We start from the raw sequence: 72,089 nt of genomic DNA on the forward strand, positions 1-72,089 counted from the left end.
GTCAGTGCACTCTCAAATGTATTTTTTTTTGTCATCGTAAGCGTGCCACACACGCCTCACATTTACACATGACCATCAAAGTCCATGTGATGGCACAACGCTCTTCAGTACTTAAGCAATATCCACTCCTGTTGTCCTGGTTTCCAGTAGTTTGCAGAAGAGGATGTCTTCCTTAATTGACCCAGCATAAACGTAACGGACATAATAAACTAATGTTTGCATAACAAAAAACATGAAAACTGTCTCCAACATTGTATTTTGCCATGTAATAAACTTTCATATTGGCAGTAAGGTCATTGAGAATATAACAATATATAATAGTTATTGTTGGTAGTTTAGGGATAAATATTGTGCCAATATGAAAGTTTTATAGCTAGCTATGTACAATGTTGGAGCCAGTTTTCATGTCTTTGGTTATGCAAGCATTTGTTTATTAGATTATATTTCTCATTAAGAATAACGTTGTTTTAATTTTATATGGGTCATGCCTTGCTTTGGTCATGTGTTCTCTTATGGGTTAATGATTTTAATAACAAAATATAAATTATTAGTGCCACCCCTCCCATGTAGTCCCACCCCTCCCATGTCGTCCCACCCCTCCTATATGGTCTCACCCCTCCCATATGGTCTCACCCCTCCCATGTAGTCCCACCCCTCCCATATGGTCTCACCCCTCCCATGTGGTCCCACCCCTCCCATATGGTCTCACCCCTCCCATGTAGTCCCACCCCTCCTATATGGTCTCACCCCTCCCATGTGGTCCTACCCCTCCCATATGGTCTCACCCCTCCCATGTGGTCTCACCCCTCCTATATGGTCTCACCCCTCCCATGTAGTCCCACCCCTCCCATATGGTCTCACCCCTCCCATGTAGTCCCACCCCTCCCATATGGTCTCACCCCTCCCATGTAGTCCCACCCCTCCCATATGGTCTCACCCCTCCCATGTAGTCCCACCCCTCCTATATGGTCTCACCCCTCCCATGTGGTCCTACCCCTCCTATATGGTCTCACCCCTCCCATGTGGTCCTACCCCTCCAATATGGTCTCACCCCTCCCATGTAGTCCCACCCCTCCCATATGGTCCCACCCCTCCCATGTGGTCGCAGGTTCATGTTTGGAAGCCCATATAGAGTCAGGATGTACGGTTTACTAGTTATGGCAAATTTAAGGAAGACCTGGTTGTTGTATCATACAAAATAAAAACATCTAAGCTTAACTGGGACCACATTTTTTCATTCACCACTTTGATTGGCTCCAGCCAATAGAAGCTCGGTGCATGTACAAAGAAAATAATGCAATTCAATTATTAATGGATGGTGACAAAAATAATGACATTGCCAGTAGACATGTTAAGTTTTTCAATGTTTTATTGTTGGAGTTCATGGATTTGCATGTGGCTGTGCATTATATGAAACCTGAATAGGAAAGAGGATCTGATCATGTCTATTGGTATTATTGAACAATTATTGATTTAAACTGTTTGAGGTTTAATTCCACATCTGCTTGCATTGCTTGGCAGTGTATTAGCATGGTTTCAGACAACATAAATAATACAATTTAACCTGTCTACGATATTGGTTCCCAATTGGGAATCAACCCTCCCACGTTCAGCTGAAACGGCGGCGCATGGAACGCAAAAATATTCTTAAAAATATTTAACCTCCACACATTAACAAGTCCAATAGCTCAAATGAAAGATAAACACCTTGTTCATCTAGCCAGCAAGTCAGATTTCTAAAATGTTTTACGGCGAAAACATAGCACATATATATGTAAAACCACCACCAGACACAGCTCATTTGAATAGCCAAAACATGCAATCAACAAACGCAGGATTAAAAAATAAATCGCTCACTAACCTTTTGAAAATCTTCATCAGATGACAGTAATATGACATGTTACACAGTACATTTTTTTTTTCAATAATATGCCATTTATATCCATAAATGTCCATTTACAGTGAGTTCACGTTCAGAAATTACTCAAAAATGCCCGCAGGAAATCTAGGTAGCGCGGCAAGATAACGTAAATAGACATCATAAACTTTGACTAAATATACATGTTCTACATATAGTTAGAAAGATACACTGCTTCTTTATGCAACCGCTTTGTTAGATTTATTTTTAACGTTACAGAAATCGCACACTATTCAATATGCTGAGACGGCGCTCAGTTCCAAGCTACATTTCTACGTAATGTTGGAGTCAACAGAAACACAGATTTAAGCATAAATATTCCCTTACCTTCGATGGTCTTCGTTCAGAATGTTCTGGAAGGCTTCATACTTACCCAATACATCGTTTGGTTTCAAGTCTTGCGTCTTTGTATTAGCTACTGCTAATAACATCAGCTGAAATGCACCCAAAACGTCCTCTGGTCCGGAAAAGTTGCGCATCAAAACTTCAAAATTACATATTATATGTCGACTAAACAGGTCAAACTAAGTGCAGAAGCAAGCTTTATGATGTTTTAGACACGCAAAACAAACTTCAATTCAATCGGCCATCGTCTGCCCTTCTCTTGAGTGCTGGAACAAAGGAATGGCTGGGACCAATTCGCGCCCCTACGCACAGCCTATTTTCTCGTGGCACGCACTAATTTCACTCCCATAGGGTCAATTCTCGCGGGATTTGAACTACTGAAAGAGGACATCTAGAGGAAGAGATAGAAAGTCTCCCCAGAATCATAACTGGTTGGGAAGGGTGGGGGCCATGACGTCAAAGTTGCTCCAACTTTCATGGCCACAAAAACTAGTTTGGAAGAATGCCTGCATTGTGAGTTCTGCTATACTTACAGACATAATTCCAACGGTTTTAGAATCTTTAGAGTGTTTTCTATCCAATAATAATTTTTATTTGCATATATTAGCAATTTTTGACAGATTTTTTTTTCAGTTTACTAGGGGTACCCAATCTCTCCAAAGGGGGCATATGTCTGCCATATCCTTAACAGGTTTTAAGTAAAATAAATATAAACAGTATTATCCTAAATTGAGACGTGAATGGAAATTTAGATATCACATCAACAACAAAATCTTTCAGAATGTACCTGTTTTTAGTATAGAATGACATGTGCAGACTATATATCACGTTTGTCTTAATGATTGTTCTTTAGTAAGTAGGAAATTCAACAGTGGGTTAGTCCGAGAAACATTAGCTTGATAGTTGTTTTATGTTTGTGAAACCTTTAAATGTACACCATGAGAAGTGATTTTGTAACAACAGTTTTACATCATTTAATTGTATAAAATATATGTCATTGTATGTTTGAATTAGCGGGCATATAAACTGTTTTCATCACCTCTCTGTACACCCATTCTTGTAAATTGGAACTACTGAACGTTGTCACGACTTCTACCGAGGGTAACTCCTCTCCCTGTTCGGGCGGCGCTCGGCGCTCGGCGTCGCCGGTCTACTAGCCACTACCGATCCCTTTTTCTTTTTCTGGTTGTTTTGTCTGTGTTCCTTTTCACACCTGGTTTTCAATTGCTTTGATTTCTGTGGGTATATAGGGTAGCTGTTACCTGCCGTAATTTGTGTAGGATTAGACTTGTGTGTATTGCGTTCGATGGTATTTGATGTTTGTTGTTTTTTCGCATTTACGCACGTGTATGTAAAGTGTCGGAACTGTGTTAGTTCCTCCGTGTGTTTGCACGATTATTCGAGAGCGTAGTTTTGGGATTTTTGTTCTGTGCCATTTGCATTGCTGGACTATATTATTAAACACGCTCCTCAGACATACCTGCTCTCCTGTGCCTGACTCCTTCCTACACCTCTCACCAAGACGCATGTTCTCACAAACGTGATTGTCTGGGGCTGCTGTACAGAGAAGTAGTAGAGCATCTTTTATTTTATATTTTTTTATATCACTCACGGTCAGCTCCTCCAAGCTCATGTAATCTTTTTGGGTGTTTATCCATAAGCCACTCCTCTCAAAAATGGTAGAAAAAGCTGTTACGCAGCAATTCACTGCCTTCCTGAAGACAAACAATGTATACGAAACGCTTCAGTCTGGTTTTAGACACCATCATAGCGCTGAGACTGCACTCGTGAATGTGGTAAATTACCCTTTAACCTAGTCAAACTAAGGCTCTGCATCTGTCCTCATGCTCCTAGTGCTCCTAGTGCTCCTAGACCTTAGTGCTTCGAAACCCAAATTGGTCTACACAGACAAGTTATTTTCTTGTCTGTCGGGAAAGGCATCAGTTTGTCTCAGAACACCAAGACTGTAGGAATCGGTGTTCTGTTTAAGGACCACTATTGTTTTCACTATATATTTTACCTTTTGGTGATGCCATTCGGAAACATAATGTTAACTTTCACTGCTACGTGGACGATACACAGCTGTACATTTCGATGAAACATGGTGAAACCCCAAAATTGCCCTCCCTGGAAGCCTGTGTTTCAGACATAAGGAAGTGGATGGCAGCAAATGTTTAACTTTTAAACTCAGACAAAACAGAGATGGTACAGGAGTGTCCTTTCACTTATTTCCGCTGTACAGCGTATGTACCGGTGTTGTACATTTTGGAGTGTGTTACGCCTGTGTTCGGAATTACCCTTTTTTGTTCGTTTTGATTGTTCCGGTATAAATGGTTTTTCGAATCCTCTGCTCTCTGCGCCTGACTCCACACCCATCACTCTTCGAAGCCTGACAGAAGCCCGCACCATCAACTATGGAGTCAGCAGGAGCAGCGACCACCCCTCTCCCAACGATGGAGGAGCGTGTCCTTCATCATACGTCCATCCTCCATCGCATCAGATCGGCGATGGATCAGATCATGGTGAAGATGGACCGATGGGAGAGGACTGGTCTCCCTACTTCCCCTCCAACCCCCCCACCTACAATGCAACAACCTCCTCCAGTGGTATCCAGAACCAGCACACTGTGTATTGCGCCTCCGAGGGAGTACGATGGAGCGGCGGCGGTGTGCCAGGGATTCTTGCTCCAACTCAAGCTTTACCTGGCCACGGTTCGGCCAACTCCCTCGGGCGAGGAGGGCGTGAGCGTCCTCGTCTCTTGCTTGACGAGTAGAGCCCTGGAGTGGCCCAATGCCGTTTGGAACAGGCCCGACTCGGCGAGGGGCCACTACCCGGAGGGTGAGAGATTGTTCCATCCCAGGCAGGAGACGAGGAGCTCGGAGGACTTCGCGCTGGAGTTCTGGACCTTGGCCGCTGGGGCTGGGTGGAACGACAGGGCCCTAATAGGCGTTACAGGTGTAGCCTGAGAGAGGACGTCCGCAGGGAGCTGGCTTGTCGGGACACCACGCTCACCCTGGACGAGCTCATAGACCTGTCGATCAGGCTGGACAATCTGCTGGCTGCTTGCGGATGTTCTGAAAGGGTCCTGTCTGTTCCACGTCCTGGCCCTCCCGCTCCCATACCGATGGAGTTAGGGGGGGCCGCATGAGGGGACCAGAGGAGGAGCTGTGGCCGGAGAGGGCACACTACCACTCGGGGCTGGAGGAGTCCATCTGGGAGTCGAGAGGGCAAGCAGAACACTTCTCGGTCACCCCAGGTGAGTCAGCACCACACTCACCCAGAGCTTCCTGTTGGTCACATGTTTCTATTAATTTGTTTCCCCAAATGTTCTCCTTCTCTCCAGCATAAGGCGCTAGTCGATTCAGGCGCAGCTGGGAACTTTATAGATCGTGGACTCGCCCAGACGTTGAGGTTTCCGTTGGTACAGATAGATCCCCCCTTCCCTGTGCACTCCTTAGATAGCCGACCATTAGGGTCAGGGCTGGTCAGGGAGGCCACGGTTCCACTGGAAATGATTACGCAGGGGGATCATAAGGAGCTGATTAGTATGTTCCTTATCGATTCACCTGCGTTTCCGGTGGTGCTGGGGGTTCCCTGGCTGGCTAGTCACAATCCTAGGATTTCGTTTAGACAGGGAGCTCTCCAGGGGTGGTCTGAGGAGTATTCAGGCAGGTGTGTAGGAGTTTCCATCGGTGCTACGATGGTGGAGAGACCAGACCAGGTTTCCACCGTGCACATTCCCGCTGAGTACGCTGATTTTGCTATCGCCTTCTGTAAGAAGAAGGCGACCCAATTACCACTCCATCGACAGGGGGATTGCGCGATAAACCTCCAGGTAAACGCTGCACTGCCCAAGAGTCACGTGTACCCATTGTCTCAGGAGGAGACGTTGGCTATGGAGACATATGTCACGGAAGCTCTGGGACAGGGGGTGACATGGAGGGCCGAATGTACCGTCTCCTTAAAATTCAATTTGTGAAGAAAAAGGAGGGAGGTCTGCGTCCGTCCGTACATTGAATATTGAGGTCTCAATTCCATTACAGTGGGTTTTAGTTACCCACTACCTCTCATCGCTATGGCAGTGGAATCATTTCACGGAGAGTGGTTTTTCACGAATCTGGTGCGTATTCGGGAGGGAGATGAGTGGAAAACCGCGTTTAGTACCACATCTGGCCATTATGAGTACCTCGTCATGCCGTATGGGTTAAAGAAGGCTCCAGCTGTCTTTCAAACCTTTGTAGACTAGATTCTCAGGGACCTGCACGGACAGGGTGTGGTGGTGTATATTGACGATATCTTGATCTACTCCGCCACACACGCCGCGCATGTGTCTCTGGTGCGCAAGGTACTTGGGCGGCTGCTGGAGCATGACCTGTACGTTAAATGGACCTCATTTTTCAGAGAGAAAACTTGTAAAACGGTCCAATTCGACCAGAACAAAGCAGGAGGGTTAAGTCATAAATAAAGGACCCATCTTAAAGACTACAATGGCCCTTTCAAAGAGGAGAGTGTGAGGCCTCTGGAGTTGTTTTTTTAATTAATATAATAAAAAAATTTGAATGACTGAGACACTCCCTGGACAGGCCATCCTCGGACATCCTAGGATGCTCCCCCCCCGAGAACTCTTTTTAAAATGTTAAAGGTTAGACATTATTAATTTATCCCGAGTGGCACAGTGTTCTAAGGCACTGCTTCTCAGTGCAAGAGACGTCACTACAGTCCCTGGTTCGAATCCAGGCTGTATCACATCCTGCAGTGATTTGGAGTCCCATTGGGCAGTGCATAATTTGCCCAGCGTCGCCCGGGGTAGGGCGTAATTGTAAATAAGATTTTGTTCTTTAACTGACTTCCTAATTAAATAAAGATGAAATAAAATGTAAAAATGTAAAAGATATGTTTATAAATGACATTTTCTCTTTTTATATTAATATATATAAATCTTTAGTACAGAAATGCATACATATTACTATTATTAAAAATGTACTATGCAATATTAAACTATGCCACTAATGTTTTTTTTACTAAACCTTATATATTATTATTAAACAATACTACACTTTAAAACCTAATAAATGTTTACATTTATCGTATTTCTTTTTTGTATGAATGAAAAATTTGTATAATTATTTTCTTAGAAAAAAAGGCATTTGATCCTTTTCAGGTTCCTATTGTAACCTGGCACTATCCACGCAGCCTGGCCTCAGACACACACAAAAACACACACCCCAACTAACCAATTTCTCTTGTGGAGAGAGAGAGCTGTCATTCATTGCGAGAGAGAGATTTCATTAAAGGTAAATTACATTTTCTTTGAAAATCTTCTTATTTAGTACAGAAATATTACTATCATTAAAATGTACTATGCAATATTAAACTATAACACTCACTTTTTTTTCCTAAACCTTACATATTATTATTAAACAATACTACACTTTAATATCCAATAAACGTTTAAATGTATCATTATTTTTTTGTAGGAAAGACAGTTTATTATAATTTTATTTTAAAATAAGGCTTTTGCTCCTTGATCAGGTTTTCTCCCTCTCTCTCTCTCTGTTTGTAACACCCCTAGCTTGTAACCTGACACCAACCATGCAGCCTGGCCTAAGACACACACAAACACACACATCCCAATGAATCAATGTCTCGTGTGTAGAGAGAGCGAGAGAAAGAGAGCTGTCATTCATTTATTGAGGTAAATACAATTTTCTTCTAAATCTTTAGTAAAGAAATGCATACAGATTACAATTATTAAAAAGTTCCCTGTACAATATTAAACTATAACACTTTTTTTTTTTACAGAACCTTTGTATGAATCATACATGTTATTATTACACAATACCACACGTTACTGCACATTACATGTTTATATGTATAATAATTACTTGTAGGAAAGGCTGTTTATTGTTATTTTCTTAGAGAAAAAGAAGAATCATAATTTTCCTCCTTTCAGGGGCCTATTGTAACCCGTCACCCTCATCAGTCTCCAAATCCCCGTCTTCAAGCTGTGAGGGCCTCAGACATTGCTTCTTCCACTCTGGCTCTCCATGGCCTTCCAGGTTTTGTATGTTTCCTTTTTGATGATAAATCAACTTTCTTGCCGTTAAGCCCAAGATCTGTCTATAAGACAGGATGGACCATCTTCGTATGTGTTCACGATGGTGGACAAACTATTGTACTTGTTTCATCATATCAACTACCTTAAGTAAAAAATAGATAAGTAAGGAATAAAAATAACAAATAATTAAAGAGCAGCAGTGAAATTACAGTAGCGAGGCTATATACAGGGGGTATCAGTACAGAGTCAATGTGCGGGGGCACAGGTTAGATGAGGTAATATGTACATGTAGTTAGAGTTAGTGTCTATGCATAGACAATAAAGAGGGAGTAGGGCTCCAGAGTGGCGCAGTGGTCAAAGGCACTGCATCGCGATGCCAAAGGCATCACTACAGACCCTGGTTCGATCCTGGGCTGTTTCACAACCGGCCTTTATCAGGAGTCACATAGGGAGTTCCCATCGCATCGCCCCCCAATGGCTAACTTCCTAGCCCCTGCTATCTGCTTGCTTGCCTACCGGGTCTGCAACTGCTAGCCCTTGCTAACTGCTTGCTTGCTAACCCGGTCTGTTAACTGCTAGTCTTCCCCGGTCTACTAACTGCTAACTGCCGGCCCCGGTCTGCTAACTGCTAGCTTGCCTGCCCAGTCTGCTAACTGCTAGCCCTTGCTAACTGGTTGCTTGCTAACCCGGCCTGCTAACTGCTAGCTTGCCCCGGTCTACTAGCTGCTAGCTTGTTTAGCCCCAGCCTACTAACTGTTAGCTTGTTAGCATCGGCCTGCTAACTGTGTCCCCAGTCAGCCCAACTACTCACTGGACCCATATATTCACTTGGCTATGCATGCCTCTCTCTAATATCAATATGACCCGTCCATTACTGTCCTGGTTAGTGATTACTGTCTTATTTCACTGTAGAGCCTCTAGCCCTGCTCAATATGCCTTAACCAACCATGCTGTTCCACCTCATACATATGCGATGACATCACCTGGTTTAACATCTCTAGAGACTATATCTCTCTCTTCATTACGCAATGCCTAGGTTTACCTCCAATGTACTCACATCCTACCTTACCTTTGTCTTTACACTATGCCTTGAATCTATGCTATCGTGCCCAGAAACCTGCTCCTTTTACTCTCTGTTCTGAACGTGCTAGACGGCCAGTTCGTATTGCCTTTAGCCGACCCTTATCCTACTTCTCCTCTATTCCTCTGGTGATGTGGAGGTTAATCCAGGTCCTCCAGTGCCTAGCTCCACTCCCACCCCCCAGGTGCTCTCATTTGTTGACTGTAAACGTAAAAGCCTTGGTTTCATGCATGTTAACATTAGAAGCCAACTCCCTAAGTTTGTTTTACTCACTGCTTTAGCACACTCTGCCAACCCAGATGTCTTAGCCGTGTCTGAAGACTGGCTTAGGAAAACTACCAAAAACCTTGAAATCTCCATTGCTAACAATAACAATTTCCGCCAAGATAGAACTGCCAAAGAGGGCGGTGTTGCAGTCTACTGCAAAGATAGCCTGCAGAGTTCTGTATTACTATCTAAGTCTGCACTCAAACAATTTGAGCTTCTACTTCTAAAAATTCACCTTTCCAGAAACAAGTCTCTCACTGTTGCTGCTTGCTATAGACCTTCCTTTGCCCCCAGCTGTGCTCTCGATACCATATGTGAATTGATTGCCCCCCATCTATCTTCTAAGCTCGTGCTACTAGGTGACCTAAACTGGGACATGCTTAACACCCTGGACATCCTACAAACTAAGCTGGATGCCCTCAATCTCACACAAATGATCAATGAACCTACCAGGTACAACCCCAAATCAGTAAACACGGGCACCCTCATAGATGTCATCCTAACTAATTTGCCCTCCAAATACACATCTGCTGTTTTCAATCAAGATCTCAGCGATCACTGCCTCATTGCCTGCATCCGTAATGGGTCTGCGACCAAACTACCACCCCTCATCACTGTCAAATGCTCCCTGAAACACTTCTGTGAGCAGGCCTTTCTAATCGACCTGGCCGGGGTATCCTGGAATGACATTGACCTCATCCCGTCAGCAGATGATGCCTGGCTATTCTTTTAAAGTGGCCTCCTCACCATCTTAAGTAAGCATGCCCCTCTCAAAAAATATAGAACTAGGAATAGATATAGTCCTTGGTTCACTCCAGACCTGTCTGCCCTTGACCAGCACAAAAACATCCTGTGACGTTCTGCATTAGCATCGAATAGCCCCCGTGACAGGCAACTTTTCAGGGAAGTTAGGAACAAATATACACAGGCAGTTAGAAAAGCTAAGGCAATCTTTTTCTAACTGAAATTTGCATCCTGTATTACTATCTCAAAAAAGTTTTGGGAAACTGTAAAGTCCATGGAGAATAAGAGCACCTCCTCCCAGCTGCCCACTGCTCTGAGGCTAGGAAACACAGTCACCACCGATAAATAGACTATGATTTAGAATTTCAATAAGCATTTCTCTACGGCTGGCCATGCTTTCCACATGGCTACCCCTACCCCAGTCAACTGCCCGGCACCCTCCACAGCAACCCGCCAAAGCCCCCACCATTTCTCCTTTACCCAAATCCAGATAGCTGATGTTCTGAAAGAGCTGCAAAATCTGGACCCCTACAAATCAGCCGGGCTAGACTATCTGGACCCTCTCTTTCTAAAATTATCTGCCGAAATTGTTGCAACCCCGATTACTAGTCTGTTCAACCTCTCTTTCGTGTCGTCTGAGATTCCTAAAGATTGGAAAGCTGCTGCGGTCATCCCCCTCTTCAAATGGGGTGACACTCTAGACCCAAACTGCTACAGACATATATCTATCCTACCTTGTATTTCTAAGGTCTTCGAAAGCCAAGTTAACAAAAGAGTTCAATGTGTCAAATCTGAGGGCCTGTTGTCCAGACCTCTGACAGTCTCTATGGGTGTGCCACAGGGTTCAATTCTCGGGCTGACTCTCTTTTCTGTATACATCAATTATGTTGCTCTTGCTGCTGGTGATTCTCTGATCCACCTCTACGCAGACAACACCATTCTGTATACTTCTGGCCCCTCCTTGGACACTGTGTTAACTAACTTCCAGACGAGCTTCAATGCCATACAACTCTCCTTCCGTGGCCTACAACTGCTCTTAAACACAAGTAAAACTAAATGCATGCTATTCAATCGATCACTGCCCGCACCTGCTCGGCCGTCCAGCATCACTACTCTGGACTGCTCTGACTTAGAATACGTGGACAACTACAAATAACTGGGTGTCTTGTTAGACTGTAAACTCTCCTTCCTGACTCACATTAAGCATCTCCAATCCAAAATTAAATCTAGAATTGGCTTCCTATTTCGCAACAAAGCATCCTTCACTCATGCTGTTGTGACCTGAACGCTCTCGTTGGTTGGCCCTCGCTTCATACTCGTCGCCAAACCAACTGGCTACAGGTTATCTACAAGTCTCTGCTAGGTAAAGCCCCGCCTTATCTCAGCTCACTGCTCACCATAGCAGCACCCACTCATAGCACGTGCTCCAGCAGGTATATCTCACTGGTCACCCCCATCATTGTAATGGTTAGGGAAGGGATTGCCAGCGTTAAAACCTCATTGTAAATAAGAATTAGTTCTCATCTGACTTGACTACCTAAATAAAAAAGAATAAAGCAGCAGTGTAAAAGAGGGGCGGGGGCAATGCAAATAGACTGGGTAGCCATTTGATAAGCTGTTCAGGAGTCTTATGGCTTGGGGGTAGAAGCTGTTTAGAAGCCTCTTGGACCTACACCTAGTGCTCCGGTACCTATTGCTGTGCGGTAGCAGAGAGAACTCTGTGACTAGGGTGGCTGGAATCTTTGACAATTTTTAGGGCCTTCCTCTGACACGGCCTAGTATAGAGGTCCTGAATGGCAGGAAGCTTCTCTCCAGTGATATACTGGGCTGTACGCACTGCCATAACTAAGTGACATGCGGTCGGAGGCCGAGTAGTTGCCTTACCAAGCAGTGATGAAACCATGCTCTCGATGGTGCAGCTGTATAACTTTTTGAGGATCTTAGGACACATGCCAAATTATTTTCAGTCTCCTGAGGAGAAATAGGCTTTGTCGTGCCCTTTTAACTTCTTTGATATAGGTGGGAAGGTAGCGTCCCACCTGGCCAACATCCGGTGAAAGGGCAGGGCGCCAAATTCTAATTAAATTACTATAAATATAAAACTTTCATGAAATCACAAATGCAATACATCAAAATAAAACTTGTTGTTAATCCAGACGAGTTGTCAGATTTCAAAAACATTTTACGTCGAAAGCAAACCATGTGATTATCTGAGGACAGCATCCAGCACACAAATGCATAACAAATCATTTTCAATCAGGGAGTTGCGACACGAAAGTCAGAAATAGCGATATATGCCTTACCTTTGAAGATCTTCTGTTGGCACTCCAAAGGTCTGCTACATTACAAATGGTCCTTTTGTTCAATAAATTCCTTCTTTATCCATAGAATCTCAGTTTACCTGGCGCGCTTCAGTCAATAATCCACTCGATTTCCCTACGTCAAAATGCATAAAAAATTAATCCCAAACGTTACCAATAAACTTATCCAAACAAGTCAATCAATGTTTATAATCTCTCCTAATACGCAAGTAAACAATAACATTTACGATTGAATCGTTATTGTCTTTTCGGGCATGGTCTTAGAAACACTACAGCGAAAATGGCTGCAACTTCTCCCTTATTTTTCCAAAAAACAGCCTGAAACAGCCTGAAACTGTTTGACTGTTGACATCTGGTGGAAGCCCTAGGAACTGCAATCGGGGACAATTTTGCCCTATTATAACCATTTGATGGTTTGTCCTCAGTACTAGAGGGTGAACACACAGAATGAATCATGAGGTCCTCAAACTGTCCTTATAGAAATCGTACATACCATTTATCATTAAATAACATGGAACTACCACAGGAGTTGGTATTTGGAATATACAACCCAAAATGACTACAACGTATTTTATAAAACAAGCTAATGCCTTCTAATGCCTTCTCCAAGTCATTCCAATCCAATCCATCCAAATCATTCTGTATCAACACCACATGTATCTATGATGAAAACACAGAGATAAGTAATAAAAGAGTAGTGTTACATGAAAGAAGCAATTACAACATAACAGTATAACATGACTATATCAAACCTGTTTGTCAAACTGGGGAATAAAAACAAAGGAACTTCAGAGTTTAGTAGTAGTTTTCATTGCTGGCTTGCTAGCTAACGTTACATGCATGATCTGTGTTGTAAAATTACTCGTATCTCAGAAGCCATTTGCATTGCTAGTTATTGCCTATGTTAGCTAGCTTGCATGGTGACTAGCTATGACAATCAGTATTGTTTGGGATTGTTGCCACGTTTTGTAACGTGTACACTGAAGCAAGAAGAGGGGGTGACTTTAATAAATAACAGAACACGGAACAAAACAAGAAACACGAGTAATGTACAGCCATAAAACACAGGAACAGAAACAATAACACCTCGGGAGGGAACCAAAGGGAGTGACAGATACAGGGGAGGTAATCAGGAAGGTGATGGGAGTCTAGGTGAGTCTCATGAGGTGCATGTCCAGATAACGATGGTGGCAGGTGTGCATAATAGGGAATAAACTGACGACGTCAAGCGCCGGAGAGGGGGAACAGGAGTAGACGTGACAGTACCCACTCCCTGACACGCAGCTCCAGCCGCAACTCCTCGGCAAGCCCCGGCTGGTCTTCTTCAACCACTTCCTGTCCCTCACCGCCCTTGGTCTCACATATCCCTGGACTTCGTCACTAGTCTCCCCCCGTCTGATGGCAACACCGTTATCCTGACAGTAGTGGGCTACCGCACGGCAAGCGGTACCGGAGCACCAGGTCTAGAACCAAAAGGCTCCTTAACACCTTCTACCCCCAGGCCATAAGACTGCTGAACAATTAATCAAATGGCCACTGGACTGTTACATTGACACACCCCCCTCCCCCTCCCCCCTCTCCATTTGTTTGTACAGTGCTGCTACTCGCTGTTTATTATCTATGCATAGTCACTTCACCGCTACATACATGTACAAATTATCTCAACTAACCTGTACCCCCACACACTGACTCGGGACCAGTACACCTTTATATAGCCTTGTATTGTTATGTTATTGTGTTACTTTGTATTATTATTTTTTTTTACTCTCGTTTATTTGGTAAATATTTTCTTAGCACTTCTTTAACTGCACCATTGGTCAAGGGCTTGTAAAGTAAGCATTTCACGGTAAGGTCTTCCCACAGCTCATGTGACAAATAAAGTTTGACTTGATTTGATCTCCTACCCTCACATGTCACCCAGATGTTTGAGTTGGGTTTGGCACCCATATAAGCAGGGAACGCTGGTGTAACGCACCCGTTTGGACCCCACTAGTTATCACTGGAGCATAAGGTGAGTCCAGAACCCTGCTTGGAAGCACTAGTTGAGATGGGGTTTGGGTTTGGACCCCACGGCTAGTCGGCTGACGCTGAGGTTGGTTTGGAAACTTGTTGGGAGGAGATGACAGAGGTGGGGTTTGGCTTTGGACCACAATGATCTGTGGCGGCTGAGGAAGTTTTGGAGCTGGCGTGGAGCAGGAGAAGGTGGTGTTTGGGTTTGAACCCCTCTAGTCTGTGGACGAGGAGGTGGTTTCGGGCCGGGTGTGGGAAGAGGCAGATAAGATGATGGTGAAGGAGATCGCGGGGATGGTGACTGATTGTGTGATCGATCTGGATCTCTGACTCCTCATCTTGAACTGTCAACTCCTGATCCAGACCTGGATATTGAACCTTTGAATCCCCCTCTGTTTCCTCAATGGCAGAGGAGAACGACAACATGACAGGTTGCTGTAAGCCTGTCCTCCCGCTGTTGAAGAGGGCCATGAGCTCTATGGTGGAGGTCATGCCAAATCCTTTGTTGTTGTTGCTCTGGGTCAGGTTCACAGCTTTTCTGTTGGTTCTTTTCTAAGAAGGCTGTTATCATTTGACCCTCCTCCAGATCCCTTTCAGTTTGCCATAGACATTGCGGTCTTTCTAGCTGTTTGGCTATGGTGTCATGTGCTTCAAAATACTTGACGTGTGTGGGTGTCCAAGCACCTACACTCCTAATCAGCTTGAGTGTCCTCTATGGTTTGTTGTTTGACCTCCTCTAGTTTAAGGAGCTTCATACGCTTCCTGAGAGCAGCAGCTTGTGAGTCACTCAGGGCCTCTGATGGGACTGCACTCCATCCACTCCCACAGCTCTGAAATGAATGGTATGAAGAGCTGCCCTCCATTCTCATTGAATGAGAGGATTTTGTCGATCTTAGAGATTTAACAGAACGTCGCTCTGATCCCCCAGTGTGCCTCTACCCTGAGGGGTCTTCCAGAGACTGGTGAAACAACAGGCCTTCATGTGTTGGTGCCTCTGTATGCTTGGAGGAAGAGTGCTTGGATGGAGAGTGCGTTTTGCAGCGCCTATTAATTGTATCCTTTCAATTATCTACAGTGGGGAGAACAAGTATTTGATACACTGCCGATTTTGTAGGTTTTCCTACTTACAAAGCATGTAGAGGGCTGTATTTTTTTTATCATAGGTACACTTCAATTGTGAGAGACGGAATCTAAAACAAAAATCCAGAAAATCATATTGATTTATTTTTAAGTAATTAATTAGCATTTTATTGCATGACATACGTATTTGATCACCTAGCAACCAGTAAGAATTCCGGCTCTCACAGTCCTGTTAGTTTTTCTTTAAGAAGCCCTCCTGCTCTCCACTCATTACCTGTATTAACTGCACCTGTTTGAACTCGTTACCTGTATAAAAGACACCTGTCCACACACTCAATCAAACAGACTACAACCTCTCCACAATGGCCAAGACCAGAGAGGGTGTAAGGGATACAATTGTAGACCTGCCCAAGGCTGGGATGGGCTACAGGACAATAGGCAAGCAGCTTGTTGAGAACGCAACAACTCCTCAAGCCAGCGCATGTCCAGGCCCGTCTGAAGTTTGCCAATGACCATCTGGATGATCCAGAGGAGGAATGGGAGAAGGTCATGTGGTCTGATGAGACAAAAATAAAGCTTTTTGGTCTAAACTCCACTCGCCGTGTTTGGAGGAAGATGAAGGATGAGTACAACCCCAAGAACACCATCCCAACCGTGAAGCATGGAGGTGGAAACATCATTCTTTGAGGATGCTTTTCTGCACAGGGGACAAAACGACTGCATCATAATGAGGGGAGGATGGATGGGGTCATGTATCGCGAGATCTTGGCCAACACCCTCCTGCCCTCAGTAAGAGCATTGAAAATGGGTTGTGGCTGGCTCTTCCAGCATTACAACGACCCGAAACACACATCCCGTGCAACTAAGGAGTGGCTCCGTAAGAAGCATCTCAAGGTCATGGAGTGACCTAGCCAGTCTCCAGACCTGAACCCAATAGAAAATCTTTGGAGGGAGCTGAACGTCCGTTGTGCCCAGCGACAGCCCCTAAACCTGAAGGATCTGAAGAAGGTCTGTATGGAGGAGTGGGCCAAAATCCCTGCTGCAGTGTGTGCAAACCTGGTCAAGAACTACAGGAAACGTATGATCTCTGTAATAGCAAACAAAGGTTTCTGCACCAAATATTAAGTTCTGCTGTTCTGATGTATCAAATACTTATGTCATGCAATAAAATGCAAATGAATCACTTAAAAATCATACAATGTGATTTTCTGGATTTTTGTTTTAGATTCCGTCTCTCACAGTTGAAGTGTACCTATGATAAAAATGACATGCTTTGTAAGTAGGTAAACCTGCAAAATCGGCAGTGTGTCAAATATTTGTTCTCCCCACTGTATATGGACGGAATTAATCGAACAAAAGGACCAATTGTGATGTTTATGGTGCATTTTGGGGTGCCAACAAAAGAAGCTCGTCAAAGGTAAGGCATGTTTTGTATTTTATTTCTGTGTTTTGTGTAGCGCCTGTAGGGTTGAAATATTTTATCCTCTTTGTTTACTATTGTGCTATCATCAGATAATAGCTTCTTATGCTTTCGCCGAAAAGCCTTTTAAAAATCTGACATGTTGGCTGGATTCACAACGAGTGTAGCTTTAATTGAGTATCTTACATGTGTGATTTAATGAAAGTTTGATTTTTAATTTGCCGCATTTCCCTGGTTTTTGGCCAAGTGGGACGCGAGCGTCCCCTATCCGAAAAGTGGTTAACTAACTGTTTTTTAAAAGTCAGCTTAATGTATATACTAGTACAACAGACATTTCAATCATTAGAATAATTTTCGTACACTCGAGAAAACAACATATACTTAGTTTTACACAAATTCTATAATAATTTAAGGTCAATAAAGATTTAATGCAAAATAATGAAAGCATAATGTAGTTCAGATAGAGCACGATCAGCAGGGCGGACGATAGAGTACACAACTGTATCAACGGCTTGAATTTCTGACAAAATAATATTATTAATGTATACAATATATTTGTTTATTAGACATTCCAACATATAACTCAATATTGAGATGCTAAAAAATGTATATGCAATATTTTTTTTTTGTTTGGTCAGGGCGTGAGTTGGAGTGGGCATTCTATGTTTTTGTTCTATGTTTTGTATTTCTGTGTTTGGCCTGGTATGGTTCCCAATCAGAGGCAGCTGTCAATCGTTGTCTCTGATTGAGAACCACGTACAACACGTACAACGCTGCACCTCGGTTCTGACCTTCTTCCAACCAATGGCCGGTACACATGAGGAAGGAAGGATTCACTGATTATTGTTTTATCCTGGGCTGCTGCCTGGTGTTTGGAGTTAGGGTAAGGCCTTTAGTACAAAAACGTAGATGAACATCTGTTTCATCTGCTCTTCCGAAGTCGTTCAGAGTCCCTAATGATGCATGTACCCCTGTCTGTTGGCTGTCCACTGTAAACACAAAAACAGCACACTTTTTTGTTTTCAATGTATGAATATTTTGATGGATAAAATGTTTGGGGACTTAAGCTGAAAATAGTGTGATGGTGAAGGGCTACGTAAAGGACCGGGCACAGTTTGCTTCTGAGAATCCTTGTCTAACGCTGTCGGTTCCCAATCAATTATGCCCGGTAGCCTTTGGGTATCATACATAGGTTAGAAAGTGTTAACATGTATTTATATGAAATAGATACATTTTAAATTATAAGAATACGTCCATTTGACATATTGCCTAAAAAAATATGTTTAAATAAAAAAAAATCATTGTCCATCTGTTTCTGAATATCTGTAAAAAATCGTTGTCTTTCTGTTTTAGAATATCATGACTTAAAGTTGTTTCTGTCTCGGAGTTGTTCGTAACCTGTTGTCTGCCGATTTCAAACAACCGCAAATCAACGACCTCCGAAATGTCGTTTAAAGCGGTGAAATCGTCCGAATTCATTGTTTTACACCTCATGTCGAATTCATTGTTTTACACCTCATGCCGAATTCATTGTTTTACACCTCATGCCGAATTCATTGTTTTACACCTCATGTCGAATTCATTGTTTTACACCTCATGCCGAATTCATTGTTTTACACCTCATGTCGAATTCATTGTTTTACACCTCATGCCGAATTCATTGTTTTACACCTCATGTCGAATTCATTGTTTTACACCTCATGTCGAATTCATTGTTTTACACCTCATGTCGAATTCATTGTTTTACACCTCATTGTCACGTTCTGACCTTTATTTCCTTTGTATTGTATTTATTTAGTATGGTCAGGGCGTGAGTTGGGTGGGCAGTCTATGTTTGTTTTTCTATGTTTTGGGGCATTTCTATGTTTTCGGCCTAGTATGGTTCTCAATCAGAGGCAGGTGTCATTAGTTGTCTCTGATTGAGAATCATACTTAGGTAGCCTGGGTTGCACTGTTTGTTTGTGGGTGATTGTCTATGTTAGTGGCTTGTGTCAGCACAGGTCTCATTTTGTAGCTTCACGGTCGAATTTGGTTTATTGTTTTTGTTACTCGTTTGTATAGTGTTCAGTCTTTTCTTTATTAAAGATTTTACCATGGACACTTACCACGCCGCATATTGGTCCTCTGATCCTTCTCGCCTCTCCTCTTCAGACGAAGAGGAGGACGACCGTGACACTCATGCCGAATTCATTGTTTTACACCTCATGCCGAATTCATTGTTTTACACCTCATGCCGAATTCATTGTTTTACACCTCATGTCGAATTCATTGTTTTACACCTCATGTTCCGGGGTACCCCTTCCGTTTCGACCATGTCCTCCAGGGGTGTAGGGGATTCGGATGTCTGTTGTACATTTTATCATAAAAAATGCATACAGTAGATATATCGTAGCATTCTGTGTCCTCCTGTTGCTCCTAGGAATTCCATTCTAACGACGGCTGTTCCATAGCATTTATCCACGGGTGCAGTTGTCCTAATGTTTGATATCCTGCGGACGTTAGATAATATTAACATGTTATACGATATATATACCTTTTTTAAATGACAAGAATATGGGCATTTGACATTTAAAAAATGTATGTCATCGGCATAAAACACATATAACTCCTGTTTAATATTCAAATAATATTCAAACAATTCCCAGACTCCAAATCTTAAAATATATTATATTCACTAACTCACCTTCAGAAAGTGCCATTAGGAGGGATTCACGGATGAGCTTTTTATCTGTCCTGGCCTGTTGGCCTGTGGGTTTGTAGGCGCAAACTCGTTTGCGGTCTTGGCTCAAAAGGAGAGATGGTACCAAACGAGTTTACAGGGTATGGGTTGACGTTTTTTCGGGCGATATCCTGTATGCAACACCCTGTATATTTGGTTTAGATTACAAAGGTAGTGATTTCAAACAACAGGAGGGGCGTCGAGACAGTAAGACGAGGCCCTTTTGATTTCCTACATCCTCAGGGTTAGCACCTTGGGGGTGTCCGATGTAAATTTATAGACCGGGGTGGGGGCACCCTGCGCTGATTAGAAATATCAATGTTTAACCCCGGGGGTCGGTCTAGATATAGTGTATTCTTTCTGGGGTCTGAATGACTTTTTAGCCCCCACATCCTCTGGGGGTGAGAAATTAGGATTTGAAAAGGCATATGTGTCAATGAATCGAAAGTCCCCATTTTAAGAGACGCCGTCACACTTTTTGGTGGGGGGTAGGCAGTTATCTGTACATACCGTTTGCAAGATAGTGCAAACCTTGGTTTCAAACAACCCCTGCAGAGAGAGAGAGGGCCGTGACTGCAGATGCCTGGGCATTGTTGAACACACACCCCCTACCCTTTTTGTTTTTGAAACACGCACACGCCAGCACACGCCAGCACACGCCAGCACACGCCAGCAAACGCCAGCACACTCCAGCACACGCCAGCACGCACACGCACACTGCTTTTCCGAAAGCATTTTTCTCCGGGGCATGCTTATTACACCCTAAACCTGAATCTGAAATGACCTTAAGGATCTTTCTTAACCCCTATTAATTTTTGGGTTCTAATCTCCCTCTTTCAAAATCCCCCCGGTGTACATGCACCGGACATCCATAGGCTGGAGCCACCTGGAAGCTTGGTGCATGTACATATAAAGATAACTAAATAGGAAACTCAACAGTGTGTTAGGCTGAGAAACATTATTTAAATGTTTGTTTTATTGTTGTTGAAAGCTTGAAATGTACACAATGCGAAGGGACCTTGTTTCTAACACCCCATGCAGAGACACCCACACCCACACACACACACAATCCCCCTCCCAGACATTCCTGCTTCATAGACAACAACCCTAAGGGCAATACAATAGGGGGTGTGGGGCCATTCTCTTTCAAATGTTCAAACTTCATAGGAATAGATTCAATATATGCATAAATTAGCAGACCCTCTAACGAGTGACCATAGGGTCATATATCATACATTTGTCGTGTGCCGTCAACTTAATTATCTCAAACAACCAAGTTTTCTATTTTTTGGGCATTATTTCTTGTTTGTTTCACAAGAAAATATTTTGTATCTTCAAAGTGGTAGGCATGTTGTTTAAATCAAATGATACAAATCCCCCGAAAAGGAATTTTATTTCCAGGTTGTAAGGCAACAAAAAATGCCAAGGGGGGTGAATAATTTCACAAGCCACTGTACAACACCAGGTGTCGTAGGGAGGCCAAGAAGATCATCAGGGACCTCTGCCCCACCCCAACGACATTCATCACTGTTGCAGTTGTTCATGTTTTTTTCTTTAACTTGGTTCCCACTCTCGCTCAATGGTCATGCTGCTCCCCCACTTCCTCAACAGTTTTTACTCTGCCTCCAACCCAATGGACATTTATAATGACATTTAAATTCTATTGTTTATTTGTTACCATTTTCATTATTTTATTTAACTCAGTCCTGCATGTTCAAGCTCAGAGCCTGTGATTTTCCCTGTACCCTCCAATCCTGCAACCCTGTACATGTGACTATTAAATACAGAATCAAAATGAAAATGAAAGTCCCCTATATTGGGGAATTAACATTTAAGAAGTTAATATGAGATCATTTCAGGATCACATATTAAAGTGATAATTATCTTGTATTAACGTGATCATTATTTTTTATTAACTTGATAATTATCTCATAAAATGTTCAATTCTGTTTTTGTGTGCTTGGTACCACCATACATTCAAGACCCAACATTTGAAATGATTCCTGCCAAAAGTTTCAGATACAAACTTCAATTGACAGCACAATTAGTGAGTTCGAAAATGACTTGGGGAGGGGTCAAAAATAGTGGAGGGGTATAAAAAATGTTTGCTTTGGGGGAGGGTTGTGTGGATTTTTAGTGGGCACGAGGAAGGGCAGCATGTTTTGTCCTTAGTTTACATTCACCGTTTTGCAGAATTTTCTACATAATTTGTTCCGTTCTAGACAATTTACCCCGTCTTCTTGCGTTAAGGAGTTAAAGTAGGCTACTTTCCTTATACACTAGCCTACGCCACAGTAACCACATGGGTTGCCACTGTCTGCTCTGAGATCATTTTCATCACACTCACACCTTTGATATTTGCCTCTCTGAAGGCCACAAAACAACATGTTTCATTGCCCGTGACGAGGGATTTTTATCAGAGTTATTGACTTCACAATGAGCCAGATTCAAGTAACTTCCATGACAGCTTTGTGTTGCTGAAACTTGAAGCAGCAACCATGGCACAATCAGTTGGGAGGTGGACTATACATAGAGATGAAAATTAAGAAATTTGAATAATCCCTCCACAGGGCTACTTGGTAAACTTCCTCCATGGGGAGAGTGCCCATTGCAGCTCAACGAGGGACTGAACGGCACCAACCATGGTCCTGCAGACCATTTTTTTGCTGGAGCCTCAGGACTGTTAGGGTTAACCTGAAGAGTGTGGGTGGTACGTGGAGAAAATTGAAGGAAAGTTTGATTTGACATGTTTTGTGCATATTTTTTTCATCACCCATAATAAAACCTTTATTTCATTGAGTCTCCTGTAAATAAAAGGCTTTGGTATTATTAGGACAGATAGCCTCTTCTCAGTTTGTTACAGACACACTTTACACCTTACACAGAAAGTTCAGATAGAAATTGACTTTATAGAACAGACAAAATTCTCTTCCACATGAGTCAAGATATTGTGAATTATACTGCCATCCAATGGCCACTACATACAGAAAACAATCTCTGCCCACTGGGCACAGACTTCTACTCCATGTTGGTTAAAAAATAAACTACATGATGGCCTCCCGGGTGGCACAGTGGTTAAGGGTGCTGTACTGCAGCGCCAGCTGTGCCACCAGAGACTCTGGGTTAGCGCCCAGGCTCTGTCGTAACCGGCCGCGACCAGGAGGTCCGTGGGGCGTCACACAATTGGCCGAGCGTCATCCGGGATAGGGAGGGCTTGGCCGGTAGGGATATCCTTTTCTCAACACACACCAGCGACTCCTGTGGCGGGCCGGGTACAGTGCACGATAACCAAGGTTGCACAGTGTTTCCTCCAACACATTGGTGCGGCTGGCTACCGGGTTGGATGCGCGCTGTGAGTTGTGTATCGGAGGACGCATGACTTTCAACCTTTGTCTCTCCCGAGCCCGTACGGGAGTTGTAGCGATGAGACAAGATAGTAGTTACTAACAATTGGATACCATGAAATTGGGGAGAAAAGGGGGTAAAATGTAAAATAAATAAAATAAACAACGTTGATTTAACCAGTGACAAATGGGTGTAACACTCTGCAGTGCAACTCTGCTCTGTTTTTAAACTTGGAAATCTTTTGTTTCATATTAGGTGACATTATATAATGTCACCTTTTATTTGAGAGTATTTTCATACATATCTGTTTTACCATTTAAAAATGAATGCACCTTATGTATCTAGTCCCCCCATTTGAAGAAGTCAAGTATTTCGACAACTTCACTTGTTTTGTATTAAAGGTAGCAACCCTTTAAACATAATGTTCAGTTAAATTATGTATTTGGGTATCGGTTCCCTTACCCTGTAAGGGTTCTATGAACTTCTCTCATGAGTGACTGCAATCCACACTTTGGTTTTGAAAGTCACTGCCAACAAACACGAATGCCAGCATTTTCAGACAAAACACGTTACTACTACACACTACGACAACAATGTGACTGTTTTTGAATTTAAAAAATTTATATATTTCCTTTAACATCCTCGATGTGCTTAATATTCAACCATTGATATGTTCTATGTCATTTTGAGACCTTAAGGAGCATGAGGTACTGCTGGAATATCTACCAATAGCATGTCCATCTTTTTGTGAGAAATTACACTGGTCACTTTTCAAAACATTTATAAAGTATTAAGAAAGTTTGAAGAGTCCTCACTTTAGATTAGGGACTGAAAAATACTTTACTAATGATTAGTAGATGGTTTATAAGGATATTTATTAAACATCTGATGAATGATCTTATAAATCATTACATACTATGAAAGCTGTTTATAAATGTGTGAAGAACTGGCTTGCTAAAACAGATGAAGAAGTAATGATATATACATTATGAATAAACGATATACTTATCCATTATTAATTATTTAGTGTGTTACCCAATCACTATATTCATTCACGCTCAACAGCTTCAGGGAGAGCTGCTCTGGCGTGACCCCTGACATGGCAGCAGTGATGGAGTGAGAGTAGTGGTAGTGTTCATACCCAGTATGTTGAGGTTGAAGCGTCTGCTGTGGTCTCCTCCACTGTTGTGTTTAATCATTACTGCATATAGTAGTTATTTATAAATGTCATAATACCCAGGTGATTAATATTTAACAAATGTGTGCGTAATAATAAATGGTTAGCAAACTGTAAATACAAATGGCTTATTACTGAACATTATAAAGTCTTACACATAATTGCATATTCTTGCATTTTACCCTCAACTACTTACACAATACACCATTGAGATAGACTTGGACGTCGTCTAATATCATGCTGTATTGAACATTTCAACTTCACTGCACTTGTTAAAGGTGTTGTGTCACTATGTAGCCACTAGAGGGTAATGTTAGACAATATATATAATGATTCATGACTTCCTCAAAATGTACTTTTAGAATAATTAAATACTATTTATCATTAAATAACATGGAACAACCACAGGCTTCGGAATTTGGAGAATACAACCCAAAATGACTACAGTGTATTTTATAAAACAAGCTTGTACCTTCTTATGCCTTCTCCTTTTTTTATTTATGCCTTAAACTGTTTTTAATTTATGCCTTCTTAAACTTTATTCAAGTCATTCCAATCCAATCCAGCCAAATCATTCTGTATCAACACCACATTCATCTATGTATTGTCAGTGTATTGTTACATGAAAGAACAATTGTATAACAAAACTATGTCAAACCTTTTTTTTTAAACTTAGAAATACAAATACAGGAACTACGAACACCTTAACTTCAGAGTTAAAATATGTTTAGCAGTCACTTTGAACCATGGATAAAAGAAAGCATAAATTATTGGATTAATTAAGGAATTAACAAGTGGCAGAAAGCTGAGGATGAATGATAGTAAATTGTCACTTAAAAAAGAAACAAAGAAAAAAGAAAATAGAAATGGAATCCAACAAATGAAATAGTTGAAAACAACAATAGACAGAGTTTTTGCTGCTTTTCTCTCAGACTTACTTGCCTGTACAGTTTTAACACCAGACACATTGGCAGCCTCTTTTGAAAATACCTTTCTGGCCTGTGATCTGGCCACCACAAAGATTTTCAAATAAAGTGTTATAATAATAGAGCATGGGACAACCATTGTAAATACAAAGTCAATTATATTTCCCCAGGTTATTCCTACGACAATAAAACATTCATTCAAACACCGACTGGGTACCTGTACATTTACAATGTCTTTTATAATAGCAGCATTGTAAATGGTACAACAACACCAGGTAATTGATATACAACACATCATTCTTGTTATTGTTATTTTAGAGTGGTACAATAAGGGATAACACACAGCAACATAGCGGTCAATAGATATCAAGACCAAACTGCCCAGAGATAAAGAAGTACATAAACAAGTAATGTAGAGAAGAAACGCACAGAAATATTTCCCAAAACCCCAGCATGATTCAATTATTGCTACAGTCATTACTGGTATCACAATCAGTCCCACCAGGAGATCTGATGCAGCCAGAGCGAGGATGAGCAGGTTGGTTGGAGTGTGGAGTTGCTTGAAGTGAAAGATGGAGATGATCACCAGTACGTTCAAAAATACTGTAACTGCTGAAATCACTGAGAAGAAGATGTACAGTGTTATGTAGATAGATATCGATAGCAAAGCCTTTCTGCAAGAAGAGTTTCTGTCTTGAAAACAGTATTGAATATCTTCATGTTCCTCCATTTGAAAAACTAAATCTAAATGCTGATGTCCTCCTGCTCCTGCTTGGTCCTGTGCTCGATCCTGTCAGGTCAGCCTTCTGCCAAATTCTGAGCTCTGCCCCTCTATTTATCCCTGAGTTACTGACAGCCACTCCCCTCCCCGGAGTCTCTCTGCACACAAAAGCACAAACACATACACAAGTAAGCACACAATGATGTAATGCATGACATAATTGTTTGTTGATTTGGCCCTTCTATTTTTGTTTCATCGGACATTTCTCCAAAAAGTACGATCTTTGTTCCCATGTGCAGTTGCAAACCGTAGTCTGGCTTTTTATGGTGGATGGATGAACCAGACTTTTTTCTGAGGTCTTGGCTGATTTCTTTTGATTTTTCCATGATGTCAAGTAAAGAGGCACTGGGTTTGAAGGTAGACCTTGAAATACATCCACAGGTACACCTCCAATTTACTCAAATGATGTCAATTAGCCTATCAGAAGCTTCTAAAGTCATTAAATAATTTTCCAAGGTGTTTAAAGGCACAGTCAATATAGTGTATGTAAACTTCTGACCCACTGGAATTGTGATACAGTGAATTAGAAGTGAAATAATCTGTCTGTAAACAATTGTGGGGAAAAATGACTTGTGTCATGCACAAAGTAGATGTCCTAACAGTTTTGCCAAAACTATAGTTTGTTAACAAGAAATTTGTTGAGTAGTTGAAAAACAAGTTTGAATGACTCCAACATAATGTCACGCCCTGACCGTAGAGAGCTTTTATGTCTCTATTGTGGTTTGGTCAGGGTGTGATTTGGGTGGGCATTCTATGTCCTTTTTCTATGTTTTGGCCATGGTATGGTTCTCAATCAGGGAAAGCTGTCTATCGTTGTCTCTGATTGGGAACCATACTTAGGTAGCTTTTTTCCACATGGGTTTTGTGGGTAGTTATTTTCTGTTTAGTATTTGCACCTTACGGACTGTTTCGGTTTCATTTATTCTCTTGTTATTTTGTATTAGTGTTCAGTTCAATAAACAAACATGAACACTTATCACTCTGCGCTTTGGTCAGGCACAGGAAGCAGAGAGTTCAGGGTAGTGCTATTTAATGCACAAACGGCGAACAAAAGCCACCCCATGAAACACAGGGCGCACAAAAAACAAATGCCCCAAACACGGGGACTAAAACAGTCCAGCAAAAACCCACGAACAGAAACACGTTAACCTCAAACGTGCACACTAGTCACACAAACAATCCCACACAAAGAGCAGGCGGGCCGGCTGGCTAATAAAGCCCAACAGATGTAACCAATAAACAGACAAGGAGGGGGAGGATGAATCAGTGGCAGCTAGTAGGCCGGTGACGACGACCGCCGAGCGCCACCCGAGCGGGAAGGGGAGCCACCTTCGGTAGGAGTCGTGACAGATCCGACTACTCTTCCTCATCTGACGACGAAAGCCGTTACACATAAGTGTATGTTAACTTCCGACTTCAACTACATTCAGAATGTATTCAGATCCCTTGACTTTATCCACATTCTGTTAAACTTATGGCTAGGGGTTCCGCTAGCGCCACCCCCCCCCCCCAACATTCCGCTGAAAAGGCAGCGCGAGATATTCAAACCATTTTTTAAAAAAATATTTAACTTTCCCACATTAACAAGTCCAATAAAGCAAATGAAGGATAAACATCTTGTTAATCTACCCATCGTGTCCGATTTTAAAAATGTTTTACACCGAAAACACAACGTATATTTATGTTAGACCACCACCAAATCCCCCCAAAAAACACAGCCATTTTTCCCAGCGATAGAGTCACAAAAGCAGAATTAGAGATACAATTAATCACTTAAATCAGTTCTACCTAATTTCGATCAGCATGATAAATGCGCAACCAGAGGAAAACATATTCTAGATACTTTTCTCCACACACAGAGACGTGTAGAAAGCTCTCCCTCGCCCTCCATTTGGCAAATCTGACCATAATTCCACCCTCCTGATTACTGATTACAAGCAAAAATTTAAGCAGGAAGCACCAGTTACTCGGCCTATAAAAAAGTGGTCAGATGAAGCAGATGCTAGACTACAGGACTGTTTTGCTAGCACAGATTGAAATATGTTCAGAGATTCTTCCAATGGTATTAAGGAGTACACCACATCAGTCACTGGCTTTATTAATAAGTGCATTGAGGACGTCGCCCCCATCATGACTATGTACACATGCCAACCAGAAGCCATGGATTACAGACAACATTTACACTGAGCTAAAGGGTAGGGCTTCTGCTTACAAGGTGTGGGACTCTAACAATGATGCTTATAAGAAATCCAGCAATGCCCTCTGACGAACCATCAAACAGGCAAAGCGTTAATACAGGACTAAGATTGAATCAAACTAAATCGGCTCTGATGCTCGTCAGATAAGTCAGGGCTTGCAAACCATTACAGATTACAAAGGGAAGCACAGCTTCGAGCTGCCCAGTGACACGAGCCTACCAGACAAGCTAAATTACTTCTATGCTCGCTTCTGGACAAGCAACACTCAAGCATGCATGAGAGCATCAGCTGTCCCGGATGACTGTGTGATCACACTCTCCGTAGCTGATGTGAGTAAGACCTTTGAACAGGTCAACATTCACAAGGCCGCAGGGGCATATGGATTACCAGGATGTGTACTCTGAGCATGCGCTGACCAACTGGCAAGTGTTTTCACTGACATTTTCAACCTGTCCCTGACAACATGTTTCAAGCAGACCACCATAAACCCTGTCCTTAAGAACACTAACACCCAAACCGGTCGCACCTGTGCACGATGGTGCGCTATTGTGCGCAAATTGATTTTGTCTCCCCCACACCAAAAGTGATCACAACACGCAGGTTGAAATATCAAAACAAACTCTGAACCAATTATATTAATTTGGGGAGAGGTTGAAAAGCATTAAACATATAAGGCAATTTAGCTAGCTAGCTTGCAGTTGCCATCTAATTTGTCCTATTTAGCTAGCTTGTTGTTGATAGCTAATTTGTCCTGTGATTTAAATGCTGAGTTGTTATTTTACCTGAAATGCACAAGGTCCCCCACTCCGACAATTAATCCACACATAAAATGGTCAACAGAATTGATTCTAGTCATCTCTCCTCCTTCCAGGCTTTTTCTTCTTTGGACTGTATATGGCCATTGGCATCTGGTATTACCATGATGCTGACCAACTTCAGTTCGTCTTTCAATCACAGACATGGGTGATCCAATGAGGAGATGTGCACATGGGAATCTGCTTCTATAACCCAATGAGGAGATGGGTGCGGCAGGACTTAGAGCGCGTTCTGAACCACAAATAGAAGCAACTTCTATTTTAGCGCCTGGCAACACAGACACTGGTTGGCGCGTGCGAGCAGTGTGGGTACAATGATTGAATAACATTTATGTGGAAACATAATATTTGCACGTGACGCAAGCACTGTGGTCAGCAGGTGAAATGTCTAAATGACGACCAACCCGTAGCACTCACGTCTGTAGCCATGAAGTGCTTTGAAAGGCTGGTTATGAATCACATCAACACCATTATCCCAGAAAACCTATACCCACTTCAATTTAACAGATCCACAGATGATGCAATCTCTGTTGCACTCCACACTGCCCTTTCCCACCTGGACAAAAGGAACACCTACATGAGAATGTTATTAATTGAATACAGCTCAGCATTAAACACCATACTGCCCTCAAAGCTCATCACTGTCACGCCCTGGTCTTAGTATTCTGTGTTTTCTTTATTATGTTGGTTAGGCCAGGGTGTGACATGGGTGATTTATGTGTCTTGTTTTGTCTAGGGGTTTTGTAGTCTATGGGGTTGTGTTCAGTTGAGTGTTCTAGGTAAGTCTATGGTTGCCTGGAGTGGTTCTCAATCAGAGGCAGGTGTTTATCGTTGTCTCTGATTGGGAACCATATTTAGGCAGCCATATTCTTTACGTATCTTGTAGGTGGTTGTTCCTGTCTCTGTGTTTTGCACCAGTTAGGACTGTTTCGGTTTTTCCACGTTTTCTTATTTTGTATAGTGTTCACGTTTTCATCTTTCATTAAAGATGTTTATAAATAACCACGCTGCATTTTGGTCCTCCTCTCCGTCCCAGGAAGAAAACCGTTACAGAATCACCCACCAACCAAGGACCAAGCAGCGTGGTAACTGGCAGCAGGAACAGCGGCTGAAGAATCAAGACTCCTGGACATGGGAGGTGATCCTAGACGGGAAAGGACCCTGGGCACAGCCAGGGGAATATCGCCGCCCAAAGGCAGAGCTGGAGGCAGCCAAAGCGGAGAGACGGCGCTTTGAGGAGGCAGCACGGCGACGCGGATGAAAGCCCGAGAGTCAGCCCCAAAAATGTATTGGGAGGGGGCACAGGGAGAGTGTGGCAGAGTCAGGAGTCAGACCTGAGCCAACTCCCCCTGTTTATCGTAAGGAGCCAAGGAGTAAACCAGAACCAGAGCCGGTGTTGGAGGTGAGCGAAGCAGAGACCGTGAAGGAGTTAATGGGGAAATTGGAGGAGACGGCATTCGCCCGACGGAGCATGTTGGGGATTTGATGGCACCTGGTCAGCTCTCTATACTCGTCCTGAGGTGCGTGCTAGTCGTCTGGTGAAGATTGTGCCAGCCTCACGCACCAGACCTCCTGTGCACCTCCCTAGCCTTGCACGTCCTGTGCCAGCTCAGCGCTACAGTGCTCCTAGCAGTGCTAACCGTGGCGGGCGTGGTACTGGTCAGGCACCGTGTTATGCGGTGGAACGCTCGGTGCCCCCAGTACGCGTGCTTAGCCCGGTACGCTACATCACAGCTCCCCACATCTGCCGGGCTAGGGTGAAGATCCAGCCAGGGCGGGTGGTGCCAGCCCTGCTCTCAAGATCTCCAGTACGCCTTCACGGTCCGGTCCATCCAGTGCCACCTCCACACACCAGCCCTCCGGTGGCAGCTCCCCGCACTCGCCCTGAGGCGCGTGTCGTCGGCCCAGTACCACCAGTGCCGGCACCACGCACCAGACCTACAGTGCGCCTCGCCTGTCCAGCGCTGCCAGAGCCTTCCTCCTCTCCAGCGCAGCCGGAGTCTCCCGCCTGTCCTGTGCTGCCTGAGCTGCCCGTCTGCCCAGCGCCACCTGAGCTGCCCGTCTGTCCAGAGCTGCTAGAGTCTCCCGTCTGTCCAGAGCTGCCAGAGTCTCCTGTCTGTCATGAGCTGCCAGAGTCTCCCATCTGTCATGAGCTGCCAGAGTCTCCCGTCTGTCATGAGCCGCCAGAGTCTCCCGTCTGTCATGAGCCGCCAGAGAATCCCGTCTGTCATGAGCCGCCAGAGTCTCCCGTCTGTCATGAGCCGCCAGAGTCTCCCGTCTGTCATGAGCCGCCAGAGTCTCCCGTCTGTCATGAGTCGCCAGTCAGCCAGGACCTTCCAGAGCCGCCAGTCAGCCAGGATCTTCCAGAGCCGCCAGTCAGCCAGGATCTGCCAGAGCCGCCAGTCAGCCAGGATCTGCCAGAGCCGCCAGTCAGCCAGGATCTGCCAGAGCCGCCAGTCAGCCAGGATCTGCCAGAGCCGCCAGTCTGCCAGTATCTGCCAGAGCCGGCATTCAGCCAGGATCCGCCAGAGCCGCCATTCAGCCAGGATCCGCCAGAGCCGCCATTCAGCCAGGATCCGCCAGAGCCGCCATTCAGCCAGGATCTGCCAGAGCCGTCAACCTGCCTGAGCTATCTCTTAGTCTTGGGCTACCTCTCAGTCCTGAGCTACCTCTCAGTCTTGAGTTACCCCTCAGTCTTGAGCTACCCCTCAGTCTTGAGCTACCCCTCAGTCCCGAGATACCTCAGTCCAGAGCTGTCGCTCAGTCCGGAGCTGCCCCTCAGTGCAGTGGGGCCCTTTGTTAAGGTTACTAGGCCAAGGTCGGCGGCGAGGGTCGCCACTCAAGGGACGCTAAGTAAGCGGACTAAGACTGTGTTGCACGTCCCGCGCCATAGCCGCCACCATGGATAGACGCCCACCCAGACCCTCCCCTATGGGTTTAGGTGTGAGGCCGGGAGTCCGCACCTTTGGGGGGGGGGGGGGGGGGGTTGTGTTCAGTTGAGTGTTCTAGGTAAGTCTATGGTTGCCTGGAGTGGTTCTCAATCAGAGGCAGGTGTTTATCGTTGTCTCTGATTGGGAACCATATTTAGGCAGACATATTCTTTAGGTATCTTGTGGGTGGTTGTTCCTGTCTCTGGGTTTTGCACCAGTTAGGACTGTTTCGTTTTTTTCCACGTTTTCATCTTTCATTAAAGATGTTTATAAATAACCACGCTGCATTTTGGTCCTCCTCTCCTTCCCAGGAAGAAAACCATTACAATCACTAAGATAAAGACCCTGGGACTAAACACCTCCATCTACAACTGATTCCTGGACTTCCTGAAAGCCCGCCCTCAGGTGGTAAGGGTAGTCAACAAAACATCCACCACGTTCATCCTCAACACAGGGGACCCTCATGACTGCATTGCCAGGCACGACTCCAACACGATCATTAAGATTGCTGATGACACAACAGTGGTAGGCCTAATCACCGACAACGATGAGACCTGGCGGTGGTGCCTGGATAACAACCTCTCCCTCAACGTGATCAAGACAAAGGAGATTATTGTGGACTACAGGAAAATGAGGAACTAGCATGCGCCCATTCTCATCGACGGGGCTGTAGTGTAACAGGTTGAGTTTCAAGTTCCTTAGTGTCCACTTCACAAACAAACTATAATGTTACAAACACACCAAGACAGTCATGAAGAGGGCACGACAAAGCCTATTCCCCCCTCAGGAGACTGAAAAAATGTGTCATGGGTCCTCAGATCCTCAAAAAGTTCTACAGCTGCACCATCGAGAGCATCCTGCCTGGTATGGCAACTGCTCGGCATCTGACCTTAATGCACTACAGAGGGTAGTGCATACGGCCCAGTAAATCACTGGGGCCAAGCTTCCTGCCATCCAGGACAACTATACTAGGCTGTGTCAGAGGAAGGCCCTAAAAATGGTCATTGACTCCAGCCACACTAGTCATAGACTGTTCTCTCTGCTACCGCACGGCAAACGGTCCTGGAGCGCCAAGTCTACGTCCAAAATACTTCTTAACAGCTTTTACCCCCAAGACATAAGACGGATCAAAACAAATTAATAATAATAAGTCATTCCTACAAAAAAATACTAATGCATTTAAAAATGTAATTGGTATTAAAGTGTAGTATTTATTAATAAAATGTACGATTAATATAAAAGTTTTAAAAAACATGTCTAGTTCAATATTGCATCGTAAACTTTTAAAATTGTAATATATATGCATTTCTGTACTAAAGATTTAGAAGAAAATAGGTTTGAAAGAAATTTGTATTTACCTTCATTAAATGACAGCTCTCTCTCTCTCTCTCTCTCTCTCTCTCTCTGTGTGTCTGAGGCCAGTCTGCATGGTTGGAGTCAGGTTACAAGCTATGGGTGTTACAAGCAGAGAGAGAGAGAGAGAGAGAGAACCCTGATCACAGAGCAAAACAAATTAATAATTGTCTTTCCTACATATAAACATATATTGGGTATTAAAGTGTAGTATTGTTTAATAATAATATATATGATTTATATAAAGGTTTAGTATAAAACATTTGTGGAATAATGTATTATTGCAATGTAAACTTTAAATAATGGTAATAGCATTTCTGTCCTAAAGATTTAGAAGACAATAAAAATATTTTAAAAGAAAATATAATTTACCTTTAAAGAAATCTCTGTCCGTCCGTCCGTCTGTCCGTCCGTCCGTCTGTCTTTCTTCCTGATCTGTTTATGTCTCTCTCTCTACACAAGATAAATTGGTCCGTTGGGGTGTGTGTGAGAGCCTGTTTGGTGTTTCTTTTAAACCTGTTTCATCTTTAATAAATATTTGAATGGTTAGTCATCTAGAGGGTCCTTTACACACAAGTTAACTATATTTACACAAGGGGGTGCCCCTAGTGTCTTTGAAACAATTTGTTTTAAACCTGTCTAACCTTTAACCTTTAAAAATAGTTCTCAGGTGGGGGAATCCTAGGATGTCCGAGGATGGAATGTCTCAGTCAATATAAAAAAAAGGGTTCTTTGTACTCTTTAAGATGGGCCCTTTACTTACGACTTCAACAGAGAAGTTTACCCCCTTAACAGCCTTTTAATGCAGTGGGATAAATCCTGGGTTCACAGAGTGTTTCTTGGTAGTCTTAAACAAATATACTGTGAAACAAAAGTATCCACCTTACACAATGTATTATTTTTTTAGTTTGCATCCCATTTGGTCAATATTCCCCTGCAGTTAATCACCAACATCTTGTCAACATGGACCCCGAGAAACGGAGCAGACATCTTACACCAATCTATCTTCTAGACATTTATCCATAACATGGCCTAGGCAGTCCTTATAGGGTCCAAAAAGTCTCTCCAAAATGTCACATGTATTAACCATTTTTATTTCCATGCTTATGACTTATGCCTAAACTCATATTCTTTAGTGTAGACCAGTGGTTCACAAACGTTTTATAGTCCCGTACCCCATCAAACATTCAACCTCCAGCTGCGTACCCCCTCTAGCACCAGGGTCAGTGCACTCTCAAATGTATATTTTTTTGTCATCGTTGTAAGCGTGCCACACACGCCTCACATTTACACATCTTGACCATCAAAGTCCATGTGATGGCACAACGCTCTTCAGTACTTAAGCAATATCCACTCCTGTTGTCCTGGTTTCCAGTGGTTTGCAGAAGAGGATGTCTTCCTTAATTGACCCAGCATAAACGTAACGGACATAATAAACTAATGTTTGCATAACAAAAAACATGAAAACTGTCTCCAACATTGTATTTTGCCATGTAATAAACTTTCATATTGGCAGTAAGGTCATTGAGAATATAACAATATATAATAGTTATTGTTGGTAGTTTAGGGATAAATATTGTGCCAATATGAAAGTTTTATAGCTAGCTATGTACAATGTTGGAGCCAGTTTTCATGTCTTTGGTTATGCAAGCATTTGTTTATTAGATTATATTTCTCATTAAGAATAACGTTGTTTTAATTTTATATGGGTCATGCCTTGCTTTGGTCATGTGTTCTCTTATGGGTTAATGATTTTAATAACAAAATATAAATTATTAGTGCCACCCCTCCCATGTAGTCCCACCCCTCCCATGTAGTCCCACCCCTCCCATGTCGTCCCACCCCTCCTATATGGTCTCACCCCTCCAATATGGTCTCACCCCTCCCATGTAGTCCCACCCCTCCTATATGGTCTCACCCCTCCCATGTGGTCCCACCCCTCCCATATGGTCTCACCCCTCCCATGTGGTCCCACCCCTCCCATATGGTCTCACCCCTCCCATGTGGTCCCACCCCTCCCATATGGTCTCACCCCTCCCATGTAGTCCCACCCCTCCTATATGGTCTCACCCCTCCCATGTGGTCCTACCCCTCCCATATGGTCTCACCCCTCCCATGTGGTCTCACCCCTCCTATATGGTCTCACCCCTCCCATGTAGTCCCACCCCTCCCATATGGTCTCACCCCTCCCATGTAGTCCCACCCCTCCCATATGGTCTCACCCCTCCCATGTAGTCCCACCCCTCCCATATGGTCTCACCCCTCCCATGTAGTCCCACCCCTCCTATATGGTCTCACCCCTCCCATGTGGTCCTACCCCTCCTATATGGTCTCACCCCTCCCATGTGGTCCTACCCCTCCCATGTGGTCCTACCCCTCCAATATGGTCTCACCCCTCCCATGTAGTCCCACCCCTCCCATATGATCCCACCCCTCCCATGTGGTCGCAGGTTCATGTTTGGAAGCCCATATAGAGTCAGGATGTACGGTTTACTAGTTATGGCAAATTTAAGGAAGACCTGGTTGTTGTATGATACAAAATAAAAACATCTAAGCATAACTTGGACCACATTTTTTCATTCACCACTTTGATTGGCTCCAGCCAATAGAAGCTCGGTGCATGTACAAAGAAAATAATGCAATTCAATTATTAATGGATGGTGACAAAAATAATGACATTGCCAGTAGACATGTTAAGTTTTTCAATGTTTTATTGTTGGAGTTCATGGATTTGCATGTGGCTGTGCATTATATGAAACCTGAATAGGAAAGAGGATCTGATCATGTCTATTGGTATTATTGAACAATTATTGATTTAAACTGTTTGAGGTTTAATTCCACATCTGCTTGCATTGCTTGGCAGTGTATTAGCATGGTTTCAGACAACATAAATAATACAATTTAACCTGTCTACGATATTGGTTCCCAATTGGGAATCAACCCTCCCACGTTCAGCTGAAACGGCGGCGCATGGAACGCAAAAATATTCTTAAAAATATTTAACCTCCACACATTAACAAGTCCAATAGCTCAAATGAAAGATAAACACCTTGTTCATCTAGCCAGCAAGTCAGATTTCTAAAATGTTTTACGGCGAAAACATAGCACATATATATGTAAAACCACCACCAGACACAGCTCATTTGAATAGCCAAAACATGCAATCAACAAACGCAGGATTAAAAAATAAATCGCTCACTAACCTTTTGAAAATCTTCATCAGATGACAGTAATATGACATGTTACACAGTACATTTTTTTTTTTCAATAATATGCCATTTATAGCCATAAATGTCCATTTACAGTGAGTTCACGTTCAGAAATTACTCAAAAATGCCCGCAGGAAATCTAGGTAGCGCGGCAAGATAACGTAAATAGACATCATAAACTTTGACTAAATATACATGTTCTACATATAGTTAGAAAGATACACTGCTTCTTTATGCAACCGCTTTGTTAGATTTATTTTTAACGTTACAGAAATCGCACACTATTCAATATGCTGAGACGGCGCTCAGTTCCAAGCTACATTTCTACGTAATGTTGGAGTCAACAGAAACACAGATTTAAGCATAAATATTCCCTTACCTTCGATGGTCTTCGTTCAGAATGTTCTGGAAGGCTTCATACTTACCCAATACATCGTTTGGTTTCAAGTCTTGCGTCTTTGTATTAGCTACTGCTAATAACATCAGCTGAAATGCACCCAAAACGTCCTCTGGTCCGGAAAAGTTGCGCATCAAAACTTCAAAATTACATATTATATGTCGACTAAACAGGTCAAACTAAGTGCAGAAGCAAGCTTTATGATGTTTTAGACACGCAAAACAAACTTCAATTCAATCGGCCATCGTCTGCCCTTCTCTTGAGTGCTGGAACAAAGGAATGGCTGGGACCAATTCGCGCCCCTACGCACAGCCTATTTTCTCGTGGCACGCACTAATTTCACTCCCATAGAGTCAATTCTCGCGGGATTCGAACGATTCAAAGCTCTACTGAAAGAGGACATCTAGCGGAAGAGATAGAAAGTCTCCCCAGAATCATAACTGGTTGGGAAGGGTGGGGGCCATGACGTCAAAGTTGCTCCAACTTTCATGGCCACAAAAACTAGTTTGGAAGAATGCCTGCCCTGTGAGTTCTGCTATACTTACAGACATAATTCCAACGGTTTTAGAATCTTTAGAGTGTTTTCTATCCAATAATAATTTTTATTTGCATATATTAGCAATTTTTGACAGATTTTTTTTTCAGTTTACTAGGGGTACCCAATCTCTCCAAAGGGGGCATATGTCTGCCATATCCTTAACAGGTTTTAAGTAAAATAAATATAAACAGTATTATCCTAAATTGAGACGTGAATGGAAATTTAGATATCACATCAACAACAAAATCTTTCAGAATGTACCTGTTTTTAGTATAGAATGACATGTGCAGACTATATATCACGTTTGTCTTAATGATTGTTCTTTAGTAAGTAGGAAATTCAACTGTGGGTTAGTCCGAGAAACATTAGCTTGATAGTTGTTTTATGTTTGTGAAACCTTTAAATGTACACCATGAGAAGTGATTTTGTAACAACAGTTTTACATCATTTAATTGTATAAAATATATGTCATTGTATGTTTGAATTAGCGGGCATATAAACTGTTTTCATCACCTCTCTGTACACCCATTCTTGTAAATTGGAACTACTGAACGTTGTCACGACTTCTACCGAGGGTAACTCCTCTCCCTGTTCGGGCGGCGCTCGGCGCTCGGCGTCGCCGGTCTACTAGCCACTACCGATCCCTTTTTCTTTTTCTGGTTGTTTTGTCTGTGTTCCTTTTCACACCTGGTTTTCAATTGCTTTGATTTCTGTGGGTATATAGGGTAGCTGTTACCTGCCGTAATTCGTGTAGGATTAGACTTGTGTGTATTGCTTTCGATGGTATTTGATGTTTGTTGTTTTTTCGCATTTACGCACGTGTATGTAAAGTGTCGGAACTGTGTTAGTTCCTCCGTGTGTTTGCACGATTATTCGAGAGCGTAGTTTTGGGATTTTTGTTCTGTGCCATTTGCATTGCTGGACTATATTATTAAACACGCTCCTCAGACATCCCTGCTCTCCTGTGCCTGACTCCTTCCTACACCTCTCACCAAGACGCATGTTCTCACAAACGTGATTGTCTGGGGCTGCTGTACAGAGAAGTAGTAGAGCATCTTTTATTTTGTATTTTTTTTATATCACTCACGGTCAGCTCCTCCAAGCTCATGTAATCTTTTTGGGTGTTTATCCATAAGCCACTCCTCTCAAAAATGGTAGAAAAAGCTGTTACGCAGCAATTCACTGCCTTCCTGAAGACAAACAATGTATACGAAACGCTTCAGTCTGGTTTTAGACACCATCATAGCGCTGAGACTGCACTCGTGAATGTGGTAAATTACCCTTTAACCTAGTCAAACTAAGGCTCTGCATCTGTCCTCATGCTCCTAGTGCTCCTAGTGCTCCTAGACCTTAGTGCTTCGAAACCCAAATTGGTCTACACAGACAAGTTATTTTCTTGTCTGTCGGGAAAGGCATCAGTTTGTCTCAGAACACCAAGACTGTAGGAATCGGTGTTCTGTTTAAGGACCACTATTGTTTTCACTATATATTTTACCTTTTGGTGATGCCATTCGGAAACATAATGTTAACTTTCACTGCTACGTGGACGATACACAGCTGTACATTTCGATGAAACATGGTGAAACCCCAAAATTGCCCTCCCTGGAAGCCTGTGTTTCAGACATAAGGAAGTGGATGGCAGCAAATGTTTAACTTTTAAACTCAGACAAAACAGAGATGGTACAGGAGTGTCCTTTCACTTATTTCCGCTGTACAGCGTATGTACCGGTGTTGTACATTTTGGAGTGTGTTACGCCTGTGTTCGGAATTACCCTTTTTTGTTCGCTTTGATTGTTCCGGTATAAATGGTTTTTCGAATCCTCTGCTCTCTGCGCCTGACTCCACACCCATCACTCTTCGAAGCCTGACAGAAGCCCGCACCATCAACTATGGAGTCAGCAGGAGCAGCGACCACCCCTCTCCCAACGATGGAGGAGCGTGTCCTTCATCATACGTCCATCCTCCATCGCATCAGATCGGCGATGGATCAGATCATGGTGAAGATGGACCGATGGGAGAGGACTGGTCTCCCTACTTCCCCTCCAACCCCCCCACCTACAATGCAACAACCTCCTCCAGTGGTATCCAGAACCAGCACACTGTGTATTGCGCCTCCGAGGGAGTACGATGGAGCGGCGGCGGTGTGCCAGGGATTCTTGCTCCAACTCAAGCTTTACCTGGCCACGGTTCGGCCAACTCCCTCGGGCGAGGAGGGCGTGAGCGTCCTCGTCTCTTGCTTGACGAGTAGAGCCCTGGAGTGGCCCAATGCCGTTTGGAACAGGCCCGACTCGGCGAGGGGCCACTACCCGGAGGGTGAGAGATTGTTCCATCCCAGGCAGGAGACGAGGAGCTCGGAGGACTTCGCGCTGGAGTTCCGGACCTTGGCCGCTGGGGCTGGGTGGAACGACAGGGCCCTAATAGACGTTACAGGTGTAGCCTGAGAGAGGACTTCCGCAGGGAGCTGGCTTGTCGGGACACCACGCTCACCCTGGACGAGCTCATAGACCTGTCGATCAGGCTGGACAATCTGCTGGCTGCTTGCGGATGTTCTGAAAGGGTCCTGTCTGTTCCACGTCCTGGCCCTCCCGCTCCCATACCGATGGAGTTAGGGGGGGCCGCATGAGGGGACCAGAGGAGGAGCTGTGGCCGGAGAAGGCACACTACCACTCGGGGCTGGAGGAGTCCATCTGGGAGTCGAGAGGGCAAGCAGAACACTTCTCGGTCACCCCAGGTGAGTCAGCACCACACTCACCCAGAGCTTCCTGTTGGTCACATGTTTCTATTAATTTGTTTCCCCAAATGTTCTCCTTCTCTCCAGCATAAGGCGCTAGTCGATTCAGGCGCAGCTGGGAACTTTATAGATCGTGGACTCGCCCAGACGTTGAGGTTTCCGTTGGTACAGATAGATCCCCCCTTCCCTGTGCACTCCTTAGATAGCCGACCATTAGGGTCAGGGCTGGTCAGGGAGGCCACGGTTCCACTGGAAATGATTACGCAGGGGGATCATAAGGAGCTGATTAGTATGTTCCTTATCGATTCACCTGCGTTTCCGGTGGTGCTGGGGGTTCCCTGGCTGGCTAGTCACAATCCTAGGATTTCGTTTAGACAGGGAGCTCTCCAGGGGTGGTCTGAGGAGTATTCAGGCAGGTGTGTAGGAGTTTCCATCGGTGCTACGATGGTGGAGAGACCAGACCAGGTTTCCACCGTGCACATTCCCGCTGAGTACGCTGATTTTGCTATCGCCTTCTGTAAGAAGAAGGCGACCCAATTACCACTCCATCGACAGGGGGATTGCGCGATAAACCTCCAGGTAAACGCTGCACTGCCCAAGAGTCACGTGTACCCATTGTCTCAGGAGGAGACGTTGGCTATGGAGACATATGTCACGGAAGCTCTGGGACAGGGGGTGACATGGAGGGCCGAATGTACCGTCTCCTTAAAATTCAATTTGTGAAGAAAAAGGAGGGAGGTCTGCGTCCGTCCGTACATTGAATATTGAGGTCTCAATTCCATTACAGTGGGTTTTAGTTACCCACTACCTCTCATCGCTATGGCAGTGGAATCATTTCACGGAGAGTGGTTTTTCACGAATCTGGTGCGTATTCGGGAGGGAGATGAGTGGAAAACCGCGTTTAGTACCACATCTGGCCATTATGAGTACCTCGTCATGCTGTATGGGTTAAAGAAGGCTCCAGCTGTCTTTCAAACCTTTGTAGACTAGATTCTCAGGGACCTGCACGGACAGGGTGTGGTGGTGTATATTGACGATATCTTGATCTACTCCGCCACACACGCCGCGCATGTGTCTCTGGTGCGCAAGGTACTTGGGCGGCTGCTGGAGCATGACCTGTACGTTAAATGGACCTCATTTTTCAGAGAGAAAACTTGTAAAACGGTCCAATTCGACCAGAACAAAGCAGGAGGGTTAAGTCATAAATAAAGGACCCATCTTAAAGACTACAATGGCCCTTTCAAAGAGGAGAGTGTGAGGCCTCTGGAGTTGTTTTTTTAATTAATATAATAAAAAAAATTGAATGACTGAGACACTCCCTGGACAGGCCATCCTCGGACATCCTAGGATGCTCCCCCCCCCCCCCGAGAACTCTTTTTAAAATGTTAAAGGTTAGACATTATTAATTTATCCCGAGTGGCACAGTGTTCTAAGGCACTGCTTCTCAGTGCAAGAGACGTCACTACAGTCCCTGGTTCGAATCCAGGCTGTATCACATCCTGCAGTGATTTGGAGTCCCATTGGGCAGTGCATAATTTGCCCAGCGTCGCCCGGGGTAGGGCGTAATTGTAAATAAGATTTTGTTCTTTAACTGACTTCCTAATTAAATAAAGATGAAATAAAATGTAAAAATGTAAAAGATATGTTTATAAATGACATTTTCTCTTTTTATATTAATATATATAAATCTTTAGTACAGAAATGCATACATATTACTATTATTAAAAATGTACTATGCAATATTAAACTATGCCACTAATGTTTTTTTTACTAAACCTTATATATTATTATTAAACAATACTACACTTTAAAACCTAATAAATGTTTACATTTATCGTATTTCTTTTTTGTATGAATGAAAAATTTGTATAATTATTTTCTTAGAAAAAAAGGCATTTGATCCTTTTCAGGTTCCTATTGTAACCTGGCACTATCCACGCAGCCTGGCCTCAGACACACACAAAAACACACACCCCAACTAACCAATTTCTCTTGTGGAGAGAGAGAGCTGTCATTCATTGCGAGAGAGAGATTTCATTAAAGGTAAATTACATTTTCTTTGAAAATCTTCTTATTTAGTACAGAAATATTACTATCATTAAAATGTACTATGCAATATTAAACTATAACACTCACTTTTTTTTCCTAAACCTTACATATTATTATTAAACAATACTACACTTTAATATCCAATAAACGTTTAAATGTATCATTCTTTTTTGTAGGAAAGACAGTTTATTATAATTTTATTTTAAAATAAGGCTTTTGCTCCTTGATCAGGGTTTCTCCCTCTCTCTCTCTCTCTCTGTTTGTAACACCCCTAGCTTGTAACCTGACACCAACCATGCAGCCTGGCCTCAGACACACACAAACACACACATCCCAATGAATCAATGTCTCGTGTGTAGAGAGAGCGAGAGAAAGAGAGCTGTCATTCATTTATTGAGGTAAATACAATTTTCTTCTAAATCTTTAGTAAAGAAATGCATACAGATTACAATTATTAAAAAGTTCCCTGTACAATATTAAACTATAACACTTTTTTTTTTTACAGAACCTTTGTATGAATCATACATGTTATTATTACACAATACCACACGTTACTGCACATTACATGTTTATATGTATAATAATTACTTGTAGGAAAGGCTGTTGATTGTTATTTTCTTAGAGAAAAAGAAGAATCATAATTTTCCTCCTTTCAGGGGCCTATTGTAACCCGTCACCCTCATCAGTCTCCAAATCCCCGTCTTCAAGCTGTGAGGGCCTCAGACATTGCTTCTTCCACTCTGGCTCTCCATGGCCTTCCAGGTTTTGTATGTTTCCTTTTTGATGATAAATCAACTTTCTTGCCGTTAAGCCCAAGATCTGTCTATAAGACAGGATGGACCATCTTCGTATGTGTTCACGATGGTGGACAAACTATTGTACTTGTTTCATCATATCAACTACCTTAAGTAAAAAATAGATAAGTAAGGAATAAAAATAACAAATAATTAAAGAGCAGCAGTGAAATTACAGTAGCGAGGCTATATACAGGGGGTATCAGTACAGAGTCAATGTGCGGGGGCACAGGTTAGATGAGGTAATATGTACATGTAGTTAGAGTTAGTGTCTATGCATAGACAATAAAGAGGGAGTAGGGCTCCAGAGTGGCGCAGTGGTCAAAGGCACTGCATCGCGATGCCAAAGGCATCACTACAGACCCTGGTTCGATCCTGGGCTGTTTCACAACCGGCCTTTATCAGGAGTCACATAGGGAGTTCCCATCGCATCGCCCCCCAATGGCTAACTTTCTAGCCCCTGCTATCTGCTTGCTTGCCTACCGGGTCTGCAACTGCTAGCCCTTGCTAACTGCTTGCTTGCTAACCCGGTCTGTTAACTGCTAGTCTTCCCCGGTCTACTAACTGCTAACTGCCGGCCCCGGTCTGCTAACTGCTAGCTTGCCTGCCCAGTCTGCTAACTGCTAGCCCTTGCTAACTGGTTGCTTGCTAACCCGGCCTGCTAACTGCTAGCTTGCCCCGGTCTACTAGCTGCTAGCTTGTTTAGCCCCAGCCTACTAACTGTTAGCTTGTTAGCATCGGCCTGCTAACTGTGTCCCCAGTCAGCCCAACTACTCACTGGACCCATATATTCACTTGGCTATGCATGCCTCTCTCTAATATCAATATGACCCGTCCATTACTGTCCTGGTTAGTGATTACTGTCTTATTTCACTGTAGAGCCTCTAGCCCTGCTCAATATGCCTTAACCAACCACGCTGTTCCACCTCATACATATGCGATGACATCACCTGGTTTAACATCTCTAGAGACTATATCTCTCTCTTCATTACGCAATGCCTAGGTTTACCTCCAATGTACTCACATCCTACCTTACCTTTGTCTTTACACTATGCCTTGAATCTATGCTATCGTGCCCAGAAACCTGCTCCTTTTACTCTCTGTTCTGAACGTGCTAGACAGCCAGTTCGTATTGCCTTTAGCCGACCCTTATCCTACTTCTCCTCTATTCCTCTGGTGATGTGGAGGTTAATCCAGGTCCTCCAGTGCCTAGCTCCACTCCCACCCCCCAGGTGCTCTCATTTGTTGAATGTAAACGTAAAAGCCTTGGTTTCATGCATGTTAACATTAGAAGCCAACTCCCTAAGTTTGTTTTACTCACTGCTTTAGCACACTCTGCCAACCCAGATGTCTTAGCCGTGTCTGAAGACTGGCTTAGGAAAACTACCAAAAACCTTGAAATCTCCATTGCTAACAATAACAATTTCCGCCAAGATAGAACTGCCAAAGAGGGCGGTGTTGCAGTCTACTGCAAAGATAGCCTGCAGAGTTCTGTATTACTATCTAAGTCTGCACTCAAACAATTTGAGCTTCTACTTCTAAAAATTCACCTTTCCAGAAACAAGTCTCTCACTGTTGCTGCTTGCTATAGACCTTCCTTTGCCCCCAGCTGTGCTCTCGATACCATATGTGAATTGATTGCCCCCCATCTATCTTCTAAGCTCGTGCTACTAGGTGACCTAAACTGGGACATGCTTAACACCCTGGACATCCTACAAACTAAGCTGGATGCCCTCAATCTCACACAAATGATCAATGAACCTACCAGGTACAACCCCAAATCAGTAAACACGGGCACCCTCATAGATGTCATCCTAACTAATTTGCCCTCCAAATACACATCTGCTGTTTTCAATCAAGATCTCAGCGATCACTGCCTCATTGCCTGCATCCGTAATGGGTCTGCGACCAAACTACCACCCCTCATCACTGTCAAACGCTCCCTGAAACACTTCTGTGAGCAGGCCTTTCTAATCGACCTGGCCGGGGTATCCTGGAATGACATTGACCTCATCCCGTCAGCAGATGATGCCTGGCTATTCTTTTAAAGTGGCCTCCTCACCATCTTAAGTAAGCATGCCCCTCTCAAAAAATATAGAACTAGGAATAGATATAGTCCTTGGTTCACTCCAGACCTGTCTGCCCTTGACCAGCACAAAAACATCCTGTGACGTTCTGCATTAGCATCGAATAGCCCCCGTGACAGGCAACTTTTCAGGGAAGTTAGGAACAAATATACACAGGCAGTTAGAAAAGCTAAGGCAATCTTTTTCTAACTGAAATTTGCATCCTGTATTACTATCTCAAAAAAGTTTTGGGAAACTGTAAAGTCCATGGAGAATAAGAGCACCTCCTCCCAGCTGCCCACTGCTCTGAGGCTAGGAAACACAGTCACCACCGATAAATAGACTATGATTTAGAATTTCAATAAGCATTTCTCTACGGCTGGCCATGCTTTCCACATGGCTACCCCTACCCCAGTCAACTGCCCGGCACCCTCCACAGCAACCCGCCAAAGCCCCCACCATTTCTCCTTTACCCAAATCCAGATAGCTGATGTTCTGAAAGAGCTGCAAAATCTGGACCCCTAAAAATCAGCCGGGCTAGACTATCTGGACCCTCTCTTTCTAAAATTATCTGCCGAAATTGTTGCAACCCCGATTACTAGTCTGTTCAACCTCTCTTTCGTGTCGTCTGAGATTCCTAAAGATTGGAAAGCTGCTGCGGTCATCCCCCTCTTCAAATGGGGTGACACTCTAGACCCAAACTGCTACAGACATATATCTATCCTACCTTGTATTTCTAAGGTCTTCGAAAGCCAAGTTAACAAAAGAGTTCAGTGTGTCAAATCTGAGGGCCTGTTGTCCAGACCTCTGACAGTCTCTATGGGTGTGCCACAGGGTTCAATTCTCGGGCTGACTCTCTTTTCTGTATACATCAATTATGTTGCTCTTGCTGCTGGTGATTCTCTGATCCACCTCTACGCAGACGACACCATTCTGTATAATTCTGGCCCCTCCTTGGACACTGTGTTAACTAACTTCCAGACGAGCTTCAATGCCATACAACTCTCCTTCCGTGGCCTACAACTGCTCTTAAACACAAGTAAAACTAAATGCATGCTATTCAATCGATCACTGCCCGCACCTGCTCGGCCGTCCAGCATCACTACTCTGGACTGCTCTGACTTAGAATACGTGGACAACTACAAATAACTGGGTGTCTTGTTAGACTGTAAACTCTCCTTCCTGACTCACATTAAGCATCTCCAATCCAAAATTAAATCTAGAATTGGCTTCCTATTTCGCAACAAAGCATCCTTCACTCATGCTGTTGTGACCTGAACGCTCTCGTTGGTTGGCCCTCGCTTCATACTCGTCGCCAAACCAACTGGCTACAGGTTATCTACAAGTCTCTGCTAGGTAAAGCCCCGCCTTATCTCAGCTCACTGCTCACCATAGCAGCACCCACTCATAGCACGTGCTCCAGCAGGTATATCTCACTGGTCACCCCCATCATTGTAAGGGTTAGGGAAGGGATTGCCAGCGTTAAAACCTCATTGTAAATAAGAATTAGTTCTCATCTGACTTGACTACCTAAATAAAAAAGAATAAAGCAGCAGTGTAAAAGAGGGGCGGGGGCAATGCAAATAGACTGGGTAGCCATTTGATAAGCTGTTCAGGAGTCTTATGGCTTGGGGGTAGAAGCTGTTTAGAAGCCTCTTGGACCTACACCTAGTGCTCCGGTACCTATTGCTGTGCGGTAGCAGAGAGAACTCTGTGACTAGGGTGGCTGGAATCTTTGACAATTTTTAGGGCCTTCCTCTGACACGGCCTAGTATAGAGGTCCTGAATGGCAGGAAGCTTCTCTCCAGTGATATACTGGGCTGTACGCACTGCCATAACTAAGTGACATGCGGTCGGAGGCCGAGTAGTTGCCTTACCAAGCAGTGATGAAACCATGCTCTCGATGGTGCAGCTGTATAACTTTTTGAGGATCTTAGGACACATGCCAAATTATTTTCAGTCTCCTGAGGAGAAATAGGCTTTGTCGTGCCCTTTTAACTTCTTTGATATAGGTGGGAAGGTAGCGTCCCACCTGGCCAACATCCGGTGAAAGGGCAGGGCGCCAAATTCTAATTAAATTACTATAAATATAAAACTTTCATGAAATCACAAATGCAATACATCAAAATAAAACTTGTTGTTAATCCAGACGAGTTGTCAGATTTCAAAAACATTTTACGGCGAAAGCAAACCATGTGATTATCTGAGGACAGCATCCAGCACACAAATGCATAACAAATCATTTTCAATCAGGGAGTTGCGACACGAAAGTCAGAAATAGCGATATATGCCTTACCTTTGAAGATCTTCTTCTGTTGGCACTCCAAAGGTCTGCTACATTACAAATGGTCCTTTTGTTCGATAAATTCCTTCTTTATCCATAGAATCTCAGTTTACCTGGCGCGCTTCAGTCAATAATCCACTCGATTTCCCTACGTCAAAATGCATAAAAAATTAATCCCAAACGTTACCAATAAACTTATCCAAACAAGTCAATCAATGTTTATAATCTCTCCTAATACGCAAGTAAACAATAACATTTACGATTGAATCGTTATTGTCTTTTCGGGCATGGTCTTAGAAACACTACAGTGAAAATGGCTGCAACTTCTCCCTTATTTTTCCAAAAAACAGCCTGAAACAGCCTGAAACTGTTTGACTGTTGACATCTGGTGGAAGCCCTAGGAACTGCAATCGGGGACAATTTTGCCCTATTATAACCATTTGATGGTTTGTCCTCAGTACTAGAGGGTGAACACACAGAATGAATCATGAGGTCCTCAAACTGTCCTTATAGAAATCGTACATACCATTTATCATTAAATAACATGGAACTACCACAGGAGTTGGTATTTGGAATATACAACCCAAAATGACTACAACGTATTTTATAAAACAAGCTAATGCCTTCTAATGCCTTCTCCAAGTCATTCCAATCCAATCCATCCAAATCATTCTGTATCAACACCACATGTATCTATGATGAAAACACAGAGATAAGTAATAAAAGAGTAGTGTTACATGAAAGAAGCAATTACAACATAACAGTATAACATGACTATATCAAACCTGTTTGTCAAACTGGGGAATAAAAACAAAGGAACTTCAGAGTTTAGTAGTAGTTTTCATTGCTGGCTTGCTAGCTAACGTTACATGCATGATCTGTGTTGTAAAATTACTCGTATCTCAGAAGCCATTTGCATTGCTAGTTATTGCCTATGTTAGCTAGCTTGCATGGTGACTAGCTATGACAATCAGTATTGTTTGGGATTGTTGCCACGTTTTGTAACGTGTACACTGAAGCAAGAAGAGGGGGTGACTTTAATAAATAACAGAACACGGAACAAAACAAGAAACACGAGTAATGTACAGCCATAAAACACAGGAACAGAAACAATAACACCTCGGGAAAGAACCAAAGGGAGTGACAGATACAGGGGAGGTAATCAGGAAGGTGATGGGAGTCTAGGTGAGTCTCATGAGGTGCATGTCCAGATAACGATGGTGGCAGGTGTGCATAATAGGGAATAAACTGACGACGTCAAGCGCCGGAGAGGGGGAACAGGAGTAGACGTGACAGTACCCACTCCCTGACACGCAGCTCCAGCCGCAACTCCTCGGCAAGCCCCGGCTGGTCTTCTTCAACCACTTCCTGTCCCTCACCGCCCTTGGTCTCACATATCCCTGGACTTCGTCACTAGTCTCCCCCCGTCTGATGGCAACACCGTTATCCTGACAGTAGTGGGCTACCGCACGGCAAGCGGTACCGGAGCACCAGGTCTAGAACCAAAAGGCTCCTTAACACCTTCTACCCCCAGGCCATAAGACTGCTGAACAATTAATCAAATGGCCACCGGACTGTTACATTGACACACCCCCCTCCCCCTCCCCCCCTCTCCATTTGTTTGTACAGTGCTGCTACTCGCTGTTTATTATCTATGCATAGTCACTTCACCGCTACATACATGTACAAATTATCTCAACTAACCTGTACCCCCACACACTGACTCGGGACCAGTACACCTTTATATAGCCTTGTATTGTTATGTTATTGTGTTACTTTGTATTATTTTTTTTTTTTACTCTCGTTTATTTGGTAAATATTTTCTTAGCACTTCTTTAACTGCACCATTGGTCAAGGGCTTGTTAAGTAAGCATTTCACGGTAAGGTCTTCCCACAGCTCATGTGACAAATAAAGTTTGACTTGATTTGATCTCCTACCCTCACATGTCACCCAGATGTTTGAGTTGGGTTTGGCACCCATATAAGCAGGGAACGCTGGTGTAACGCACCCGTTTGGACCCCACTAGTTATCACTGGAGCATAAGGTGAGTCCAGAACCCTGCTTGGAAGCACTAGTTGAGATGGGGTTTGGGTTTGGACCCCACGGCTAGTCGGCTGACGCTGAGGTTGGTTTGGAAACTTGTTGGGAGGAGATGACAGAGGTGGGGTTTGGCTTTGGACCACAATGATCTGTGGCGGCTGAGGAAGTTTTGGAGCTGGCGTGGAGCAGGAGAAGGTGGTGTTTGGGTTTGAACCCCTCTAGTCTGTGGACGAGGAGGTGGTTTCGGGCCGGGTGTGGGAAGAGGCAGATAAGATGATGGTGAAGGAGATCGCGGGGATGGTGACTGATTGTGTGATCGATCTGGATCTCTGACTCCTCATCTTGAACTGTCAACTCCTGATCCAGACCTGGATATTGAACCTTTGAATCCCCCTCTGTTTCCTCAATGGCAGAGACAACGACAACATGACAGGTTGCTGTAAGCCTGTCCTCCCGCTGTTGAAGAGGGCCATGAGCTCTATGGTGGAGGTCATGCCAAATCCTTTGTTGTTGTTGCTCTGGGTCAGGTTCACAGCTTTTCTGTTGGTTCTTTTCTAAGAAGGCTGTTATCATTTGACCCTCCTCCAGATCCCTTTCAGTTTGCCATAGACATTGCGGTCTTTCTAGCTGTTTGGCTATGGTGTCATGTGCTTCAAAATACTTGACGTGTGTGGGTGTCCAAGCACCTACACTCCTAATCAGCTTGAGTGTCCTCTATGGTTTGTTGTTTGACCTCCTCTAGTTTAAGGAGCTTCATACGCTTCCTGAGAGCAGCAGCTTGTGAGTCACTCAGGGCCTCTGATGGGACTGCACTCCATCCACTCCCACAGCTCTGAAATGAATGGTATGAAGAGCTGCCCTCCATTCTCATTGAATGAGATGATTTTGTCGATCTTAGAGATTTAACAGAACGTCGCTCTGATCCCCCAGTGTGCCTCTACCCTGAGGGGTCTTCCAGAGACTGGTGAAACAACAGGCCTTCATGTGTTGGTGCCTCTGTATGCTTGGAGGAAGAGTGCTTGGATGGAGAGTGCGTTTTGCAGCGCCTATTAATTGTATCCTTTCAATTATCTACAGTGGGGAGAACAAGTATTTGATACACTGCCGATTTTGTAGGTTTTCCTACTTACAAAGCATGTAGAGGGCTGTATTTTTTTATCATAGGTACACTTCAATTGTGAGAGACGGAATCTAAAACAAAAATCCAGAAAATCATATTGATTTATTTTTAAGTAATTAATTAGCATTTTATTGCATGACATACGTATTTGATCACCTAGCAACCAGTAAGAATTCCGGCTCTCACAGTCCTGTTAGTTTTTCTTTAAGAAGCCCTCCTGCTCTCCACTCATTACCTGTATTAACTGCACCTGTTTGAACTCGTTACCTGTATAAAAGACACCTGTCCACACACTCAATCAAACAGACTACAACCTCTCCACAATGGCCAAGACCAGAGAGGGTGTAAGGGATAAAATTGTAGACCTGCCCAAGGCTGGGATGGGCTACAGGACAATAGGCAAGCAGCTTGTTGAGAACGCAACAACTCCTCAAGCCAGCGCATGTCCAGGCCCGTCTGAAGTTTGCCAATGACCATCTGGATGATCCAGAGAAGGAATGGGAGAAGGTCATGTGGTCTGATGAGACTAAAATTGAGCTTTTTGGTCTAAACTCCACTTGCCGTGTTTGGAAGAAGAAGGATGAGGACAACCCCAAGAACACCATCCCAACCGTGAAGCATGGAGGTGGAAACATCATTCTTTGGGGATGCTTTTCTGCAAAGGGGACATGACGACTGCACCGTGTTGAGGGGAGGATGGATGGGGCCATGTATCGCAAGATCTTTTATTTATTTCACCTTTAGTTAACCAGGTAAGCTAGTTGAGAACAAGTTCGCATTTGCATTTGCGACCTGGCCAAGATAAAGCAAAGCAGTTCGACACATACAACAACACAGAGTTACACATGGAGTAAAACAAACATACAGTCAATAATACAGTATAAACAAGTCTATATACGATGTGAGCAAATGAGGTGAGATAAGGGAGGTAAAGGCAAAAAAGGCCATGGTGGCAAAGTAAATACAATATAGCAAGTAAAACACTGGAATTGTAGATTTGCAGTGGAAGAATGTGCAAAGTAGAAAAAAAAATGAAAAAAAATAATGGGGTGCAAAATAAATAAATAAAATAAATACAGTAGGGAAAGAGGTAGTTGTTTGGGCTAAATTATAAGTGGGCTATGTACAGGTGCAGTAATCTGTGAGCTGCTCTGACAGTTGGTGCTTAAAGCTAGTGAGGGAGATAAGTGTTTCCAGTTTCAGAGATTTTTGCATTTCGTTCCAGTCATTGGCAGCAGAGAGCTGGAATGAGAGGCGGCCAAAGTAAAAATTGGTTTTGGGGGTGACCAGAGAGATATACCTGCTGGAGCGCTAATACAGGTGGGTGCTGCTATGGTGACCAGCGAGGTGAGATAAGGGGGGACTTTACCTAGCAGGGTCTTGTAGATGACCTGGAGCCAGTGGGTTTGGCGACGAGTATGAAGCAAGGGCCAGCCAATGAGAGCGTACAGGTCGCAGTGGTGGGAAGTATATGGGGCTTTGGTGACAAAACGGATGGCACTGTGATAGACTGCATCCAATTTATTGAGTAGGGTATTGGAGGCTATTTTGTAAATGACGTCGCCGAAGTCAAGGATCGAGAGGATGGTCAGTTTAACAAAGGTATGTTTGGCTGCATGAGTGAAGGAGGCTTTGTTGCGAAATAGGAAGCCAATTCTAGATTTAACTTTGGATTGGAGATGTTTGATGTGAGTCTGGAAGGAGAGTTTACAGTCTAACCAGACACCTAGGTATTTGTAGTTGTCCACATATTCTAAGTAAGATGCTGTGATGTTGGACGGGCGGGCAGGTGCAGGCAGCGATCGGTTGAAGAGCATGCATTTCGTTTTACTTGTATATAAGAGCAAAATGGAGGCCACGGAAGGAGAGTTGTATGGCATTGAAGCTCGTCTGGAGGGTTGTTAACATCTTGAAGCTAGGGGGCACTATTTTTACGTTTGGAGAAATAACGTTCCCAAAGTAAACAGCCTATTTCTCAGGACCAGATGCTAGAATATGCATATAATTGACATATTAGGATAGAAAACACTGTAAAGTTTCCAAAACTGTAAAAATATTGTCTGTGAGTATAACAGAACTGATATTGCAGGCGAAAGCCTGAGAAAAATCCAATCAGGAAGTGACTCTTATTTTGAAACCCCTGTGTTCCTATGCATCCCTATTGCCCATTTAAAGGGATATCAACCAGATTCCTTTTTATATGGCTTCCCTAAAGTGTCAACAGCATTTAGACATAGTTTCAGGCTTTTATTTTGAAGAATGAGCGTGAACGACCACATTGCGTAAGTGGACAGGTGGGGGCTCTCAGAGTGAGCTGTGCGCAATTGAGTGAAGCGGCCATTGTTCCTCCCGCTGTTATGGAAAAAGCTACAGCCTCAGTTGATATACAGTGCCTTGCGAAAGTATTCAGCCCCATTGAACTTTGCGACCTTTTGCCACATTTCAGGCTTCAAACATAAAGATATAAAACTGTATTTTTTTGTGAAGAATCAACAACAAGTGGGACACAATCATGAAGTGGAACGACATTTATTGGATATTTCAAACTTTTTTAACAAATCAAAAACTGAAAAATTGGGCGTGCAAAATTATTCAGCCCCCTTAAGTTAATACTTTGTAGCGCCACCTTTTGCTGCGATTACAGCTGTAAGTCGCTTGGGGTATGTCTATCAGTTTTGCACATCGAGAGACTGACATTTTTTCCCATTCCTCCTTGCAAAACAGCTCGAGCTCAGTGAGGTTGGATGGAGAGCATTTGTGAACAGCAGTTTTCAGTTCTTTCCACAGATTCTCGATTGGATTCAGGTCTGGACTTTGACTTGGCCATTCTAACACCTGGATATGTTTATTATTGAACCATTCCATTGTAGATTTTGCTTTATGTTTTGGATCATTGTCTTGTTGGAAGACAAATCTCCGTCCCAGTCTCAGGTCTTTTGCAGACTCCATCAGGTTTTCTTCCAGAATGGTCCTGTATTTGGCTCCATCCATCTTCCCATCAATTTTAACCATCTTCCCTGTCCCTGCTGAAGAAAAGCAGGCCCAAACCATGATGCTGCCACCACCATGTTTGACAGTGGGGATGGTGTGTTCAGCTGTGTTGCTTTTACGCCAAACATAAAGTTTTGCATTGTTGCCAAAAAGTTCAATTTTGGTTTCATCTGACCAGAGCACCTTCTTCCACATGTTTGGTGTGTCTCCCAGGTGGCTTGTGGCAAACTTTAAACGACACTTTTTATGGATATTTTAAGAAATGGCTTTCTTCTTGCCACTCTTCCATAAAGGCCAGATTTGTGCAATATATGACTGATTTGTTGTCCTATGGACAGAGTCTCCCACCTCAGCTGTAGATCTCTGCAGTTCATCCAGAGTGATCATGGGCCTCTTGGCTGCATCTCTGATCAGTATTCTCCTTGTATGAGCTGAAAGTTTAGAGGGACGGCCAGGTCTAGGTAGATTTGCAGTGGTCTGATCCTCCTTCCATTTCAATATTATCGCTTGCACAGTGCTCCTTGGGATGTTTAAAGCTTGGGAAATCTTTTTGTATCCAAATCCGGCTTTAAACTTCTTCACAACAGTATCTCGGACCTGCCTGGTGTGTTCCTTGTTCTTCATGATGCTCTCTGCGCTTTTAACGGACCTTCTGAGACTATCACAGTGCAGGTGCATTTATACGGAGACTTGATTACACACAGGTGGATTGTATTTATCATCATTAGTCATTTAGGTCAACATTGGATCGTTCAGAGATCCTCACTGAACTTCTGGAGAGAGTTTGCTGCACTGAAAGTAAAGGGGCTGAATAATTTTGCACGCCCAATTTTTCAGTTTTTGATTTGTTAAAAAAGTTTGAAATATCCAATAAACGTCGTTCCACTTCATGATTGTGTCCCACTTGTTGTTGATTCTTCACAAAAAATACAGTTTTATATCTTTATGTTTGAAGCCTGAAATGTGGCAAAAGGTCGCAAAGTTCAAGGGGGCCGAATACTTTCGCAAGGCACTGTATTATCGAATATATATTTTAAAAACTACCTGAGGAATGATTATAAAAAACATTTGAAACATGTTTCTGTGGACATTATGAAGACTATTTGGAATTTCCGTCTGCGTTTTCGTGACCGCTTTTTCCTTTGGATTTCTGAGCATAACGCGACAAACAAACGGAGGTATTTTGGGTATAAAAATAATCTTTATGGAACAAAAGGAACATTTGCTGTGTAACTGGGAGTCTCGTGAGTGAAAACATCCGAAGATCATCAAAGGTAAACGGTTAATTTGATTGCTTTTCTGATTTTCGTGACCAAGTTTCCTGATGCTAAGTGTACATAATGCTATGGATAAGGATAAGGCTATGGATAAACTTACACAAACGCTTGTATTGCTTTTGCTGTAAAGCATAATTTCAAAATCTGAGACGACAGGTGGATTAACAAAAGGCTAAGCTGTGTTTTGCTATATTGCACTTGTGATTTCATGAATACGAATATTTTCTAGTAATATTATTTGACTGTGCTATGCTATTCAGCGTTGCTGATGATAAATATACCGGATCTGGGGCTGGGTGGTTCTAATTAACACAGTCCAAAGAAGGGCCAAAAGTATACAGAATGGTGTCGTCTGCGTAGAGGTGGATCAGAGACTCACCAGCAGCAAGAGTGTCATCATTGATCTATACAGAGAAGAGAGTCGGTCCAAGAATTGAACCCTGTGGCACCCCCATAGAGACTGCCAGAGGCCCGGACAACAGGCCCTCTGATTTAACACACTGAACACTATCAGAGAAATAGTCGGTGAACCAGGCAAGGCAATCATTTGAGAAACCAAGGCTATCGAGTCTGCCGATGAGGATGTGGTGATTGACAGAGTCGAAGGCCTTGGCCAGGTCAATGAATACGGCTGCACAGTATTCTTTCTTATCGATGGCGGTTAAGATATTGTTTAGGACCTTGAGCGTGGCTGAGGTGCACCCATGAGCAGCTCTGAAACCAGACTGCAAAGCGATGAAGGTATGGTGGGATTCGAAATGGTCTGTAGTCTGTTTGTTGACTTGGCTTTCGAAGACCTTAGAAAGGCAGGGTAGGATAGATATAGGTCTGGAGCAGTTTGTGTCAAGAGTGTGCCCCCCTTTGAAGAGGGGGATGACCGCAGCTGCTTTCCAATCTTTTGGAATCTCAGACGACACGAAAGAGAGGTTGAACAGACTAGTAATCGGGGTTGCAACAATTTCGGCAGATAATTTTAGAAAGAAAGGGTCCAGATTGTCTAGCCCGGCTGATTTGTAGGGGTCCAGATTTTGCAGCTCTTTCAGAACATCAGCTGACTGGATTTGGGAGAAGGAGAAATGGGGAAGGCTTGGGCGAGTTGTTGTGGGGGGTGCAGTGCTGTTGACCGGGGGAGGGCTAGCCAGGTGGAAAGCATGGCCAGCCGTAGAAAAATGCTTATTGAAATTCTCAATTATAGTGGATTTATCGGTGGTGACAGTGTTTCCTATCCTTAGTGCAGTGGGCAGCTGGGAGGAGGTGTTCTTATTCTCCATGGACTTTACAGTGTCCCAGAACGTTTTTGAGTTTGTGTTGCAGGAAGCAAATTTCTGCTTGAAAAAGCTAGCCTTGGCTTTTCTAACTGCCTGTGTGTATTGGTTTCTAGCTTCCCTGAAAAGTTGCATGTCACGGGGGCTGTTCGGTGCTAATGCAGAATGCCATAGGATGTTTTTGTGTTGGTTAAGGGCAGTCAGGTCTGGAGAGAACAAGGGGCTATATCTGTTCCTGGTTCTAAATTTCTTGAATGGGGCATGCTTATTTAAGATGGTGAGAAAGGCATTTAAAAGAATAACCAGGCATCCTCTACTGACGGGATGAGGTCAATGTCCTTCCAGGATACCCCAGCCAGGTCGATTAGAAAGGCCTGCTCGCTGAAGTGTTTCAGGGAGCGTTTGACAGTGATGAGTGGAGGTCGTTTGACCTCTGACCCATTACAGATGCAGGCAATGAGGCAGTGATCGCTGAGATCTTGTTTGAAAAGAGCAGAGGTGTATTTAGAGGGCAAATTGGTAAGGATGATATCTATGAGGGTGCCCGTGTTTACGGCTTTGGGGTTGTACCTGGTAGGTTCATTGATAATTTGTGTGAGATTGAGGGCATCAAGTTTAGATTGTAGGATGGCTGGGGTGTTAAAACAAGTCAAACTATTTTTCAATTTAATCCTTAGGTACCCAAAAATGCATCTTGTCGATCTACCAATCGTGTCCAATTATTATTTATGTTTTACAGCGAAAAGACAACAAATATTTATGTTAGATCACCACCAAATCCAAAAAAACACACAGCCATTTTTCCCAGCCAAAGTTAGAGCCACAAAAGCAGAATTAGAGATAAAATGAATCAATACCCTTTGATAAGCCTCATCAGATGACACTCATATGACATCATGTTACACAATACGTTTATGTTTTGTTCGATAACATTGGCGCCATGTTCAGAAATGCCTCCAAAATATCCGGAGTAATTACAGAGAGCCACGTCATATAACAGAAATACTCATCATAAACTTTGACGAAAGATACATGTTTTACATATAATTAAAGATACACTGGTTCTTAATGCAACCGCTGTGTCAGATTTTTTTTAAACATTACGAAAAAAGCATACAATGCAATAATCTGAGACGGCGCTCCCGGGTGGCGCAGTGGTTAAGGGCGCTGTACTGCAGCGCCAGCTGTGCCATCAGAGTTCCTGGGTTCGCGCCCAGGCTCTGTCGTAACCGGCCACGACCGGGAGGTCCGTGGGGCGACGCACAATTGGCCTAGCGTCGCCCGGGTTAGGGAGGGCTTGGTCGGTAGGGGTGTCCTTGTCTCATCGCGCACCAGCGACTCCTGTGGCGGGCTGGGCGCAGTGTGCGCTAACCAAGGTGGCTGGGTGCACGGTGTTTCCTCCGGCGCATTGGTGCGGCTGGCTTCCGGGTTGGGATGCGTGCTGTGTTAAGAAGCAGTGCGGCTTGGTTGGGTTGTTTATCGGAGGACGCATGACTTTCCAACTTCGTCTCTCCCGAGCCCGTACGGGAGTTGTAGCGATGAGACAAGATAGTAGCCACTACAACAATTGGATACCACGAAATTGGGGAGAAAAAGGAGTAAAAATTCAAAAAAAAAAAAAAAAAAAAGAAGTAAATATACTTCTCCTCCATGTTGGAGTCAACAGAAATACGAAATTACATCATTAATATTCCCTTACATTTGAAGATCAGAATGCAGTGCAAGTAATCGTAGTTCCGCAATAAATCGTTGTTTTGTTTGATAATGTCCATTAATAGTGTCCAATTAGCTACTTTTGCTAGCATGTTTAGTTCACATGTCCAAAAGCTGGTGCCGGTCCAGGCGAACTCGGATGAAAACTTCAAAAAGTTATATTCCAGGTCGAATAAACTGGTCAACCTAAGTAGAGAATCAATCTTCAGGATGTTATTATCATATATGTCCAATAACGTTCCAACCGGAGCATTCATTTTTGTCTACAGAGTAATGGAACGCAAGAGATATCATGAGTACTGCGAGTAACCAGGAACTGGCATTCTGCCAGACCAGTGACTCAAATAGCTGCCTTCCGGTCCCACATCACACTAGAGGCTTCATTCCACGTTCTACTGACTGTTGACATCTAGTGGAAAAAGTTTAGAGGAAGATTTGTGGATTCCTTTTCTTTCTTGGATCCTTTTTTCTACCTTTTTCTTACTCAAATCGATGGCACAAACTAAATTGATTATTTGGGATATAAAGAAGGATTTTATTTAACTAAACAACCATGCATGTTGTAGCTGTGACCCTTGTGATTGCAAAGAAGAGAAACATTTTAAAATAGTAAGTGAATATTTAATCGCTATTTGTGATTTTACGAAGCCTGTGCTGGTTGAAAAATATTTTTATCTGGTGCGCCGTCCTCAAACAATTGCACGGCATGCTTTTGCTGTAAAGCAATTGTAAATCAGACAATGCAGTTAGATTAACAAGAATTTAAGCTTTTAACCAATATAAAACACTTGTATGTACCTAGATGTTTAAATATCCATCAATTCTATTATTATTTATTTGAATTGCTCTCCCTTCAATTTCACAGGAAGTTGTTGACAGGTGTCCCGCTGACCGGACGCCTATTCATCAAAAAGTGAAAATGCTGCCCCCCATCCCAAAAAGGTTAATGCATGGCCAACACACAAGTTCGACATACAAGTTCCTTACTTTTTTCCCCTTCTACTTGCCTCTTCCATTTTTGTGGTAAAACTTTCTGAGATCTAGCCATTATTTACTATTTTACACCTAGGGTTACTATGCATAACTTTAACCCATATTCTAGGCATTTATCAAATCAAATCAAATTTATTTGTCACATGCACATGGTTAGCAGATGTTAATGCGAGTGTAGCGAAATGCTTGTGCTTCTAGTTCCGACAATGCAATAATAACCAACGAGTAATCTAACCTAACAATTCCAAAACCACTACCTTATACACACAAGTGTAAAGGGATAAAGAATATGTGCATAAAGATATATGAATGAGTGATGGTACAGAACGGCATAGGCAAGATGCAGTAGATGGTATCGAGTACAGTATATACATATGAGATGAGTAATGTAGGGTATGTAACCAAAGTGGCATAGTTTAAAGTGGCTAGTGATACATGTATTACATAAAGATGCAGTAGATGATGTAGGGTACAGTATATACATATACATATGAGATGAGTAATGTAGGGTATGTAAACATTATATTAAGTAGCATTGTTTAAAGTGGCTAATGATATATTTTACATCAATTTTCCATCAATTCCCATTATTAAAGTGGCTGGAGTTGAGTCAGTGTGTTGGCAGCAGCCACTCAATGTTAGTGGTGGCTGTTTAACAGTCTGATGGCCTTGAGATAGAAGCTGTTTTGCAGTCTTTCGGTCCCTGCTTTGATGAACCTGTACTGACCTCGCCTTCTGGATGATAGCGGGGTGAACAGGCAGTGGCTCGGGTGTTTGTGTCCATGATGATCTTTATGGCCTTCCTGTGACATCGGGTGGTGTAGGTGTCCTGGAGGGCAGGTAGCTTGCCCCCGGTAATGCGTTGTGCAAACCTCACTACCCTCTGGAGAGCCTTACGGTTGTGGGCGGAGCAGTTGCCGTACCAGGCGGTGATACAGCCCGATAGGATGCTGTCGATTGTGCATCTGTAGAAGTTTGTGTGCTTTTGGTGACAAGCCGAATTTCTTCAGCCTTCTTCACGACGCTGTCTGTGTGGGTGGACCAATTCAGTTTATCCGTGATGTGTATGCCGAGGAACTTACTACCCTCTCCACTACTGTCCCATCGATGTGGATAGGGGGGTGCTCCCTCTGCTTTTTCCTGAAGTCCACAATCATCTCCTTTGTTTTGTTGACGTTGAGTGTGAGGTTATTTTCCTGACACCACACTCCGAGGGCCCTTACCTCCTCCCTGTAGGCCGTCTCGTCGTTGTTGGTAATCAAGCCTACCACTGCAGTGTCGTCCGCAAACTTGATGATTGAGTTGGAGGCGTGCATGGCCACGCAGTCATGGATGAACGGGGAGTACAGGAGAGGGCTCAGAACTCACCCTTGTGGGGCCCCAATGTTGAGGATCAGCGGGATGGAGATGTTGTTACCTACCCTCACCACCTGGGGGCGGCCCGTCAGGAAGTGCAGTACCCAGTTGCACAGGGCGGGGTCGAGACCCAGGGTTACGAGCTTGATGACGAGTTTGGTGGGTACTATGGTGTTAAATGCTGAGCTGTAGTCGATGAACAGCATTCTCACATAGGTATTCCTCTTGTCCAGATGGGTTAGGGCAGTGTGCAGTGTGGTTGAGATTGCATTGTCTGTGGACCTATTTGGGCGGTAAGCAAATTGGAGTGGGTCTAGGGTGTCAGGTAGGGTAGAGTGGGTCTAGGGTGGAGGTGATATGGTCCTTGACTAGTCTCTCAAAGCACTTCATGATGACGGAAGTGAGTGCTACGGGGCAGTAGTCTTTTAGCTCAGTTACCTTAGCTTTCCTGGGAACAGGGACAATGGTGGCCCTCTTGAAGGATGTGGGAACATCAGACTGGGATAAGGATTGATTGAATATGTCCATAAACACACCAGCCAGCTGGTCTGTGCATGCTCCAGTCGTACTTTATCCAGTTGTACTTTATCAAAAGCCTTTTCAAAATCTGCTATGAAAATCATGCCTGGTTCCCCGATATTTCATACTATTCTATTGTTTCCATTACTTGTTTTATATTATCTCCAATGTATCATCCTTGTAAAAAAAAAAACGGTCTGATTAGTATGAATAATGTCTGACAATACATTTTTAAATTCAATGCGCCAAGCATTTTGCTATGATTTTTGCATCACAAAACTGAAGTGTAGGAGGCCTCCAATTTTTTTAATGAACTGGATCTTTATATACAGTGGGGCAAAAAAGTATTTAGTCAGCCACCAATTGTGCAAGTACTCCCACTTAAAAAGATGAGAGAGGCCTGTAATTGTCATCATAGGTACACTTCAAATATGACAGACGAATTGAGGAGAAAAAAAAATCCAGAAAATCACATTGTAGGATTTTTTAATTAATTTATTTGCAAATTATGGTGGAAAATAAAATGTTCCTCCATTTCTTTTTGTTGTTTTTTCTAATTTATTCTGTGCCTACTATTTGTCATTCAATTTCCTTTGTTAATATGGACTCTTTTGATCTAAATTGATTTTGTTTTATGGATGAGTACTGAATTGCATGGCCTCTAAATGCACATTTTTAAAGGTGTCCCATACAATAAGGGAATCCGCTGTACCTATGTTATGTCTGAAAAAGTCTTCTGTCCTAGTTCTAAACAATTTATAATCTAGAAGGGTTTGATTAAATTTCCAATATCCTCGCCCACGTGGAAATTCTGTAAGAGTAATATATATATGCCAATTATGTGATGATCCGACCGCATTCTGTCCCCTATCAACACTTTTTAATCTTTTGGTGCCAGAGAGAATGGCATAAGAAAGTAGTCAAGACGACTAGCTTGATTAAGCCTCCACCATGTATATCTCACTAAGTCAGGGAATTTAAGCCTCCATATATCCACTAATTCAAATATATCCATGACATTCATGATTTCCTTAAGTGCCTGAGGAAGATAGTTTGTAGTGTGATTTCCTTTCCGGTCCATAGAGGTATTTAAGACCGTATCAAAATGTCCCACCTTAATAATAGTCTAGTGTTGCTTGTAGAGTTAGTAGATTCTTATATATATTTTAAAAGAAGCTTGGATCATCTTTATCTGTTTATTGTCCAATAACATATTTAAAATAATCAATCTACCTTGATGATCTGTTTGGACAATTTGCACATTTGGATCAAAATTACTGTTAATTAATAGCATCACCCCTTTTGAATTTCTTTGCCCTTGGGAGAAATACATCCCCCCTCCACCCCCAGTCCTTTTTCCACAAAACTTAATCTAAAATTGTTGACTGAGTTTCCTGTAAACGATAGATATTATATTCCTTCTCTTTTAGCCAGGTAAATACTGATCGTCTTTTATTATCTGCTAAGCCATTACAATTGTAACTGGCTATACTTATTTCACCACTTACCATAATGAGACACACATTTCAATTCTATTTATCAAAATATATGTTTGTAAACGTACCATTAAAATGTAACATGATGATTGAGTGTCGATATAGCTGTACCATGATATTTGCATTGCTACTAAGTCAACCTCCAATTCGTCCCCACTATTCCACCCGCTAAAAGCCCTCATCATCCCGAGTTGGGTTGTCATCCCATTGCCCGGCAGACCACCCCCGAAGACGGGTCTATCTGTGTTCAAGCTACTTTTCAAGTCTTGCGTAACTCTCAACAGTGTTACGCAGTTCCTAGATGGCCGTACCTCTTCATTGCACAATGGAATAACCTCAACCAAATTCCAAAGACTGGTGACATCCAGTGGAAGCGGTAGGAACTGAAAACAAGTTCCTAAGAAATATCATTTCCCAATGGGAATTCACCGAACAGACAGAGACCTCAAAAAAAATGTTGAACGGTTAGTCCTCTGGGTTTTGCCTGCTACATAAGTTCTGTTATACTCACAGACATGATTCAAACCGTTTCAAAAACTTCAGAGTGTTTTCCATCCAAAACTACTAATACTATGCATATCTTGTATTCTTGGCATGAGTAGCAGGAAGTTGAAATTGGGCACCCGATTTATCCAAAAGTGAAGATGCTGCCCCCTTAAGAAGTTTATAGAAAATGACTCAAGTAAAATAAATGGTTACTCAGTAAAATACTACTTCAGTAAATGTCTAAAAGTATTTGATTTTAAATATACTTAAGTATCAAAAGTATATGCAATTCCTAAAAGTATCTAAATTAAAAGTATAAATAATTTCAAATTCCTTATATTAAACATAATTCGTTTTTTTTATTGTTATTTTATGGATAGCCAGGGGCAGATTCCAACACTCAGACATCCTTTACAAATGAACCATGTGTGTTTAGTCAGTCCGTCAGATCAGAGATGGTAGGGATGACCAGGGATGTTCTCCTGATAAGTGCATGAATTGGACCATGTTCCTGTCCTGCTACGAGTGTCAGGGAAAATGTATGGAGTAAAAAGTACATTATTTTCTTTTGGAATGTAGTGAAGTAAAAGCAAAAGTTGTCCAAAATATAAAAAGTAACTTAAAGTACAGATAGCCCAAAAAATGACTTATGTAGTATTTTTACAAAAGTACTTTACACAACTGCTCCAGCAATATCATAATTTCAACATAATTATTGTATGAAATGATAGGCTACAGTAGCCTACAATGGCATAGAAATTAATAGCCTAGTTTATTACATATGCAATTACACAACGGGCGGGTCTAATCCTGGATGCTGATTGGTTAAAATCCCATTCCAGTCTGTCTTTTCCACAAGTTAACACCGGCTAATGCTATGCCATTGAATTGCCTATTTGCTCTGTTCCATCTCAGTGTGAAATTCACTGTCTCATCAGCCAAGCAAGGCAATTTATAAACTGGATTACCACTATGAAAATCATGTAGAGCAAGCAGAGATTTGTATCAGCCTTGCTGGCTATCTTTCCAACATTTCCAACATTGTTTCAATATTGAAATTCTATATCCAGTTGTCCCATAGTGATGAACGTGTTGGGAGTCGGGAAAAGGCAGAGAACTTTTCTCAGCCAGTCGAAATCATGAATCTGCATGCCACATTTTTATGGATAAGAAATGTCAAAAGAAAACAAGTAAATCCAAACTAAATGCAGCTATTTTGAGGTGTTTCCAGCTTCAATTTGAAGTGATTGTGTTAGATGTGTTGTTGGCTAGCTCCCCTGAACAACAATGTCCTGACGAAAGAGCACATTTTCTATTGCAGGCGAAATTGTGCATCATTAGCCCATTGTTATGAATGTGTCCAAATAAATGTCACTAGAAGACAGTTTAAACAAATGCAAATGTAGCTACTGTCATTATTCTGGCTGCACTGTTTGACGTGACTGTAAGTTAGCTGTAGTTGGCTAGCTAGCAAGCAAGGGATGAGAACATTGAAGACCAGTATGGCTATGGAACATTTAGAATTAATGACTGGGTCGTGTCCACAAATACAGAACAAAAATACTTAACTGGGTCACGTCTCTGGCAACCAAACCGATAGAACGAACGACCAGCCTGCTTGGGCAGCAACCTTAGATTTGTGTCGGGACTATAGTTAGTGGAAGGATGAAATGGTATGAATAAAATTATAAAAATTGTATTTATGAAAATATATCAAACATTATTTTGGTAGCCTATTGTATATACAGTGTATGTGATAAAGCCCTCGAAACCATTTAATGCCAGTTTCATTGTGGACTTTTTCCCATAACACAAGCAGGCAAGGGAGTTTAATAACTTCCATTTCAAATGTCAACTCATGCAAAGCTCGAGACCCAAGAACTGAGCATGTGTAAGATCCTTAGATTGATATGGTTTATCCATTAGAAAAGTCGACATTAGAAAACAGTTTACTGTAAACCATCTCTGAGTGAATTACTCTAAAGACTCGAGAGCGCCTAAAGTAATTTCCAGTGCTTTGTTGCTGTTTTATCAGTTCTAGCGTGTTAAATGTTTTATGGAAAAAGGACTGAAAATAGGTGTCTCCATAATGACAATCTAAATAGCCTACCTACCACTGGAAAAAGTTGACACCACGTATGTGAATGCTGCTCTGTCTCCATGACTCACCTGCAGTGTGCTCTCAACACACTCGGCCCTCCCCCTCCCCACAACCACTCACTCAGTAACAGCCTGCACACTGCCTGATAGTCAGCAGCATCAGGTCACAGTGAAATATATTAAACAATATATATAAAAATATATATAAAGACAAATGCCATGGCGGCCGCAACAGTTCTTTCAATTGACAATTCTCAAAATGATCTAGAACAAATCAATTGTTAAAGTATTAACAGAGGACGTTTAACATCACAGAGGATATTTAAGGAATCATTTCATTCTGAAACAGTCTGTGCTGAAGGAAGTCATGTGTTTATGGTCTGCAAAAGGACTTTACTAATGATTAGTAAATGGTTGATAATGACATTTATTAAACATTTCATGAATTTTTTAATCATTATTACATACGATAAAAGTGTATAAATGTGTGAATAACTAGCTTACTAAAACTAATTTGGGAGTAATGATAAATTACTTATTAATAAACTATTTACTAATCCATTATAAGAAAATGTTTTGCAAGGTGTTATTATAAAGTGTTACCAATCTCTATAATATTTCAGAGAAAACGGCTTCTGAGAGTTGCTCTGGTATGACCCCTGACCTGGCAGCAGTGATGTAGTGAGAGTAGTGGTAGTGAGAGTAGTGGTAGAGTTCATAACCAGTATGCTGAGGTTGAAGTGTCTGCTACAGTGTCCTGCACTGTTGAGTTGATTCAATAATGCATTTTGTAGTCATTAATACATGTCATAATACCCAGGTGAGTAACATTTAGCAAATGTGGGCGTAATAATAAATGGTGAGCAACCTGTAAATGCCTAACAAATGGTTTATTACTGAACATTATAGTGGTACACAATTGCATATTTGTGCATTTTACCCTCAACTACTTACATACGCCATTGAGATAGACTTGGATGTTATCTGATATCATGCAGTATTGAACATTTAAAATTCAGTACACTTGCTAAAGGTGTTGTGTAACAATCGAGCCACTAGAGGGTGATGTTAAACATACATAATGACTCGTTCTCAAAATGTACTTTTAGAATCCTTACATACTATTTATCATTAAATAACATGGAACAACAACAGACGTTGGTTTTTGGAATATACAACCCACAATGACTACAATGTATTTTAGAAAACAAGCTGATGGCTTCTTATACGTTTTCCAAGTCATTCCAATCCAATCTAGACAAATCATTCTGTTACAGCACCACATTAATCTCTGTATTGTCAGAGAACAATTGTGTAACATAACTATGTTTTTCGGACTGGGAAATAAAAACATAGGAACTATGAACGCCTTAACTTCAGAGATAAAATATGTTTAGCCGTCACTTTGAACCATGGATAAAATAAAGCATAAATTATTGGATTAATTAAGGAATTAGCAAGTGGCAGAAAGCTGATGATGAATGATAATAAATTGTCACTTAAGAAAGAAAAAAACAAAAAAGAAAATAGAAAAGGAATCCAACAACTTAGATAGGTGAAAACAACAATAGACAGAGTTTTTGCTGCTTTTCTCTCAGACTTATTTGCCAGTACAGTTTTAACACCAGACACACTGACAGCCTCTTTTAAAAATACCTTTCTGGCCTGTGATGTGGCCACCACAAAGATTTTCATATAAAGTGTTATAATAATAGAGCACGGGACAACCATTGTAATTACAAAGTCAATTATATTACCCCACATATATCCGTCACCAGTAAAACATTCATTCAAGCACCTACTCGGTACCTGTACATTCACAATGTCTTTTATAATAGCAGCATCGTATATGATACAACAACACCAGGTAATGGACATACAACACATCACTCTTGTTATTGTTATTTTAGAGTGGTACAATAAGGGATCACACACAGCAACATAGCGGTCAATAGATATCAAGACCAAACTGCCCAGAGATAAAGAAGCACATAAACAACTAATGTAGAGAAGAAACGCACAGAAATATTCCCCAATCCCCACGCTGCATTTTGGGCCGACTCTCCTTCTCACCTAGAAAACCGTTACACATTTGCCACAGCAAACAGGAAAAAGGGGGGACCTCACTGTCTTGTGCCCCTTTCTAAACTAATTTCATCAGACACTGTTTTATTGGTGAATTTGTGTGCTGTAGGACACTTGTTTTTCAACAGGACAATGTCTCAACACACCACCAGGTGTCTACTTTGAAAAATCAAAAAATCTAAAATTTATTTTGACTTGTTTAACACTTTTTTGGTTACTACGTGATTCCATGTGTTATTTCATAGTTTTGATGTCTTCACAATTATTGTACAATGTAGAAAATACTTTTAAAAAACTGGAATCTGTAGGTGTGTCCAAACTTTTGACGGGTATATTGACAGTTGAAGTCGGAAGTTTACATACACCTTAGCCAAATACAGTTAAACTCAGTTTTTCACAGTTCCTGACATTTAATCTCAGAAAAGATTCCCTATTTCAGTAAAGTTAGGATCACCACTTTATTTTAAGAATGTGAAATGTCAGAATAATAGTATGGAGTATAGAGAATGTCACGCCCACATCTTTGTTTTGTTTATAATTTTGGTTAGGTCAGGGTGTGACAAGGGTGTTTTGTTTAGTTTTTGTATTGTCTAGAGGTTTTTCTAGTCTAAGAGTTTATCTATGGATTACTCGTTTGGTTCTCAATCGGAAGCAGCTGTTTATCGTTGTCTGATTGGGGGTCATATTTATGTAGCCATATTCCTGGGGTATTTTGTGAGTTGTTATTCTATGTTTAGTTGCCTGTTCTGCACTTGCCATATACTGTGGGGAGAACAAGTATTTGATACACTGCCAATTTAGCAAGTTTTCCAACTTACAAAGAATTTAGAGGTCTGTCATTTTTATCATAGTTACACTTCAACTGTGAGAGACGGAATCTAAAACAAAAATCCAGAAAATCAATTCATTTGCATTTTATTGCATTACATAAGTGTTTGATCACTTACCAACCAGTAAGAATTCTAGTTTTCACAGACCTTATAGTTTTACTTTAAGAAACCCTCCTTGTTCTCCACTCATTACCTGTATTAACTGCACCTGTTTGAACTCGTTACCTGCATAAAAGACACCTGTCCACACACTCAAACAGACTCCAACTCTCCACAATGGCCAAGACTAGAGAGATGTGTAAGGACATCAGGGATAAAATTGTAGACCTGCACAAGGCTGGGATGGGCTACAGGACAATAGGCAAGCAGCTTGGTGAAAAGGCAACACCTGTTGGCGCAATTATTCGAAAATTGAAGAAGTTCAAGATGACGGTCAGTCACCCTCAGTCTGGGGCTCCATGCAAGATCTCACCTCGTGGGGCATCAATGATCATGAGGAAGGTGAGGGATCAGCCCAGAACTACACAGCAGGACCTGGTAAATGACCTGAAGAGAGCTGGGACCACAGTCTCAAAGAAAACCATTAGTAACACACTACGCCGTCATGGATTAAAATCCTACAGCGCACACCAGGTCCCCCTGCTCAAGCCAGCGCATGTCCAGGCCCGTCTGAAGTTTGCCAATGACCATCTGGATGATCCAGAAGAGGAATGGGAGAAGGTCATGTGGTCTGAGACAAAAATAGAGCTTTTGGTCTAAACTTCACTCGCCGTGTTTGGAGGAAGAAGAAGAATGTGTTCAACCCCAAGAACACCACCCCAACCGTGAAGCATGGAGGTGGAAACATCATTCTTTGGGGATGTTTTTCTGCAAAGGGGACAGGACGACTGCGAGATCTTGGCCAACAACCTCCTTCCATCAGTAAGAGCATTGAAGATGGGTCGTGGCTGACTCTTCCAGCATGACAACGACCCGAAACACACAGCCAGGGCAACTAAGGAGTGGCTCAGTAAGAAGCATCTCAAGGTCCTGGAGTGGCCTAGCCAGTCTCCAGACCTGAACCCAATAGAAAATATTTGGAGGGAGCTGAAAGTCCGTATTGCCAGGTGACAGCCCCGAAACCTGAAGGATCTGTTAATGCGAGTGTATCAAAATGCCTGTGCTTCTAGTTCCGACCATGCAGTAATATCTAACAAGTAATCTAACCTAACAATTTCACAACAACTTTACAAGTGTAAAGGAATGAATAAGAATATGTACATATAAATATATAAATGAGTGATGGCCGAACGGCATAGGCAATATGCAGTAGATGGTATAGAGTACCGTACATATGCGATGTAGGGTATGTAAACATGATATAAAGTGCCATTGTTTAAAGTGGCTAGTGATACATTTATTACATCAATTTTTCCATTATTAAAGTGGCTAGAGTTGAGTCAGTATGTTAGCAGCAGCCACTCAATGTTAGTGGTGGCTTTTTAACAGTCTGATGGCCTTGAGATAGAAGCTGTTTTTCAGTATCTAGGTCCCCGCTTTGATGCACCTGTACTGACCTCGCCTTCTGGATGATAGCAGGGTGAATAGGCAGTGGCTCAGGTGGTTGTTGTCCTTGATTATATTTTTGGCCTTCCTGTGACATCGGGTGCTGTAGCTGTCCTGGAGGGAAGGTAGTTTGCCCCCGGTGATGCGTTGTGCAGACCTCACTACCCTCTGGAGAGCCTTAAAGTTGTGGGCGGAGCAGTTGCCGTACCAGGCTGTGATACAGCCCGACAGGATGCTCTCGATTGTGCATCTGTAAAAGTTTGTTAGTGTTTTTGGTGACAACCCAAATTTCTTCAGTCTCCTGAGGTTGAAGAGGTAGCTGCTGCGCCTTCTTCACCACGCTGTCTGTGAAGTTGGACCATTTCAGTTTGTCCGTGATTTGTACGCCGAGAAACTTAAATCTTTCCACCCTCTCCACTACTGTCCCGTCGATGTGGATGGGGGCTGCTCCCTCTGTTGTTTCCTGAAGTCCACAATCATCTCTTTTGTTTTGTTGATATTTAGTGTGAGGTTATTTACCCGACACCACACTCCGAGGGCCCTCACCTCCTCCCTGTAGGCCGTCTCGTTGTTGTTGGTAATCAAGCCTACCACTGTAGTGTCGTCTGCAAACTTGATGAATGAGTTGGAGGTGTGCATGGCCACGCAGTCATGGGTGAACAGGGAGTACAGGAGAGGGCTGAGAACACACCCTTGTGTGGCCCCAGTGTTGAGGATCAGCGGGGTGGAGATGTTGTTACCTACCCTCACCACCTGGGGGCGGCCCGTCAGGAAATCCAGGACCCAGTTGCACAGGGCGGGGTCGAGACACAGGTTCTCGAGCTTAATGACGAGTTTAGAGGGTACTATGGTGTTAAATGCTGAGCGTTAATCGATGAACAGCAATCTTACATAGGTATTCCTCTTGTCCAGATGCAGTGTGCAGTGTGATTGCGATTGTAGCGTCCAAACCATTTGGGCTACAAGCTAATGTGAAAACGGAAGATTCTTATGAAGTTATGAGGTCGAAGGAATTTTCCATAGAACGCTGGGACAGGATTGTGTCAAGGCATCGATCTGCGGAAAGGTACCAAAGCATTTCTGCAGCATTAGAAGGTCCCCAAGAACACAGATGCCTCTATCATGCTTAAATGGAAGAAGTTTGGAACCACCAAGACCTCTTCCTAGAGCTGGCCACCCGGCCAAACTGATCAATCAGGGGAGAAGGGCCTTGGTCAGGGAGGTGACCAGGAACCCAAAAGTAAGTCTGACAAAGCTCCAGAGTTTCTCTGTGGAGATGGTGAGAGAACCTTCAAAAAGGACAACCATCTCTGCAGCACTCCACCAATCAGGCCTTTATGGTAGAATGGCTAATCGGAAATCACTCCTCTGAAATTAACCCTCCCCCATCTGCTAAATGATTGAAATGTCAAATGTTTAGCAGAGGTGAGTCATTCTCATGCTCTCGCAATGACGTAGCCCTGCCTGGTACTTCAAAGTCAGGGTCACCCTGGGCCTCGGTCGAAGAGGAACTTTCCTCTTGGACTGTTGATTAAGATGTTTATTTTCCATGCAGGATGCCGAGTTTCAGTTCTGGTTCACTATGAATGTTTATGCTCTATTGCTGCCTTATTGGGTTCCTGGAGTAGTGCGTTTGTGTGTCTCCAACACCTTTACTTGGTAGAATTCCTTAGAGTTTTGGACCTCATTATTCCAGAGCCTTGCATACAGGTGATAACAGGACCCTCTGATGTGGGAAACTTAAAGTCAAACTAATACTGTATCATTAAAGAGGTGTTCACTTACAATATTGTGCCAGTGACATCAGTCACAGAGCCCAGGTTGAGTTTTGTTGATGCAATATGCTATTTGAGAATCATGAGCGCTCGAGAGATGAAATTACAGTGTTTGTATATGTGTGTTTGTGTGTATGTGTGTGTGTGTGTGTGTGTGTGGTTGACACCTTTAATTGGTAGAGTGATGTAAGTGTCATTATTACAGAGCCTTGCATGTTAGTGCTAACCGGTCCCTCTTGAAACTGAGGCCACAACATCTAATTAGACAATAAATATGATTGGTTATAATATTGCAGAGTGATCTCTGGCAAATATTATGTGTCCCAATGATGTAACAGTCTCCCTCAACTTGAATAATTGTTTCATAATTCCGTTCAGATGGACATTTTTACAAGTCTATGGAATGTTCCTATGAAATGCCATTAGCAAATACACCATAAAGATGTACCGTCTTATCAACTGCCTTACTGTCAATTTTCTTATGCACTGGCCAAATGACATATGCCATGATGTGTCCTGTAGTTTTGCAAGGCCATCCTTCCAAATCTTATTTTGTTGTCTTGAATATTCTATGTCTAAAGAACTTCAGTTTTCACATTTTGCATTTGAATGGCAGGGTTGGGGCCTCCCGGGTGGCGCAGTGGTTAAGTGTGCCATCAGAGTCCCTGGGTTCGCGCCCAGGCTCTGTCATAACCGGCCGTGACCGGGAGGTCCGTGGGGCGACGCACAATTGAACTAGCGTCGTCTGGGTTAGGGAGGGCTTGGTCAGTAGGGGTGTCCTTGTCTCATCGCGCACCAGCGACTCCTGTGGAGGGCCGGGCACAGTGCACGCTAACCAAGGTGGCCAGGTGCACGGTGTTTCCTCCGACACATTGGTGCGGCTGGCTTCCGAGTTGGAAGCGCGCTATGTTAAGAAGCAGTGCGGCTTGGTTGGGTTGTGT

The 72,089-nt window shown here is 43.0% G+C and overlaps 1 protein-coding gene across 1 annotated transcript; it reads right to left on the minus strand.

The window, feature by feature from the left end:
- Positions 1 to 25,021: 25,021 nt before the first annotated feature.
- Positions 25,022 to 26,200, minus strand: LOC118936360 (trace amine-associated receptor 13c-like). Its single transcript, XM_036959596.1, has one exon. The coding sequence runs from the start codon at positions 26,139 to 26,141 to the stop codon at positions 25,179 to 25,181; it is 963 nt and encodes a 320-aa protein (XP_036815491.1). The 5' UTR covers positions 26,142 to 26,200; the 3' UTR covers positions 25,022 to 25,178.
- Positions 26,201 to 72,089: the final 45,889 nt, after the last annotated feature.

Source organism: Oncorhynchus mykiss, chromosome 22 (genome assembly GCF_013265735.2).
Source record: "Oncorhynchus mykiss isolate Arlee chromosome 22, USDA_OmykA_1.1, whole genome shotgun sequence".
Classification (NCBI taxonomy): Eukaryota; Metazoa; Chordata; class Actinopteri; order Salmoniformes; family Salmonidae; genus Oncorhynchus; species Oncorhynchus mykiss.

Bases quoted from the DNA above. Each gene is read 5' to 3' on its own strand.
- LOC118936360 (XM_036959596.1), bottom strand. From the start codon at position 26,141: ATGGAGGAACATGAAGATATTCAATACTGTTTTCAAGACAGAAACTCT.